Source organism: Triticum urartu, chromosome 7 (assembly GCF_003073215.2).
Source record: "Triticum urartu cultivar G1812 chromosome 7, Tu2.1, whole genome shotgun sequence".
In the NCBI taxonomy this organism is placed as follows: Eukaryota; Viridiplantae; Streptophyta; class Magnoliopsida; order Poales; family Poaceae; genus Triticum; species Triticum urartu.
This window is the reverse complement of record NC_053028.1, coordinates 261,825,637-261,897,725: the sequence shown is the minus strand read 5'-3', so window position 1 is coordinate 261,897,725 and position 72,089 is coordinate 261,825,637. Positions and strand designations below refer to the sequence as shown.

General features: G+C 45.2%; 2 protein-coding genes across 13 annotated transcripts; both read left to right on the top strand.

Annotated features, from left to right (window-relative positions):
- Positions 1-20,089: 20,089 nt before the first annotated feature.
- Positions 20,090-24,163, top strand: LOC125522410 (putative pentatricopeptide repeat-containing protein At5g37570). The gene is made up of 2 exons (XM_048687474.1): positions 20,090-22,019; positions 23,317-24,163. The coding sequence occupies exon 1, from the start codon at positions 20,165-20,167 to the stop codon at positions 21,974-21,976; it is 1,812 nt and encodes a 603-aa protein (XP_048543431.1). The 5' UTR covers positions 20,090-20,164; the 3' UTR covers positions 21,977-22,019; positions 23,317-24,163.
- A 4,455-nt stretch (positions 24,164-28,618) lies between these two features.
- LOC125526066 (DNA polymerase zeta processivity subunit) lies at positions 28,619-33,755 on the top strand. Of its 12 annotated transcripts, XM_048691101.1 has the most exons (7): positions 31,385-31,506; positions 31,612-31,623; positions 32,008-32,143; positions 32,249-32,329; positions 32,429-32,541; positions 32,956-33,145; positions 33,271-33,755. In XM_048691101.1, exons 3-7 carry the CDS (start codon positions 32,116-32,118, stop codon positions 33,492-33,494), a joined length of 636 nt encoding a protein of 211 aa, XP_048547058.1. In that variant the 5' UTR covers positions 31,385-31,506; positions 31,612-31,623; positions 32,008-32,115; the 3' UTR covers positions 33,495-33,755. The 12 variants fall into 12 exon arrangements, 9 of the variants coding, with proteins under 9 accessions (XP_048547054.1, XP_048547053.1, XP_048547052.1 ...); XR_007291532.1 differs by lacking the exons at positions 31,612-31,623; positions 33,271-33,755 and adding an exon at positions 28,619-28,888 and having other exon boundaries at positions 29,650-31,471; positions 32,005-32,143; positions 32,956-33,024; XM_048691099.1 differs by lacking the exons at positions 31,385-31,506; positions 31,612-31,623 and adding an exon at positions 28,655-28,888 and having other exon boundaries at positions 32,005-32,143.
- Positions 33,756-72,089: the final 38,334 nt, after the last annotated feature.

Sequence of the window (72,089 nt, the reverse complement as noted above, 5' to 3'; positions counted from 1 at the left end):
GATTCCCTTTGAATAGGATGAGGTTGGATCCACCCTTTTTAGGCTCGTCAGCATTGTACCGAGGCTTCGGATTATGCAAATGACGATTTTTGGCTTCGTAGTGCGCTGTTACGAAGTTTGCCGCCTCCTCTGTGATGAATGCCTCAGCCATCGATGCTTTAATTCTACGTTTATTTTTCCATTTTTCTCGAAGCGTCTTCTGCATCCTCTCAGTTGGGTAGCACCAACGATTTTGCACGCCCCCCCCCCCAATCTTGCCTCGGTCGGGAGATGCAAAATCAAATGCTGCATTGGATTAAAGAAGCCCGGTGGAAAGATCTTCTCTAACTTGCAGATCAACTTCGGTGCCAACTCTTCCATTTCTTCTAGCACGCCAGGCGATAGTTCTTTCGCACAAAGAACGCGGAAGAATTAGCTGAGTTCTGCTAGTACTAGCCATTCATCCTCAGGGATGAAGCCACGCAACATCACCGGCATTACCCGCTCAATCCATATGTGCCAATCATGACTCTTGAGACCGAATATCTTCAGTTTATCAAGATTCGCTCCCCTCTTTAGATTCCCTGCATACCCATCGGGGAACATCAACTGCTGTTGCACCCACAAGAGAATTTCCCTCATAGCTGGCCTTCCAAGATTGAACCATGCCTTTGGCTTCGTCCAGTTCTGCTTTCCTTTCGGTTCTTTCATGTTTTGTAACGGCCTATCACATAGCGCCTCCAGATCGACTCTAGCCTTAGTATTATCCTTTGACTTCCCATCTATGCCGAACAATGTACCAAAAAGTGCCTCGGCGATATTCTTCTCAGTGTGCATCACGTCGATGTTGTGTGGGCAAAGGAGGTCTTTGAAGTAAGGCAGATCCCATAAGCATGTTTTGTGAGTCCACGCGTGCTTAGTATTATACCCCTTCAAGTACCCTGGACGTTGTGAATCTGGCTCGAGAGCGTTTAACTGATCCAGGGTCTGTTGGCCTGTCAATGCAGGTGGTGCAGAGTTTTTGACAACTCTACCCCTGATGAAGTTCTTCTTGTCTTTCCTGAACTTATGGCGAGGATCCAGGAACTGTCTATGCATGTCGAAGCAAGAAAACTTGCGACCGGCCTGAAGCCAACGAAACTCAAGAGCTCCCTTGCATGTGGGGCACGGTAACCTTCCATGCACACACCAGGCAACGAATAGCGCATACGCCGGCAAGTCATGCGTCGAGTACATGTACCAGACACGCATTATGAAGTTTCGTTTGTTAAAGGCGTCGTATGTCTTGAACCCATTATCCCAGGCTTCTTGCAATTCGTCCTTAAGCGGCTGCATGTACACATTCATATTTTTGCCCAGATAGTTGGGTCCTAGAATTATCAACGTCAGGAAAATGTTCTTTCTTTGCATAATCTGTCCGGGGGGAGATTGAGTGGAAAGACAAATACGGGCCAACAACTGTATTGGGCTGCCGTCATACCAAACACACTGAACCCATCCGTGCTGATGCCGACTCGAGGATGCCTCGGATCTGCCGCTTTGTCAGCATGTAATTCATCAAACTTTTTCCACGCAACACCATCCGATGTGTGTACCATCATCAGATTCCCATCTGCATCTAGTTCGGTTCTTTTGCCTGTTTTGTGCCATGTCATCTGTCTGGCCGTCTCTTCGACCATGAAAAGACGTTGAAGTCTTGGTACGATTGGCATATACCGAAGAACACTAACGGGGATTTTGGTCTGTGTCTTCTCACCCATACCGTTGTCTACCACAATATACCTGGAAGACTTGCAAATGGGACAATAGTTCAAGTCCGCATAGTCAAGCCTAAATAAGGCACATCCTTTCTCACAGGCATGTATCTTCTCATAGGGCATCTTCAGTGCACGGAGGATTTTGTCCGACTGGTACAGGTTTGCAGGCATTACATGGCCTTTGGGTAGAAAGCGTCCAAATACTGTCATAATTGCGTCATAGCATTCTCTGCCCAAGTTGAACTGAGCCTTCAGAGCCATTACTTGTGAGATGGCATCCAACTGACAAAGCTCAGTGTGCTCGTGGAGCGGACGTTTCGAAGACTCCAACATTTCATTGAAGGCCTTTGCAGATTCCTCCATCTCCTTGTCCGAATCCCGAGCATCATCATAGCCTTGCACCATGTTTTCCATCCCGGTACCATGCTCGTCGGTGCGACGACGATCCACCTCAGCTCGGTCACGTTGGGCAGACTCACCATGAAATGTCCACACCGTATAATCGGGCGTAAAACCACTCTTCTGCAGGTGTTTGCCCATTTCAGCCTCTGTCTTCTTTTCCCAATTGCCGCACCGGAAACAGGGGCACCAGGTTTTCTTTTGGCCATTTGCAAATGCGGGCTTGCACAAACCCCTTAGTTTTTGTGAACCATTCAGCGCTCCATTTGTTCTGACCAGTGTGACCGGTATACATCCAAGCACGGTCACTCATCTTGACTTTCAGAGCTACTGGACACACAACAATTATATATGTAATTCACCATGTATATATTCATCAGTTGATCTACTTTGTCAATTTTATTACGTCCATGCAACCTACACTCTAATAGGTAATGATAGGTCCTAATCCCACCCGTGTATGTGTAGATTGGGTTCATTTTCCCATGCTATGCTCCGGATCCGACGCAAAATTTCGGCAGCACCTCCCCGCTGTTCTCCTGATACACGTCTCTGCAATAAACAGAGAGGATGTGTACCCGGAGAACAACAGGGGAGGCACTGACGAAATATATGCGTCGGATCCGGAGCAAAGCATATGGGAAAACGAACCCAATCTACACATACTCGGGCTGTCCATGGATAGCGTTGGACAATTCGAAAGAATCAAGGTTATAAATATGCAAATGCATGCATATTTATAACTATGACGCTTTCGAACGGGAGACACATATTGGTTACGCATACTGATGATTCAAGACACATATATAGCTAGCAATCAAGTTTCATCGGAATAGATCAAATAATTAATGGGGGAGGAGGACTTGTCATTTGTGCTCACCCACGAACGAAGGGGCAGAGCTCGTCAAACGCACGGCGAGGTCGTCGAACACCAAACCTCGCAGCGATGAAACAACTGCACATTTAAAACTACACGATCAACACAATTATATATGATGTTTTTCATAACAAAATCGAAAAATATATGACCTAACTAATAATTCACAAATATATGACCCCGTCGGCCTCTGGAAGGCCAAAGAACACCTTTTCGGAGGTGTCAGTGGTCGGGGTGTCCTGTCGGTGTCGGGGCGCCGTGTCGGGGTCGGGGTGCTATTTCGGGGTCGGGGGGTCGGGGTGTGTGTCGATGTCGGGGTAGTGCCGTGTCGGTGTCGGGGTGTGTTTCGGGGTCGGGGTGTGGTGTCGGGGTCAGGGTGTCGGGTCAGGTCGGGGTCGGGGGTCGGGTCAGGTCGGGGTCGGGGTGTCGGTCGGGGTCGGGTCGGGGTGTCGGGGTCGGGTCGGGTCGGGGTGTCGGGTCGGGTCTCGGGGTCGGGGTGTCGTGTCGGGTGCCGGGTCGGGGTCTTTTTTCCTTTTCTTCTTCTTCCTCTTCTTCCTTTTCTTCCTTTTCTTTTTTTTCTTCTTCTTCTTCTTCTTCTTCCTTTCCTTTTTCCTCTTCTTCTTCTCCTCCTCTCCTGTTTTTTCTTCTTCTTCCTTTTCTTCTTTTTTCTTCTCCTCCTCCTCTTCTTCTTCTCCTCCTCTCCTGTTTTTTTCTTCTTCTTCTTCCTCTTCTTCTTTTTTCTTCTCCTCCTCCTCTTCTTCTTCTTCCTTTCCTTTTCTCTTCTTCTTCTTCTCCCCTCTCCTGTTTTTTTCTTTTTCTCTTTTTCTTTCCTAAAATTGAACTAAACCTAAAACTAAACCAAATCTAATCTAAACATAAACCTAGAACTAAAAAACAGAAGAAAAAAAGGAAAAACTAAATCTAAAACTAAAACTAAACTAAAAACTAACCTAAAACTAAACCTAAAACTAACCTAAAACAAAATTAAAACTAAATCTAAACTAAACATAAACCTAAAACTAAAAAAACAAAAAAAAGGAAAAATAGAGGAGAGGTAGAGCTCACCTGGCCGGTGGAGGAGGTGGCCGGTGGAGGAGGGGGCGGGGCGGCCTGGGGCGGCGGCGCCGGTCCCAGGGCGGTGGGGCGCGGGGGGCCGGGGCGGGGCGACGGGGCGGGCGGCCGGTGGAGCGACGGCGCCCGGGGCGGTGGGGCGCGGGGGGGCCGGGTCGCGGGGGCCTGGCGGCGGCGCCGAGACGGGGCGGGGGCCGGGGCGACGGGGCGGTGGGGCGACGGGGCGGGAGGACGGTGGGGCGGCGGGGCGGTGGTGCGACCGGGCGGCGGCGAGTGGTGGGGGCGGCGGCGCGCGTGTGTGGGAGGGAAACAGAGAGAGGGGGGGTGGGGCGCGCCGGCCGTTAGATACGTTTAATCTTTGTCGTCCGCCACCTTTGCCGTCCGCTAATGTGCGCTTTGCCGTCCGCTAGCGGACGGCAAAGAGGGGGGCCGTTAAGTATTTTTTAACCAGCTCCTCAGTGGGGCCCCCTCCCTCTTCGCCGTCTGCTAGCGGACGGCAAAGAACAGGCTCATGGCAAAGGCTTTCTTTGCCATCAGCCTGTTCTTTGCCGTCTGCTTTCAGGTAGCTGATGGCAAAGAGCTTCTTTGCCGTCCGCTAGCTGACGGCAAAGAGCTGGCAGATGGCAAAGTAGCTGATTCCAGTAGTGTATGTGCTAATGCTTTGTTCCGGTACTCTATTAAAAGGAGGCCTTAATATCCCTTAGTTTCTGTAAGGACCCTGCTGCCACGGGAGGGTAGGAAAAAAGATGTCATGCAAGTTCTTTTCCATAAGCACGTATGACTATATTTGGAATACATGCCTGCATTATATCAATGAACTGGAGCTAGTTCTGTGTCACACTAGGTTATGATTGTTACATGATGAACCGCATCCGGCATAATTCTCCATCACTGATCCATTTCCTATGAGCTTTCCATATATTGTTCTTCGCTTATTTACTTTTCCGTTGCTATTGCTATCATCACCACAAAATACCAAAAACACTACTTTTGCTACTATTACCTTTTGCTACCGTTACCACTACTATCATATTACTTTGCTACTAAACACTTTTCTTAGATATTAAGTTTCCAGGTGGGGTTGAATTGACAACTCAGCTACTAATACTTGAGAATATTCTTTGGCTCCCCTTGTGTCGAATCAATAAATTTGGGTTGAATACTCTACCATCGAAAACTGTTGCGATCCCCTATACTTGTGGGTTATCAATTACCACCTTTATATCTCAAAACAAGTATCAAGCATCCAAATTCTCTTAGAATTTAAAATTATAGCCAAAGTAAATTACCATGTTGTTATAAAGGACTCTCAAATTGATAAATGTGAAGCATGAGAGATCAATTATTTCTATAAAATAGAACCACCGTCGTGCTCTAAAAGATATAAGCGAAGTACTAGAGCAAAAATTATCCAACTCAAAAGATATAAGTGAAGCACATAGAGTATTCTAATAAAGTCCAATTCATGTGTGTCTCTCCCAAAAGGTGTGTACAGCAAGGATGATTGTGGTAAACTAAAAAGCAAAGACTCAAATCATACAAGACGCTCTAAGCAAAACACATGTCATGTGGCGAATAAAAATATAGCTCCAAGTAAAGTTACTGATGGACGAAGAGGAAAGAGGGGATGCCTTCCGGGGCATCCCCAAGCTTAGGCTCTTGCCACTCCTTGTTCCATAATCCATCAAATCTTTACCCAAAACTTGAAAACTTCACAACACAAAACTTAAAAGAAAATCCCGTGAGCTCCGTTAGTAAAAGAAAACAAACCACCACTTCAAGGTACTGTAATGAACTCATTCTTTATTTATATTGGTGTTAAACCTACTATATTCCAACTTTTCTATGGTTCATAAACTCTATTACTAGCCATAGATTCATCAAAATAGGAAACAACACACGAAAAACAGAATCTGTCAAAAACAGAAGAGTCTGTAGTAATCTGTAGGTTTCGAATACTTCTGGAACCCCAAAAATTCTAAAATAAATTGCTGGACGTGAGAAATTTATCTACTAATCATATTCAAAAAGAATTAACTAAATATAACACTCCAGTAAAAAATGGCAGCAAATCTCGTGAATGCTAAAGTTTCTATTTTTTACAGCAAGATCGCAAAGACTTTCCCCAAGTCTTCCCAAAGGTATACTTGGCACAAATACTAATTAAAAGCATAAAAACACATCTAAACAGAGGCTAGATGAATTATTTATTGAATAACAGCAAGGAAAAATATTGAGTTGTCTCCCGACAAGCGCTTTTCTTTAAAGCCTTATAGCTAGGCATAAGATTTCAACGATGCTCACATGAAAGACAAGAATTGAAGCACAAAGAGAGCATCATAAAACACGTGACAAACACATCTAAGTCTAACATACTTCCTATGCATAGGCATCTTATAGGCAAACTAATTATCGAGACAAGCAAAAACTAGCATATGCAAGGAAGAGGAAAGAAACAATAGCAATCTCAAAATAACGAGAGGTAATTTAGTGACATGAAAATTTCTAAAACCATATTTTCCTCTCTCATAATAATTACATGTGGGATCATAATCAAATTAAACAATATAGCTATCACATAAAATTTTCTCTTCATGATCCACATGCATGCAAAGTTGACACTCTTCCAAAATACTGGGATTAACATTAACTAAAGTCATGACCTCTACAAACCCACTTTTATCAAAAATACCATAAGATTGAACATTCTCCAAACATGTGGTATCTAAAGTTGACACTCTTACAAACCCACTTTCAATATTATTGCAAACACTAATATCAATCTCATATTCATCATGGGGCTTAAATAAATTTTCAAGATCATAAGAAGAATCACCCCAATCATGATCATTGCAACAAATAGTAGTCATAGCAAAACTAGCATCCCCAAGCTTAGGGTTTTGCATATTATTAGCACAATTTACATCAACGGAATTTATAATAGAATCATTGCAATCATGCTTTTCATCGAAGGGACTATCAAGTATGGGTGCAATAGCAACGATCTCATGTTTAACATAAGGAACTATAGCAAATTCATCTTCATAAATATTGGCATCATGGCCACAAGAATAACAGGCATCATGTTCATCAAGGGATATTTCAATCAAATCATTGGAATCATAATTATCCATAGATTCATGCATATCATTATTTTCTTCTGAAGCAACGGTCATTCTTTCAATAAATTCTTTGACATAGACATTATAAGCATAGTTTTCATAGCAATATTTAAGTATGTCAAAATTTTCAGATTCGTAGAGAGTAATACCATACTTTTCAATCAAAGAAGTAACTTCATAAGCACCCTTAAAAGCAACAAATTCTTCAATTTGTTCAATATCGTAGTAACTATAAACACCCTTTGCATAAGAAGATGAGATTTCATTATCATTAAACTCACATAGGTAGGGGAGGTGTTTTTTAGGGTTCATAGAGCAACAAGTAAAATCACAAATTTCAAAAAGATTCCAAGCATAACACAACAATCTGTTTATTTGATCCCATAAGAGTCTCCCTTTTTCAGACAAATGGTGACGCACAAAATGAGCATGCTCATCTAAAGATTTCCCATCAACTAGGCTAGTTGGGGTTTCAGCACGAGCGCATAAGGATCGAAGATGATCCAAGTAGAACACTTTAAGTGGATCCATATCAATAGATTTTTAGCAAGCAAAGATGCAAGCAAATAGAAGGCACATGTAAACACAAACAAAGATACATACGGGAAGAAGGCGAACGGAAAAAGGGCGAATAAAACGGTAAGGGTGAAGTGGGGGAGAGGAAAACGAGAGGAAAATGGCAAATAATGTAATGCGAGGGATAAGAGTTTGTGATGGGTATTTGGTATGTATTGACTTGTGAGTAGACTCCCCGGCAACGGCGCCAGAAATCCTTCTTGCTACCTCTTGAGCACTGCGTTGGTTTTCCCTTGAAAAGGAAAGGGTAATGCAACAAAATAGCATAAGTATTTACCTCAGTTGTTGAGAACCAAGGTATCAATCCAGTAGGAGGTCACACACAAGTCCCTCGTACCTACACAAACAAATAAGAACCTCGCAACCAACGCGATAAAGGGGTTGTCAATCCCTTCACGGTCACTTACGAGAGTGAGATCTGATAGAGATAATAATGATAAGATAAATATTTTTGGTATTTTTATGATATAGATTGAAAGTAAAGATTGCAAAGTAAAATAGATTGGAAACTTATATGATGGAGAATAGACCCAGGGGCCATAGGTTTCACTAGTGGCTTCTCTCAAGATAGCATAAGTATTGCGATGGATGAACGAATTACTATCGAGCAATTGATAGAAAAGCGAATAATTATGAGAATATCTAGGCATGATCATGTATATAGGCATCACGTCCGTGACAAGTATACCGACTCCTGCCTGCATCTAGAGTATTAAGTTCATAAGAACAGAGTAACGCCTTAGGTAAGATGACATGATGTAGAGGGATAAACTCAAGCAATATGATATAAACCCCATCTTTTTATCCTCGATGGCAACAATACAATATGTGTTGTTTCCCTTTCTGTCACTGGGATCGAGCACCGCAAGATTGAACCCAAAGCTAAGCACTTCTCCCGTCGCAAGAAAGATCAATCTAGTAGGCCAAACCAAACTGATAATTCGAAGAGACTTGTAAAGATAACCAATCATGCATAAAAGATTTCAGAGAAGAATCAAATATTGTTCATAGATAGACTTGATCATAAACCCACAATTCATCAGATCTTGACAAACACACCGCAAAAAAGAGTTACATCGAATAGATCTCCAAGAAGATTGAGGAGAACTTTGTATCGAGATCCAAAGAGAGATAAGAAGCCATCTAGCTAATAACTATGGACCCGAAGGTCTGAAGTAAACTACTCACACATCATCGGAGGGGCCATGGAGTTGATGTAGAGGCCCTCCGCTCCAGAAAAGGCCCCAAGATGGGATCTCTTGGGTACAGAAGGTTGCGGCGGTGGAAATAGGGTTTCGTGATGCTCCTGGATGTTTTCGGGGTATGTGAACATATATAGGAGGAAGAAGTAGGTCGGTTCAGCCACGACGGGCCCACGAGGGGAAAGGTGCGCCCAGGGGGTAGGCACGCCCCCTTGCCTCGTGGACGCCTCGTTCGTTTCTTGACGTCCACTACAAGTCCTCTGGATCACGTTTGTTCCAAAAATCACGCTCCCGAAGGTTTTATTCCGTTTGGACTCCATTTGATATTCCTTTTCTGCGAAACACTGAAATGGGCAAAAAAATTGCACTGGGCCTTGGGTTAATAGGTTAGTCCCAAAAATAATATAAAAGTGTCAAATAAAGCCCATTAACATCCAAAACAGATAATATAATAGCATGGAACAATAAAAAATTATAGATACATTGGAGACGTATCACTTGGGAACCCCTTCCTTTTGTGGAGCGCATTGAAGTCTACGCGGAGCCGGCCGAAGCGCTCGACGTGGCCACCAGCACAGGGCACGGCTGGTGAGGCCCCCGAGGAAGCGACCTTGGGAGCGCCAAGCTGGGGAGAGCCATCGAGTTCCGCCTCGCGACGGCCCCCAGAGGCCTCGGGAGCTTCGACCTCGGGAGCAGCGGGTTGCGTCGCCCCCTCAACTTCCACCCCAGTGTGAGAGTTACGGGCTCCCGAAGATGACGCCTCAGGAACCGCGGGCAGCTTCGACACCTCGGTGCCCGCGTCTCCGGCCTCTGGAGGTGCTTTCCCCCCTGCGTCCACTCTTGGGGCAAGTTCGGCGCCGGCGACAAGGAGGGGGACCACGATGACGGGGTTCTCGCGGGGCCCCTCAAGGCCAACCGGACGCAGCCCCCATTCGTCAAAGGGGGGCATCTGCCCCGCGAACTCCACCCTGTTTGAGCAACAGTACAAGAGACAGCCCACCGGTGGCATATTGGCTGGCGAGGGGTTGCCCGCCAGGACCTCAAGCACTGTTCTTCGTGCCTCGAACGGATGCTCTGACTCCTGAAGCATCATGCGATCCGGGCCGACAGATAGGGCCCACATCGGCTGGGAATGGCACTGGAGTGGGGCGACGCGGCATCGGAGGAACTCCTTCATCACCATGGGCGCGGTCAAGCCAAGGTCTTTCAACCTCCTCAGCCGGAGCTAGACGAAGGCAAGGCGGGGGCTCGTAAGCTTCTCGTGAGCCCAGCCGGAGCTGGGGACGGCGGGCGCAGACGGAGGCAAGAGCAAAGGGTTGAGCACTCCAACATCCACATACACCCAGCGCGTCCGGAACCCGCTCGCAGACGGCGGGAGCTCAAAGTCAATCCCCGAGCCATCCGTCGCCGCTACGGCCTGGAAGCTCAGGCACCCCGAGCATTGCCGGGGGTCGGTCAGGTGCAGCGAGAAGAAATGGCGCAGAAGGGCCACGGAGGGGGCGATGCCCACCATGGCCTCGCAGAAAAAGGCGAAGACGGCAAGGAGAGCGACAGATTGGGGATCTAAGTGCAGCAGATGAATCTGGTAATGGGAAAGCATGGCGTTGAAGAAGGCGGAGAAGGGGGATCAGACCGGCCCACATGGCGTCGATGAAGAACTGGACCTCGGTGGCTGCTCTATTGATAGAAGCTCGGGACGCCGTCCAGGCCGCCGTCCCTCCCCATTCGTTGAAGCTGGTGGCGAGCACAAGGCGGACCTTGTCCATGGCTTCCTCATTGAGCACCCGCGGTCGACCGACGGCGGGCTCAACGGCAGGAGGCGGGTTGGCTGAGGACAGGGGCTTCTTCCCTTTCTCCGTCCGGTTCGGTGCCGTGGCAATGGGAAATAACTGTGTGGGACGTCGTGGCCTCCTAGCCATGCGGATATCAAGGCTGCATGGGGAAGCGGGGCCGCCCACGTCCAATCGATCGCCACATGTCAAGCAGGGCCGCATGCTGTTGGGGCCCGCGATGCTCCGCACTTGCCCCTCGGCTTCGCCTCGAAGCCAAGCCCGAGCGTGCCTTGGGCCCGGGGGCTACTGTCGGCGTTCTGGGAACGGGGGTCCCCCGACTTGCCTGCTTGCGGCCCATAGCGTGGCTCCACCAGCGGCCCTGTACGGCCCATCTTCACCAGCAAACACTCAAGACCCTCGCGAGGGGCCAAGCCTCGGGAGGCAGACGACGCAAGACCTCCTCAGGGGCGGCCTCACCAGGCTGGCTCGTGAGGGGCGGAGAGATCAAGGCAAGGGACACATCACGAGGTTTGTGTGAAGCAAGCCATGACGACTGGCGCCAGGCGGGCGCCAGCGCATAGTGTCCTTGTTTCCTCTTTGGTGCTAAAGAGGCAAGCGCAGGCAAGGAGTCCCGAGGCATCAGGCAAAGGTTTCCATATCGGTGCAGCGAGACCAAGACTAGCAGGGCAGCAGGACGGAGGTCACCATGGAGCCCAAGACGGCGTCACCACCAGAGCCTTTGGCGAGCGAAGACTACTTTTGTCAGGATAGCTTGTACTAGTTGTCTCCCTTCGAATTTGGCCGTTGTGGGATCCCTTCCCGCTCAATATTTGGGAAGAGGACCAGGGCCTCTATAAATAGGACTAGCCACCACCATAGAGGGGGGATCGGATGGGGATCAGCTGATCTAGAGAGAGAGAATCCTCAACCACACAAGCTCACCGAGCGCAAGAACACCTCACCTCAGGAGGCTATTCTTCCCTTGTAACTGTTCATCCTCAGCCTAAGAGGCAATCCACCACACCACACTGGAGTAGAGTATTACACCACAACGGTGGCCCGAACCAGTATAAATCTTGTGTCTCGTGTTCTTTGGGTTCATCGAGTTAGGCCGTGAAATCATAGAGTGTGCGAGCTAGAGAGGGGGAGAGATCTTAGTGCGCACCCCGGTGTTCGGACCTCAAGGGTTTTGCCGGAACCCGAAATCCGACAGTAGAAATCAAGAAAGAGCATCAAGTGTTGATGGTCAACAAGACCACCAGTTTCAAGAAAAAGGGTAAAGGAAAGAAGGGGAACTTCAAAAATAACAGCAAGCCAGTTGCTGCTCTAGTGAAGGAACCCAAGTCTGGACCTAAGCCTGAGACTGAGTGCTTCTACTGCCAAGGAACTGGTCACTGGAAGCAGAACTGCCCCAAGTATTTGGCGGAGAAGAAGGATGGCAAAGTGAAAAGTATATTTGATATACATGTTATTGATGTGTACCTTACTAATGCTCACAGTAGTGCCTGGGTATTTGATACTGGTTCGGTTGCTAACATTTGCAACTCAAAACAGGGGCTACGGATTAAGCGAAGATTGGCTAAGGACGAGGTGACGATGCGCGTGGGAAATGGTTCCAAAGTCGATGTGATCGCCGTCGGCACGCTACCTCTACATCTACCTTCAGGATTAATTTTAGACCTGAATAATTGTTATTTGGTGCCAGCGTTGAGCATGAACATTATATCTGGATCTTGTTTAATGCGAGACGGTTATTCATTTAAATCAGAGAATAATGGTTGTTCTATTTATATGAGTAATATCTTTTATGGTCATGCACCCTTGATGAGTGGTCTATTTTTACTAAATCTTGATAGTAGTGATACACATGTTCATAGTATTGAAGCCAAAAGATGCAGAGTTGATAATGATAGTGCAACTTATTTGTGGCACTGCCATTTAGGTCATATTGGTGTAAAGCGCATGAAGAAACTCCATTATGATGGACTTCTGGAATCACTTGATTATGAATCACTTGGTACTTGCGAACCATGCCTCATGGGCAAGATGAGTAAACTCCGTTCTCCGAAACAATGGAGCGAGCAACAGAGTTATTGGAAATCATACATACTGATGTATGTGGTCCAATGAACATTGAAGCTCGCGGTGGATATCATTATTTTCTCACCTTCGCAGATGATTTGAGCAAATATGGGTATATCTACTTGATGAAACATAAGTCTGAAACATTTGAAAAGTTCAAAGAATTTCAGAGTGAAGTAGAAAATCATCGTAACAAGAAAATCAAGTTTGTATGATCTGATCGTGGAGGTGAGTATTTGAGTTATGAGTTTGGATCATTTGAAACAATGCGGAATAGTTTCGCAACTCACGCCTCCTGGAACACCACAACGTAATGGTGTGTCCGAACATCGTAACCGCACTTTATTAGATATGGTGCGATCTATGATGTCTCTCACTGATTTACCGCTATCGTTTTGGGGTTATGCTTTAGAGACGGCTGCATTCACGTTAAATAGGGCACCATCTAAATCTGTCGAGATGACACCTTATGAACTGTGGTTTGGCAAGAAACCCAAGTTGTCGTTTCTTAAAGTTTGGGGATGCGATGCTTATGTGAAAAAGCTTCAACCTGATAAGCTCGAACCCAAATCGGAGAAATGTGTCTTCATAGGATACCCAAAGGAGACTGTTGGGTACACCTTCTATCACAGATCCGAAGGCAAGATATTTGTTGCTAAGAATGGATCCTTTCTAGAGAAGGAGTTTCTCTCGAAAGAAGTGAGTGGGAGGAAAGTAGAACTTGACGAGGTAATTGTACCTTCTCCCTTATTGGAAAGTAGTTCATCACCGAAATTAGTTCCAGTGATTCCTGCACCAGTAAGTGAGGAAGCTAATGATGATGATCATGAAACTTCTGATCAAGTTACTACCGAACCTCGTAGGTCAACCAGAGTAAGATCCACACTAGAGTGGTATGGTAATCCTGTTCTGGAAGTCATGTTACTTGACCATGACGAACCTACGAAAATGATGATGAGCCCAGATTCCACAAAATGGCTTGAGGCCATGAAATCTGAGATGGGACCCATGTATGAGAACAAAGTATGGACTTTGGTTGACTTGCCCGATGATCGGCAGGCCATAGAGAATAAATGAATCTTCAAGAAGAAGATTGACATTGATGGTAATATTACTGGCTATAAAGCTCCACTTGTTGCAAAAGGTTTTCGACAAGTTCAAGGAGTTGACTACGATGAGACCTTCTCACCCGTAGCGATGCTTAAGTCCGTCTGAATCATGTTAGCAATTGCCACATTTTATGATTATGAAATTTGGCAAATGGATGTCAAAACTGCATTCCTTAATGGATACCTTAAAGAAGAGTTGTATATGATGCAACCAGAAGGTTTTGTCGATCCAAAAGGTGCTAACAAAGTGTGCAAGCTCCAGCGATCCATTTATGGACTGGTGCAAGCCTCTCGGAGTTGGAATATATGCTTTGATAGTGTGATCAAAGCATATGGTTTTGTACAGACTTTTGGAGAAGCCTGTATTTGCAAGAAAGTGAGTGGGAGCTCCGTAGCATTTCTGATATTATATGTAGATGACATATTGTTTATCAGAAATGATATTGAATTTCTGAATAGCGTAAAAGGATACTTGAATAAGAATTTTTCAATGAAAGACCTCGGTGAAGCTGCTTATATATTGGGCATCAAGATCTATAGAGATAGATCAAGACGCTTGATTGGACTTTCACAAAGCACATACCTTGATAAAGTTTTGAAGAAGTTCAAAATGGATCAGGCAAAGAAAGGGTTCTTGCCTGTATTACAAGGTGTGAAGTTGAGTCAAACTCAATGCCCGACCACTGCAGAAGATAGAGAGAAAATGAAAGGTGTTCCATATGCTTCAGCCATAGGCTCTATCATGTATGCAATGTTGTGTACCAGACCTGATGTGTGCCTTGCTATAAGTTTAGCATGGAGGTACCAAAGTAACCTAGCAGTGGATCACTAGACAGCGGTCAAGAACATCCTGAAATACCTGAAAAGGACTAAGGATATGTTTCTCGTGTATGGAGGTGACAAAGAGCTCGTCGTAAACGGTTACATCGATGCAAGCTTTGACACTGATCCAGATGACTCTAAGTCACAAACCGGATACGTGTTTTTATTGAATGGTGGAGCTGTCAGTTGGTGCAGTTCCAAGCAGAGCGTCGTGGCGGGATCTATGTGTGAAGCGGAATACATAGCTGCTTCGGAAGCAGCAAATGAAGGAGTCTAGATGAAGGAGTTCATATCCGATCTAAGTGTCATACCTAGTGCATCAGGTCCAATGAAAATCTTTTGTGACAATACTGGTGCAATTGCCTTAGCAAAGGAATCCCGATTTCACAAGAGAACCAAGCACATCAAGAGACGCTTCAATTCCATCCACGATCAAGTCAAGGAGGGAGACATAGAGATTTGCAAGATACATACGGATCTGAATGTTGCAGACCCGTTGACTAAGCCTCTCTCACGAGCAAAACATGATCAGCACCAAGACTCCATGGGTGTTAGAATCATTACAATGTGATCTAGATTATTGACTCTAGTGCAAGTGGGAGACTGAAGGAAATATGCCCTAGAGGCAATAATAAATTTGTTATTTATATTTCCTTATATCATGATAAATGTTTATTATTCATGCTAGAATTGTATTAACCGGAAACTTAGTACATGTGTGAATACATAGACAAACATAGTGTCACTAGTTTGCCTCTACTTGACTAGCTCATTGAATCAATGATGGTTATGTTTCCTAACTATAGACATGAGTTGTCATTTGATTAACGGGATCACATCATTAGAGAATGGTGTGATTGACTTGACCCATCTGTTAGCTTAGCACCATGATTGTTTAGTTTCTTGCTATTGCTTTCTCCATAACTATACATGTTCCTATGACTATGAGATCATGCAACTCCCGAATACCGGAGGAACACTTTGTGTGCTACCAAACGTCACAACATAACTGGGTGATGCTCTACAGGTGTCTCTGATGGTGTTTGTTGAGTTGGCATGGATCAAGATTAGGATTTGTCACTCCGATTGTAGGAGAGGTATCTCTGGGCCCTCTCGGTAATGTACATCACTATAAGCCTTGCAAGCAATGTAGCTAATGAGTTAGTTACGGGATGTAGCATTACGGAACGAGTAAAAGAGACTTGCCGGTAATGAGATTGAACTAGGTATTGAGATACCGACGATCGAATCTCGGACAAGTAACATACCGATGACAAAGGAAACAACGTATGTCGTTATGCGGTTTGACCGATAAAGATCTTTGTAGAATATGTAGGAGCTAATATGAGCATCCAGGTTCCGCTATTGGTTATTGACCGGAGACATGTCTCGGTCATGTCTACATAGTTCTCGAACCCGTAGGGTCTGCACGCTTAACGTTCGGTGACGATCGGTATTACGAGTTTATGTGTTTTGATGTACCGAAGGTAGTTCGGAGTCCCGGATTTGATCACGGACATGACGAGGAGTCTCAAAATGGTCGGTATGTAAAGATCAATATATTGGAATCATATGCTTGGACATCGGAATGGTTCCGGGTGAAATCGGGAGGTTACCGGAACCCCCCGGGAGGTATATGGGCCTTATTGAGCCTTAGTGGAAGAGAGGGAAAAGAAGCAAAGGAGGGGGCGCCCCCCAAGCCCAATCCGAATTGGGAAGGCCCCCCCACCCCCTTTCCTTCCTTCTCTCCTAGAACCAACAAAGGGAAGGGGGGATCCTACTCCCGGTGGGAGTAGGACTCCCTTGGGGCGTGCCTAGAGAGGCCGGCCCCCTCCCCCTCCTCCACTCCTTTATATACGAGGGAGGGGGCACCCCATGGACACACATGTTGATCATTGATCATTAGCCGTGTGCGGTGCCCCCCTCCACCATAATCCACCTCGGTAATATCGTAGCGGTGCTTAGGCGAAGCCCTGTTCCGGTAGCAACATCATCACCGTCATCATGTCGTCGTGCTGATGAAGCTCTCCCTCGAAGCTCTACTGGATTGTGAGTTCGCGGGACGTCACCGAGCCGAACGTGTGCAGATCACGGAGGTGTCGTATCTTCGGTAACTAGATCGGTCGATCGTGAAGACATACGACTACATAAACCGCGTTGTCATAACGCTTCCGCTTACGGTCTACGAGGGTACGTAGACGATACTCTCCCCTCTCGTTGCTATGCATCACCATGATCTTGCGTGTGCATAGGATTTTTTTGAAATTACTGTGTTCCCCAACAAAACTTCCCTACAGGGGTGCACCACATTACCCAACACGCTCGATCCCTCTGGCCGGACACACTTTCCTGGGTCATGCCCGGCCTCGGAAGATCAACACGTCATAGCCCCACCTAGGCACAACAGAGAGGTCAGCACGCCGGTCTAAATCCTATGCGTGCAGGGGTCTGGGCCCATCGCCCGTTGCACACCTGCATGTTGCGTACACGGCAGGTGAGCAGACCTAGCAACCTCCATTACAATAGAAGTTACATTACTCGGTCCAACCCGGCGCGCGCCGCTCAGTCACTGATGTCAAGAAGGCTTCGGTTGATACCACGACGTCAAGTGCCCATAACTATTCCCACGTAGTTGGTTAGTGCGTATAGGTCAGTGGCCAAACTCAGATCAAATACCAAGATCTCATTAAGCGTGTTAATTGATGTAACCGCGGATGCTGACCAGGGCCAGGCCCACCTCTTACCTAGGTGGTCTCAACCTGCCCTGTCGCTCCGCCACAAAGTAACAGTCGGGGGCCGTTGGGAACCCAGGCCCACCACTACCTGGATGGAACCACCTGCCCCTTCAGCCCCCATATCCAAATCACTTGCGGGTACTCAATGAGCCGGCCCGACTTTAGTCACAACATGTATCATGTGTAATATGTATAGTATATACCCGTGATCACCTCCCGAGTGATCACGACCCAATAGTATAGCATGGCAAACTGACAAGAGTGTAAGGCCACTGATGTAATACTAGCAACCTATATTAAGCATTAGGATAGCAGGTAAAGGTATCAACAGTTGTAGCAACAATGATTGGCTATGCAACAGAATAGGAGCTATCGAATCAACAACAGTAGCAAACCTAATGCAAGAATAAGAGAGAAGAGAGTGGGCGATATCTGGTTGGTCAATGGGGAGGGGGCTTGCCTGGTTGCTCTGGCAAGGAGGGGTCGTCAACACTGTAGTCATACTGGGTAGCAGCAGCGTCAGTCTCGGTGTCTAACGAGAGAAGAGGGGGAAGAAACAATAAATATAATGCAAATATAAGCATGACGATGCATGACATGACAACGAGTGTTGCTAGGTGGGCCCTAATGTGGCAGTAGGTGGTACCGGCGAAGGAGGGAAATATCCGGAAAAGTATTCTCGGTGTTTCACGTTTTCGGACAAACGGACCGGAGATGAAATGCTGCACGTTCTCTATGCTAGGGACGTCTGACGGACGAACAGGCTACGCATTTGGATTTGTCTCGTCATTCTGAGCAACTTTCATGTACAAAGTATTTTCATCCGAGTTACGAATTATTTTATATTAATTTTTAAAGTTTTTTAAATATTTTTAGTTTATCAAATTTAATTTAATTCAAAATTTAATTTATTGCGTCATCATGACATCATCGTGATGTTGCGGTCAAAGTTAACCATTGACCAGTCAACCAGACAGGTGGGTCCCGGTTGTCATAGTCTACTAACTAATTAATAGAAGCTAGATCTATTAGCATATTAATTAGGTTTAATTAGTTAACTAAATAGATTAATTAAGTTAATTAATTAATTGTAATTTCTTTTCTTTTTCTCTTTTTTAGGGCGTAGGGCCCACATGTCATAGGCCTAGAAGGCCTAACGGGCGCTAGCGGGCGCCCGAGCGGTGGTTAACGGGGCGGAGCCCCGGGGGAGGCCGAACCCGGGCGGCGGAGGACGTGCGCGGGGGCGAAGGTTGCGGGTGAGCGCGGAGCTCCAGGACCGCGGGCGCGGAAGCAGAGCGTCGATGCAGGGAGGAGGCAACATCAGCGGGAGAGTGGAGGTCGACGGCTGGCGCGCGGCAGGGGGCGGAGGAACGCCAGGAGCTGCGGCGGGCGGTGCGGCTCGCGAGCGGCCGAGCGGTGAAGGCCATGCGCGCGGGGGGGGGGGGGGGGGGGGGGGGGGGGGGGGGGGGGTATATAAAGGGCGGGGCCGTCGGCAGCAGCGGGCGGCAACGAACGGCGACGATAGTGGCGACAGGCGGCGGCAACGGCAGCAACTGCGGGCACGGGAGCGAGTGACCGGGGGCCGCGAACCCGTGAGGGTTGGGCGGCGCGTGAGTGCGGCCAAGGCGCAGTGGGGGCACGGGCGGCCATGTGGCGAGCGGGCAGGTCGCGCGACCACGGACGCGGTGGACGCGGCGTGCGGGGCGGGGGGCGAGCGCGGCACGACGAACACGACGACGAGTGGAGGGGTTCGAGAGGGGAGAGCTCGGCTCACCCATGTTGCTGAGGAAGGGGGCGACGAGGTTTGGTGAAGCCGACGGAGAGAGGATGAGGACAGGGACGGCATCCGGGCTAACGGCGACGAGGACGACGGGGTGATGACGCGCGATGGCTGCGTGGGTCGGGGGCATCCGTTGCCCCTGATCCAGATCCACTCGGGGACGGGGAGGGGAGACGAGAGAGAGATGGGGTGGATCATGGGGGTAGTTAGGGTTTAGGTGTGGGAGTTAGGCCATATAGGGCAGTGGGTAATGAGTGGGCCGGCTGGAGTAGCCAGCTGGGCCACTGCCCAGTTGGAAGGGGGAGGATTTGGGTTTACTTTTTATTTTCGTTTTGTTTTTACTTTTTTTATTTCTTTTTTGTTTCTTTTAATTTCTATTTTCTATTTTGTTTTCTATCCAAATAAGTTTTTGTACACAAGAAACTTTTCTCATAAGCTCTTTGTAATACATCGGGACTATCCACAGGGTTTTAGGTTAATTTTGAAAGACTTTAATTTTAGTTTGAATTTAAATGGGCCACTATTTGTTGTTTGCCCAAATCAAAAATAAACAAGGGCAATTTGGGAGTTCCAAAAGAAGATGGTTCAATCGATCAGGGAAATTTATACTAAAGTCCGAACATTTCTAATTTTAATATTTAAAAACATTTACTGTTTGATTCGATTTTTAATTAGAGTTCAAACAGGTTTTGAATCATCATAAATTTAACAAAAGTAATTATAATAACATGACATCAATAATAGAGGATTACTGTAGCTTAATTATTCGGTCGTCACCTTCATAAAGCGGTACGATTACCCAAAAGAGCATTTGTTCGGCAACCAAACACACTTACAAACCCTGAACCCCAAATGCTCGACAGAAATCCTGAGCGAAGCCAATGCCGCCTCCCCGCCCGAGCGCCCGCGTCGAGGAGGAGAACCTCCTCGTGCGCCTGGCGGCTCGGTGCGCGTCCGGGCGCCAGCTCGATCAGCTCCACGCCCGCGCCGTGCTCCTCGGCCACGCCCGAAACAGCTTCGTCGCCGCCAAGCTCGTCCGCGCCTTCGCCGACCTCGGCCACCTCGGCCGCGCGCGCGCGGTGGCCACGGCGCTCGGCCCCGCCGCCAACGCCTTCGTATGGACAGCGCTAGTGCGAGCGCACTCCCAGTCGGACGCCTCCGCGCGCGATGCCGTGGCGCTCTACGCCCAGATGCATCACGGTTGCCCGGGGATCAAGCCGCTCACCTTCACCGTTTCCTCAGTGCTGAAGGCGGCGGCTCGCCGCAAGATGCTGCAGGAAGGCGAGCAAGTTCACGTGCACGTGTTCAAGAATGGATTCCAAACTGACGAACGCATTGCGACGACGTTGGTTGATTTCTATGCGAAGTGCAGCAGGCTGGATGACGCCCGCAGGGTGTTCGACAGATTGTCCATTAAGGATGCTCAGCTGTATAACACTATGATTGCTGCACATATGGAGGTAGGTGAGGTGGAGCGTGCAGAGGAGCTCTTTGAGACGATGCCGGAGAGTAATGCATACACTCTTGTGGAAATGGTTTGTGGGTACTCCGCACGTGGTGATATGGACTCTGCAAAGCGTCTCTTTGAAATAGCAGTGGCAAAGGGAGCAGAAAACTCGGTCGTGTGTACAGCCATGATATCTGGCTATGCAAAAACCGGCAATGCTGATGATGCTAGGGCCGTCTTTGATGGAATGAGAGTGCGGGATGCTGCAACCTGGAATGTGATGATTGGCGTGTATTCAGGTGCTGGTCGGGCTGCAGAGGCTGTGGATCTCTTCAAGATTATGCTGGAGACTAGAGCAAGGCCAAAGGTGGAGCCAAACCACACTACAATCTCTATTATTGCAGCTGCATGCGCGCAGTGTGGGTTACCGACTCAGGCTAGTTGGATACAGGATTATGTGGATCGTCATATGATGTTGTTGAATAGCCATACTGTAGCTGCCCTCATTGATATGCACTCAAAGTGTGGTAATATAGAAAGAGCACTTGACTTGTTCTGCAGCTGGAGGCAAAGAGATCTTATCTGTTATAGTTCTATGATCTCTGCGTTGGGCATGCATGGCCGTGGAAAAGATGCAATTGCGGTTTTTAACGAGTTGTGTGACAATGGCTTCGATCCCGATGAAATCTGTTTTGTGTCAGTCCTCAATGCTTGCAGTCATACAGGTCTGATTGATGAGGGACGCCGATACTTCAAGACGATGAAGGATGACTACAACATTATTCCTACTGTAGAACATTACCTGTGCGTGGTGGACTTGCTTGGTCGTGCGGGATGCATTGATGAAGCTTACCAAATGATCACACATGAGATGCCAAAGGACATTGAACCACATGCTGGAATTTGGGGCGCTCTGTTAAGTGCCTGTAGGACTTACTCAAATGTCGAGATTGGGGAGGTGGCAGCAAGTCACCTATTCAAGTTGGAACCAAATAACGTGGGGAATTATGTCCTGCTTTCAAATATATACGCAAATGCAAAGAAGTGGGATGGAGTCCAAAAGGTTCGAACCCTCCTGAGGAGACAAGGAATGAAGAAGCCGCCTGGGTGGAGCCAAGTTGATGCTGAAGGCAGTCTTAGAGAGTTTATCACCGGTGAGCTTGACAGTGTTCTAGAGGCGGTCTTGGAGATACTGAATTGGGAGCTCAAGGATCATGGTTACAAGCCAATCATAGAAGATGAATGAATTATTGAAGATACTCATTTCTCAAGAGTGTATTGTTCTCAAGGTTGGTTGTTTCTTTCATCAAAGTCCGCAAATCTGCATATGGGGAATTTTAAAATTCTGGACTGAAGAGTGGAGCTCCACACCTCATAATGGAGGCATCACCATGTTGGTGCTGTAGACCATGGTGTGTTAACAAAGAATAGATATGCTACCCAAATTCCTTTTTTGGCGATCCAAATATAAAGCAGGTGGCTGCCAAATTTAAATTTTACAACATTTTATGAGCTGCCGACAATTCCAAGATCGACTTGTCTGCAGTCTAGCCAGTCACAAGGAATCACGCGGTCTTCAGATATAGACTTAAGCACATTTGGTAGTCCAAAGCCCAAAATGTAACTGTTCATAGAATTGCTACACCGTAAGGGTTGAGCTTTCAAATTCGGAAGTAGAACTACAAAAGGTCTTATGAGCACATATTCTCATGGCATCATATCATATATTCTTAGAAGCCATGTGGTGGTTATTGCTGGACATGTGTAGTGCAAGTGTAAAAAGGAATGTCAAATAAGAGCTAGTGCATGACCTTTTTCTGTGCGATATGAGGCTTTCCTTCTCTGTTGTATGCATGTTTGCTCTTGGTCCTTGCTCATTACCACAGCCAGCTGTGTGAGAGCTACCAGTGTGATGCTTTGGCATAATCTCTGAAAGCGGTAACAGATTTGGAACTTTGATCTCTAGTGATCTTATCCAAATCTTCTGGTTTTACTTTCAAGGATACTGGCTAGTGGATTTCTGTGTGTTCCTCTCTTTAGTGCTACCAACGAGCACATGGCAGTGTGTTTCGCATTCACCATATAAAGTAAATCTGACTTGATTTGTGTGTACATTTTATTGCTGGATACACGGAGTGTATACAAAGGAATGTCAAATAAGAGCTGGTGCATGACCTTTTCCCCGCGCGAGCGGTATGAGGCTTTCCTTTTCTGCTGTATGCACGTTTGCTCTAGGTTCTTGCTCATTACCACGGTCAACTGTATGAGAGCTACCGGACTGAAGCTTTGGCAGAATCTCCGAAAGCATCAACAGATATGGAACTTTGATGTCTAATACTCTTATCCAAATCTTCCCTACTTACTTTCAAAGATACTAGCTAGTGGGTTTTTTGTGTTTTCCTCTCTTTAGTGCTATCAATGAACACATGGCGGTGTGTTTTGCTTTCTCCACATAAAACAAATCTGACTTAATTTGTGTATTCATTTCTTTCTTATGCCAAAACATTTTATAAAACAGTAACGAAAACCATGTACTTGCACTCGCCATATTATTTGCTGTAGTTTAACAGAAGTCATGTCTTACAGGGTGCTGTAAAGAAATGGTGAAGCATATATTCAGTATCACATTTCAGATCGCTGGCGCCACGTAGCATCCCTTGGTGTTGCCCAAAAGTCCAGACTCCCAAAGTAAAAGACTCCAGGTTGTTGCAACTGGGAAAAGAAGATGAGAAAGAATATAACCACCTCTGACAGTGATTGCAAGAGATGACCCAGCTGGTTTGGTGATACCTATTTTGCATCCTCTGTGGCCTATTTAAACCCAGGCATTTGCATGGTCTCCTTTCAACACAAGAAGCATGGCATGTAGAGGAAGTGGAGGGGGCTCTTCAAGGACTTTCCTCTCCTTCTCCCTCAAAGGCCTCCGACGGAGGGCTTTGGGTGAGATGAAGAGGGCGCTCCTTGCTGTCGAAATCCATGCCATTTGTCTAGTAGATTTGTAATGCCGCTGTACATCGCAAGGCCCTGCTTTGACCCTCTGTGGAGTACCGGCTCTGCTGCAGTCGGTACTCTTGTACCTGCTAGCCATGCTGAAGACAGTGAATGAAGTATTTCAGAATTTCCTTTGAAATCTGAAAACAGCAAGAGGTGATAAGCCTTCGGGACACCGAGAGTATGGACTCTACTGACAGTAAGTTGTCAGCACCATCTTTGCTGGGTAGTAGAGTTGTGGGCTCGATTCTATGTACTAGCAGGGTATAAATGCATGCATTGTGTAAATTTGTTTGAATCAGACTCTGTGAAATCCATTATCCATGCGTTTATCTCCAAGTTGCAGGGGTGTATTAGAAGAGCGCATCTGCGTGGATGGTGTGGTTGCACCTTTTTTGTACTCTGATTGGCAAAAGGATGGATAACTGCATTTTTTGTACGACAACGTAGATTTTAGCTTGCAAATAGGGATACAATAGAACATCCACATCTTTGGCTTTTGTCTTGCATATATCTAGCTAATGCACGCCCAACCACATTTGCTTTAAAGGCAAAGTTTGAATAGCACCTTCACAAAATCTTGCATAAGCTGCACAAAGCATTGCTTGGATTGTTACTTTAGTACTGGAATGGGTGTATATGCTGTCGACTAGAGGTTAAACCTAGAGGTAGGCAATGGGCACGCGTACCCTTTGGCGCTTGTGCTCTAGCGACTCAAGCGGCTAGGGTTGCTCGCCTCCTGCCGCCGCCGCCGCATACTCCGTCTGCTGTGGCCTTAGGCCATGGAGGCGTGGTGGATCTCGGTCATTGCCGGCGGGAGGGCTCCAATTCCGGTTTTAGATCTCTTTTTGTGCCTGTTTAGGGTTTTTGTCCTGCTCATGAAGGTGAGGCGCGGCGGTGGTCCTATATGGCTTTAGCTCGACGACTTCCCAAATGTCTACTACAACAAGGTTTGCCCGGCTCCAGTGAGGAGGGGGTGATGACAACGGCGCGTCTTTGGCTCGCTCCAGTGATTGCAGTCGTCATTAGGTGGTTTATGGATCTGGATGTATTTTTTTTACTTCTAGTGCCCTCTGTACTACCTTGAATAGATTGGAGATTTTCTCAAAAAAAAAGACCTAGAGGTAGGCGATGTACATACTGTTTGGTTATTTGCACCATTTTGGGGCTTTCTGGGAACCTGCCGGTTGAGCCCGTAGGGGCAGTTTGTTTGGTTGCTCGCTGGCATGGAGCTAATAGAGCATGTTTGCACTGATTCGTGCCTGCATCACTGGAAAACACCGATTTGAGCGTTCTTCTCGGGCGGACCGAGGGTTGCTTTGAGGAGCATGCAGCCAGATTTCTCTTTGTGGCTCAGACAACCAAACGGCTAGACTTTCCCACCTCCCCCTAGCATGCATGGTTGTTATGCTAGCAACCAAACACGCCCAAGATGAATTTGTGCAGGAGTATTACAGTGTAGAAAGGAATCCCTTTGCAATAATTCTCTCGCCCCTCCCCCCTTGAATTCACTGGTGGGGCTTATCCCCTAACCAATCATATTCCTTTGACTCATCCAATACCTAACCTTCGTAAAAAATTGCCCGTGAGTGTACCGTAACTCATGTGTGTGTATGTTTGCACGTATGTGTTGCACACTCTTTGTTTTATGATGTTATGGGATCCTTGTGTTGCTTATTGGAGTACCCATGGTCATAAGTGAAACTAGAGATGATACCCGCGCGTTGTTGTGGGAATTGCTAATATTATTTCACTAAAGCTTAGTGTTGGAGTATCACATCCTTGTGCTCTTTCATTTATGATGTTATGGGATCCTTGCATTGCTTGTTGGAGTACCCATGATCATGAGTGAAACTAGAGATGATACCCGCGCGCTGCTAGGGAAATTGATGATATTATTTCACTAGGACTTGACAGTATGAAACTTCAGTATTTGGATGAATCATATAAGAACTGAACTAAAGTGCATATAATTTATTATATTTGATTATTATATAGTTATGAAATATTTATTGAATTTAGTAGCATGCATGGTACATGTTAAGGTGTTTTTTTTCCATTCTTACTGGCATTGTGAGTTGGCATAGTTGCATATTGAGATGACTAAATTTAGTGTGAAAAACATGATAACATGATGAGTTGGCATAGTTGCATGTTAAAATAATTTAGTATAATGTTATGAGATCCTCGCATTGCTTGCTGGAGTACCCATGGTCATAAGTGAACTAGAGATGATACCCGCGCGTTGATCCTGAAATTGATGATATTATTTCACTTGACAGTATGAAACTTTAGTATTTGGATTAGCCATACGAGAATTGAAACAAAAGTGCATATAATTTATTATATTTGATTATTATATAATTTTAAAATATTTATTGAATTTAGTAGCATGCATGGTACATGTTAAGATGTTTTTTTTCTTCCATGCATACTGACATTGTGAGTTGGCATAGTTGCATGGTACATGGTCATAAGTGAACTAGAGATGATACCCGCGCGTTGATGCGGAAATTGATGGTATTATTTCACTTGACAGTATGAAACTTTAGTATTTGGATTAGCCATATGAGAATTGAAACAAAAGTGCATATAATTTATTATATTTGATTATTATATAATTTTAAAATATTTATTGAATTTAGTAGCATGCATGGTACATGTTAAGATGTTTTTTTCTTCCATGCATACTGGCATTGTGAGTTGGTATAGTTGCATGTTGAGATGACTAAATTTAGTGTGGCATGCATGATATGATGATAACATGATGAGTTGGCATAATTGCATGTTAAGATAATTGAGTGAATGATGATTAACTATTTAGATATATAGGATAACACGAGTCAACCAAATTCATTAGTAAAAGGTTATTTTGACAGTTACCCCAAACCAACTCTAAAACCACTTTATGAGAAATAAAATAGCACCAATACTAGCATAAATGCAACTAAATTTAAGATGTACAAACCTAAGTAAGACTACTTATTCGCTTCTGGATTGCTTATGCAAAAGTGTGCTTTAAAGACATATATAGGTACGCTCCCGTGCTCATGCTGCACTCAAATCCCAAGATATGTCGATATGACATGCACTTATTCTCACCTCCTATCGAAGTTTAGAGCAACTTAAAGCAAAGCAAAAGGCAGACCCACTTTACAATACTTCTTGAAAATTCAATTTGACCATAAATTAAGCACATAATATATAATGTTTATGACTTACAAAAATTATACCACTAAAAACTTCTTTCAAATACAAATGCTTCACATATAACCCATATAAAATTTATGGTCAAAATTTGATTGAAGGATGTGTGCGAGCCTTATTCATTGGAATGGAGGGAGCATGTGTTACTTAGCCATCTCGCTTGTAATGTGAAACGTAAGAGCATTTAGGACTAGACTAACTTGAACCCCTATACGTCCACGGACAAGAAGGAACTCCCCGGCATTGCAGCCGGCTAGGTGGCCCAGCGCAACCGGATATAGGCTGGCTTGCCGGCAAGTTCTCCGGAGCCGGAGCCGGCGCCACCGCCACCACCAGGCCGTCCAAGCTGGCTATGCCGTCGCCCGTCAGATCCGTCAGGGGATAGCGACAACGCGTCCGACAGGCGGAGAAAGAAGCCATGTCTGCGGAGGTTGATGTCGCGGAGTAGGAATTTGACTGGGGCACCGAGGACGACGGCTCCAACTCCGTGTCGGTCACGCGCCGCCGCCGCCACGCTAGCGAAGACGACACATCCGCGACGGCCGCCAATGAGAAAAAGTAGATCACGGGAGGCCACCGCCGCTTGGGTCTCAGGAAGGTCACCGTCACCGCCTCGCTGGGTTATACAACTGGTGACTTGCCCGCTTCGCAGGGGCGTAGCCACTGCACTCGTCTTCCCCCACACAAAAGCCAATCGATGACCCGGGCTCCGCAGAGGCGAAGGTTATTCTTTCCCTCCCGTTCAAGCATTTAGCTCTGGGGCTCACGACGGTCAAATGAGCTTGCTGTCGGACATAGGAAAGACATGTCGTGGGAAACGGGATCCACCGCGGCCGATGATAGACTAGGTTAGAATAGCATAGCCTTGTCCACTGTAGTTTAATTGAAATATATCCGAAATGTAAATGATTTCATCCGGTTTATATGAAAATCATTCGGTTTGCACGATTATGTTCGGTTTGTTGAATTTTGCCTTGAAATATACTCTCTCGGAAATATTTGCCACGGAAATGAATGTATCTAGACGTATTTTAGTTATAGATACATTCATTTTCATTCATTTCTGCTGACAAGTAATTTCGGACAGAGGGAGTATGTGATTACGATTGAATGGTCGGCTCCCATGTCAATGTCCGCAAAATCACAGACTCATCCCATCGGTCCGACGGATGCAGTGTCCAGTTTAGAGTCCAACGTTCTCGTACCCTCTCATGCCTTTTTTGGTTTAGAGGAATTTTATAGAAATACCATAGGATAGGATTTTTATAGAAATTTTTTCCTTTAGAGCCCATAGAATTATATTTCTATGGAGGAACTCTTTCTACTCCACATTTCGTAGGAAAATAAATATTAGCCTAGATCAAATAGAAATTTTTTTATGGTGTGAATCAAAGGACATCTCTGAGTTCTCATTACCTGTTTTATTTCCCCCGATCCAAACAATAAAAAAAAGATGATACTCCCTCCGTTCCTAAATATTTGTCTTTCTAGACATTTCAAATGACTACTACATACGGATGTATGTAGACATATTTTAGAGTGTAGATTCACTCATTTTGCTCCGTATATAGTCATTTATTGAAATGCCTAGAAAGACAAGTATTTAGGAACGGAGGGAGTATTTTTTTATTGACGAAATTAAGAAGAAACAGCCTTTGCTTTCTGGACGTTGGATCCTTCTCGGATGGTCCAGATCTGTAGCTACAATACCCTGTTCGTTTCTTCCTCCCTCAGCTCCACCCCTTTTGCCTGGGCCGCATAAGCCTCCATCGTTCCCCGCCCTCCGCCGCCTCCAGTCAGCAGTCTCCCTCCTCCGACCAAGGCGCTCTCGCCGGCAGCTATCACCAGGCGAAGGGGCTCTCTTCTCCTCATTCCATCTACCAACTGGCGCGGCGCGAGGAACTAACCGTCAAGGCGTATTTCCTATTGGTGGTAAATAAGGAAGCCCTAGCTTTCCCAGGTTGTTGTTCGTCCGGTTTCTGGATTAGCTCCTTTCATTCAATAGATTCGTTCAAATGTTCAATATCATCGATCATTAGCTCCTCTAGTTTGAAGTTTGTTAGTTCAATGTAGAAAGCCTTTTGGTAATTTTTGTTTCAATTTAATTTTAGTAATTTTTGTTCGTTTGAGACGAGCTTGACCTTTGATATGCCTGTGTAAGTAAACCTGGGGTTAATTTTGTGTGTGTGTGGGTGGGTGGGGGGGGGGGGTGTTTTTTCGCCCTTTTTTGGCCCAGGGCGTCAGCTAATCCTGGCTACGCAGTTGCTAGTAGCAGTTGCTTCCATAAAGGAAAGAAATCGAATCCCCACACGAAACCCCATGACCGTAGGGATCCTTAGCAAATTATGCAATTTCTTGTGAAGCTAACTTGGAGCGGTGGTCCTGATAGATAACCTGCAAACATGGTTAAAGCATGATCTAATACTACCCGGGAAAGCAGTAGACGGCATGATCTGTTGTGCATTCCTCGTTATTCTTAGGCTATGTCCGCTTGATGTCTGTGATATCTCATGTTGAGCAATGGCGTGTCTGCTAGCATTTATTTTCGTTCCAGTTGGTTAGAGTTCAGGAGTTGAATAGGTGCTGATACTCTTGTCGGTGTGTTGTTTCCATTCTCTGTGTGCAAAAATACAATCTTGGTTTTGTTATTGCTGATGGAAATGGAGAATTTCCCCTGTTCGAATAGAAAACAATGTCTTATTCCAGGTTCCTTTAATGTAGGTTGCAGTATTGGGTGACAGCTTCCTGTATCATCCGGTTGCTTCCCCGCGTGACAGCTACACTCCATTCTGCTCCGCTATCGGTCAGCTCCATTGAGAATCTAGATGTGCTTGTCTTCGCGAATGTTCGATGGGAAGACACGCTCCTTCTCCATTACTAGAAAGGCTTTCCCTGAAAGTAAATACGTCCTCCCTGTCCCAATCTCCCGCCTAGCCCACCGTCATCTCCCCCTTCTCCTATCCTATGCAACCGTCTCGGGTCTTTTGCTCAAGGTACCCTTGCTCCACTCTGTCCTTCGCTCACTCTCCACAGGTCCTGTCCCATCTCTCTCCCTCTCATTCCTCTCCCTACTCCGCCGGTCTGGCTACATGCCCATCGATAACTACTCCCTTAGCGCTGCTCTTTCTACCGCCGCCCGCATGCCCTCCGTTGTTGTTGGTGCCCAGCTCCATACCCTTTCTGTGAAACTCGGCTTAAGTTCTGATACCTTTGTCCTTAATACTCTTATCAATATGTACTCGTCTTGTAGTTATCCATCTACTGCAAGATCAGTTCTTGATTCTGCTCCCAAAGGAGCCTCTGATACAGTTTCTTGGAATACAATCATTGCTGGATACGTACATGCTGGGCTGCCTAATAAGGCATTGCAGGCTTTTAGCCAAATGGCCAAGGCGCAAGTTATGCTGGATGAGGTCACCTTGCTGAATGCTCTAGTTGCTTGTGCAAGGACATGCATGATGAAGGTCGGAAAGCTCTGTCATGCACTACTTGTGACAAATGGTTTTGAGATTAACTGTTATATGGGTTCCTCTTTGATTAGTATGTATGCAAAGTGTGGGCTTGTTGAAGATGCTCGCAGGGTTTTTGATGGATTGCCTGAGAGGAATGCGGTTTGCTGGACCTCAATGATTTCTGGATATACACAGTTAGGTCAGTCTAAAGAGGCTGTTAAGCTATTCAGAGAGATGCAAATTGCTGGAGTGAAAGTTGATGATGCAACAATTGCTACTGTTGTATCTTCATGCGGCCAGATGGGAGCACTGGACTTGGGACGGTATGTCCATGCTTACTGTGACATTCATGGTTTAGGGAAGGATATTTCTGTGAAAAATTCATTGATTGACATGTACTCAAAGTGTGGGGATATAAATAAGGCCTATGATATATTTTGTGGAATGGTCAAGCGGGATGATTTTTCCTGGACAGTGATGATAATGGGCTTTGCTGCAAATGGCCTCTCTGGTGAGGCATTAGATTTGTTTGCGCAGATGGAAGAAGAGGGTGAAGTCATGCCGAATGAGATAACTTTCTTGGGTGTCCTAACTTCTTGCAGCCATGGAGGATTAGTTGAACAAGGATACCATCACTTCCATCGCATGTCCAGTATTTACGGTATTGCCCCAAGGATCGAACACTATGGATGCATGGTTGATCTCCTGGGCCGTGCTAAGTTATTGGCAGAGGCAGAACAGTTCATTAAAGAGATGCCTATCGCTCCTGATGTTGTAATGTGGCGGTCGTTGTTGTTTGCCTGCAGAGCCTGTGGAGAGGTGGGACTTGCAGAGTATGTAGCAGAAAGGATCCAAGTATTGGAGCCAAACAGGTGTGGAGGGGACGTTTTACTTTCTACTGTCTATGCAACCACATCAAGGTGGGTTGATGCAAACAAAGTGAGGACAGGAATATACAGTAGCAGAAAGACCAAGCAGCCTGGTTGCTCTTTCATTGAAGTGGATGGATGCGTGCATGAGTTCTTTGCAGGGGACGAGTCACATTTTGAAACTGAAGCTATATACAACACTCTTTTGGGAATTAATGAACTGTTAGTAGCAGAGTCCTTCCTGATGTGAAAGCTAATACTCCCTCCGTTCGGAATTACTTGTCTCGGATATGGATGTATCTAGAACTAAAATATGTCTAGATACATCCATTTCTGCGACAAGTAATTCCGAATGGAGGGAGTACATTTCTATGGTAACCATACCTCAGTACCTATGATTCTATAATCTTCATTTTATGAAATGATGAAACCCGAAGTATATCTACGTATTTGCATTTCTCTATGAGGCGGGAAGTTTATTTTCCAGACATTTATGTCATGAGCCACTTAATGTGCAACTGAGTGCACACTGTTATCCTGATTTTATTGGTCTATCTGAGATGTTTCCTTCTGGTATTGCAATCTGTGCTAGGTAATACCCACAGTTGTTGCTATGATGTTACTATGTCAGAAAATTAGCTGTCCAGTGCATATCACTTATTTGTTCTTCTCTCATGTTCTTGTCTGACAGTTATATTTTTACCCCGAACTTACTAACCCAGCTTTGGTTTCTCTGGCTTAAACTAATCTGGCAGCAGGGTATCATGTGCCCGCTCACCTGTATCACTGTGTTGGTCATGGGAATGTAAAACCAGCAGCCTGAAAGTTCCAAACTCCAGAATTTAGTTATTTACTTGAACTGGGCCATGGATTGGAAGAATCAAACTCCACAGGGTAAAGTGCTGATGATGAGTCCGTGCTTTTTGCCCCAGAAGCTGACTTTTATGTTTGAATAGTTGCACATTGTCATTTCACTAAAACTCGGGTTGGCTTTAAAAGGTCAAATTGCACAAGTGATTGTTGAATTTCTAGAGGTAGCTGTCAGCTCCATTGTCTTCCTCAAAGGTTTCTATCCCACTCGTAAGGATTCCTCTCCCTTTTGTATTTAAGTCACATTAGTAACTTTGTTATTTGTCATGTTCTTTGGTTGGATATGGATTAAGCACAATGCATCTGTAGGTGCATTTGAGAGGAGAAGGTACATGAATCTAGTTGTCCAGAAAGCTGTGCACCCCCAGCTTGCTGACTACATCCACTCTGTGACTACTGGCCTTCTACCTTTCATACAAAAGGTGTGTTTTGTTCCCCTGATTGTTCCTCCTCTTGCAATGAAATGCACTCTATGAGTAATTATATTATCAAGAGAACTCATTAAATGGACAGGTAACTTGATAGGTTAAGTAATGTAACATACATTATACTGCTTGAGCTTTAAAGTTTTGGTACACATCTGTTCCACCTTTTGTTTTGACCATATGATTGTTGTAAACTTGGCTCTTGTGTCTTATAGCATTATTGCAAACTATGGGGGTGTTTGGTTGGGCTTTTACTTGCTTTTTTGGCTTATATCAATTTTGCACTTGCTTCAAGCTTCAGCAACAGTGTTGAGATCTTAGGATCCCTTGGTGTTGAAACATTGTTGATTGTGTAACGATTTCAGGCTGGTTGTGTCTTTTTAACTAACCATAAGTTTTCTTACAACCCAGGGACTGGTTGAGAGGGTCGTAGTAATCTTCCACGACAAAGATCATGTACCACTCGAGAAGTTTGTGTTCAAGCTTGCAGTCAACCAATCCTATGGCTCCGAGTTAGAGGAGTCCAGCCTGGAATTTGCTCTGCGGGCGTTCTTGATCAAACTGACCGTCGCTGGACCTCTCACAAAGCCCCTTCCGTCAGGTAGCCGACACCATCTCTTTCTTGGACGATTTCAGAATCTCGAGATTTTCTGTAAAGGCCAACAGCCAGCGGTGACTACTATCACCGGGAGAGCTTATGAGGTGCCACACTTTGCCTTGTGACAGATAGCAGCTGGGAGATCACCGCCTACTTCCGATCCCTCCCTGCAGACGGTGCGAAGGACAAGGAGGAGGACGAGGCTCGGCTGTGGATCCCCACGGACACCAAGGCATGGATGCAGCCGCCGCAGATAACCCCCATCAAGTCAATGGGGTGTGATCCTTTGAAGATGCAGCTCTACCTAGAACAACCTGGACCATCAGCAGAGGCAGAAGATCCTGCTTCGTAGCGATGAACCATCGGCCTGATGGCCTCCCTCCCTGGTTCATGTATGCTCGCAAGCCGAGCAGAACATAGTCTGATATTTGTGGGTAGTCTGGCCCAGTTGCGAACAAGGTCGCTATTTTTATTATTTTGTGGCTGTTGTCTATTGTGAGTATGGACAAGGGACACGTTGAGGTGTTCTTGAGTAGACCCCGGGGTAAGGAAGACATAGAGCAGAGGGTGGTTATGTAATGTGAAACGATGAAGAAGAGCATCCCATGGACTAGAAGGGCATCTCCAATGCAAGACGCTAACCCTAAGATAAGACTCTTAGGAAAATAAAATTATCCTCTTAAAATAGAAAAATGATTGGAGTGCCTGCTGTTTCAACGCTAGCCTGGCGCTGCACTTAATTCCCTCCTTTTGCGTTAATTACATAACTAATCCCTGATCTTGCATCTTAAAAAAAGGCAAGTGGCAACCAATATGTGGTTGGATGGTTAGGGCATCTCTAACGGCAACCTACAAAAATCCACTCGCATCTGTCCACGGACAGGGACTAGTTCATGGACACGAATGCGGCAACTTGACATCCAATGCTAGCCGCATATATTTTCAACAACTCAAACCAATCAGACGAAATTCGTGTAAACTGGATGATTTTCATTCAAGTTTGGATATAATTTACATAAAAAGGTCGATATTTCAACGGTTTAACTAAAAAACCAAAAAGAAAAAACTAAACCCTATACCGGACGATCACCTCATACGCGTGGCCGCCCTGCCCTGCCGCACCGCCATCTCCGTCGTCGTGGTCCCTCCAGTCCCTCCAGCGACGAAACGGCGCCGGAGGGCCGTAGTTGCCTGCTGCTCGCGGACGAGCCGCTTCGCCTCGTGCTGCGCCATACGAAGGGCCGCTGCGGCCACTGACGACGTGGCCTGCGGAGCCGTGGCGGCGGCCAACACTTGACCGGCGTTCGCAGAGCAATCGCTGAGCGATCATTCCTCACCGATCTTGGCGAGCTCGTCGTCAAGGCGACGATGGCGCCTGGCAGCCGTCTCCGTGGTGGTGACGGAGCGCTCGAGCGCCCACACGGCGATAAGGTCGGGGTCATTCCGGACCCACTCTGGCATCACGTCCGTCTTGGCGAACTCGGAGCGGCGACCGACTTTGCGTCGGTCGTACCTCGCCTGCCGCCGCGCCGCACACTTGGCCTCGGATAGCATGGCTCGAGAGCCGGAGGCACAGTTGTAACCGCCGCCGCCGAGATAGTGGAGGATGTGGCCACACACCTTGGCAATCGCGGGCAGCAGCTCCTCCTTCACGCAGCGTTGGCGTCGTGGTGGCGAAGAGGGCCCGTCGATCCGCGCTTAGCGGCTCCTTCACACGGCGGAGGCGCTAGGGGGACGCCGACTCTTGCTTCACGCGGCCGCCGATGTGGAGGCCGCGGTTGCGTGGCGAGGACGCCGGCTCGTCCTTCACCTGTCGACGCGGGGATGCCGGCTCCTGCTTAACGCAGACCTGTGGATGGGAGGGTGGCTCCTCCTTCACGCGCACCGGTGACGGTGGCGCCGGACCCATCTGACGGACGAATTCTTCGTCCATCAGATCCGCCTCCAAGAGTAGACGGGGCCGCCACTGTAGCTCGTCCTCCTCATCGCTAGAGGAGAGGACTATCTCCTCCTTGTCGGGGGAGCCCGCCGCCGTGGATGCAGATGGTCCAGATAGCGAGGGCAGTGACACCACGATCTGCCTGACGACAAACTTCCACCGGTTGGCACGGAGAACTAGGACTTCGCCATCGCCGCTAGGCTCGGAGAGAAGGAAGGGCTCAAAGAGGGGGAGGAGGATGGTGCTGTGCTCTGGAGGGTGCGGATCTGGACGATGCCAGAGTGCGGCTTAAATAGCCACGACCAGGGCAGACGGAGGGGCGGTCAACCCGCTTCAATGCGGCACAATGGCCGGAGTTGGTTTCTCGGGATGCGACATCCGCATTGAAGCGGCAGCGACGCTCGAGAGGTTGCTTCCGTATACGCCGCAATTCTGTCTGGTCAAATCGCGACATCAATGACGACCGCTGCATGCTCTGGGGTGGCATGAATGCGACACGGCAAGTGGCGCCAGGCGTGGGATGGAAAGCGCGGGACAGGCGGATGGGGTTTTTGGTGGGCCAGGGCAGTCAGAAGTGGGCTTGGGTGCGATCCAGACTCCCGCAAACTTCTCCCATTTTTGTCTCTAGTTTGCGGGAGAAATCGTGTCAGGACCGCCCCGTGGACCGATACAGGTCGACGTTGGATGGCTTCCGCGGTTCGGACAGTGTGGTCCAGACGGTTGCGGGAGATTTACGGGTCTGCCTAGGAGATGCCATTAGGAGGACTGTGGTATTCTCTGCCCACAAGAGTTCAAGTTCCAGAGTGGTATTCCCTGCCCATCAGAGTTCAAGTTTCAGACTTGACATTGGTGCTTCGATTTTTCTGGATTTATTTCAGACCTTCCGGCGATATGCGTTTAGTGGAAGGAGACGTTCCCGTCGACTACGAAGGCGTCTGTGGCGATTTCGTCAATCTCGAGATGATGTTCCGACTGAGTATCTCGAGGTGCTCATAGGGGTAAGGTGTGCGTGTGTGCGTTTATAGGGGTGCATGTATGCTCATGTATGTGAGCGACTCTGATTGTACTTTGTTCAAAAAGAAAGGCCTAAGCATGGGATTCCCTATTTTGCGCTGATGCCAGGCCCGACACCAGGATTTGGTGGCTCAACTTCCCATCGACCAAGATATCGATCCTATACCCCTAGCTAGCGCCCTGGATTGGGCATCTCTAGCGCGGCGGATCATCAAAACGCCCATAGATGTTTAGACTGTTGGAAATTATGTTTGTGGGAAATTGCACAACACCCGTAACAGGTGTGGCTATCTCATATATAAAAAGGGGTACACGAACTGTATAATACAGTATACAGGACATATATAGAAGCTAGGTATAAATATAGTCTAACACCCTCCCTCAATCTTAACTATGTCCTGAGGTACAGAGCAAGTTAAGATTGCGCCTACAACCTACAAACTGAGGCTGTGGTAGAGGCTTCGTGAAGATGTCAGCAAGTTGATCTTTGGAAGAGATGAACTTGATATGAAGAAGCTTCTGTGCAACACGTTCCCTCACAAAGTGATTGTCAACTTCGACGTGCTTGGTACGAGTATGAAAAACTGGATTATATGAAAGATACGTCGCACCAATGTTATCACACCAAAGAACCGGTGGCTGCTCTTGAGAGACTCCCAACTCTCTCAACAGAGACTGTACCCAACTGAGCTCAGACGTGGCATTGGCAACCGCCTTATACTCTGCTTCAGTGCTACTCTGAGATACTGTGGCCTGCTTGCGCGCACTCCAGGTGATCAAGTTGCGACCAAAGAAGACAACATAGCCCCCCGTTGATCGCCGGTCATCTAGACTCCCATCCCAATCTGCATCAGAGAACGCCGAGAGAGCACTTGAGGAGGTAGACCGAAGATGCAATCCATAGTAGATAGTATGAGAGAGATAACGCGGGATACGCTTCACAGCTGACCACTGTGAAGTTCAAGGAGCATGAAGATACTAGCACACATGGTTTACCGCATAGGAGATGTCCGGTCGTGTGATAGTCAAGTACTACAAGCCACCAACAATACTGTGGTACTCTGTAGCATCATATGAAGGAAGCAAGGCACCATCCAAGGCTGATAACCAATCAGTCGCAGACATAGGGGTGGTAGCATGCTTGCACTGCAACATACCAGCACGTCGTAGCAAGTCCAAGGAATATTTATGCTGAGTGAGAGTTAGGCCAGCAGGGGATTGTGAAACCTCCAGACTGACTGTGACGCCCGGGTAATTAAGCTACAGTATACCTCTGCTAATTGTGCCAGGTCATCACTCCTACTGTTGCTAATCCTCACCTGATCCAAATCTCTGTTCTCATTCGAACTCAAAATTTAAGTCAAAATTTCAAATTTGCGAAACATGATAGCTAAAATGTTCAATGTGTGGCAAAGAATCCCTGGATAATTGTCATGTTGGAACCGACCTCTTTGATTTCCAAGTGCCCATGGAATTGTATTTAGTGGTCCAACAACATATTTATTAACCTTTCCAATTTCTAAAAATGCTTGAACAATTCCATTGGCCCTGAAACTTTTTAGGCAACACTACAATGTTGTACCTGAATTATTTGCTAAATTTCACATTCAACAAAGGTCTCTTTTGATGCTTGTTTTCATCCAAAACAGTAGCTATCCTGTTTTTCCAAAATAAAAGAAATGGAAAAAGAAAAACAGAAACCCCCCCTCCCCAAGTGGGCCTCGTGGCCCAGTTGGCCATCCCACCAGGCCAACCCCAGGCCGGCCCACACCTCGGCCTATAACCCCACTAACCCCCACTCCCTGATCCCTAACCCACTCTCCCCACGCCACTCTCTCCCTCCCCCCGATCTGGATCGAGATCGGGGGCGCAAACCTGGCGACCGTGCCGCCTTGACGCCCGCCGTTGTCGGCCCCGTCGCATCGATGCTCGCCTCCCGGACTCCTCCTCGCCCTCCTCTCCTTTGCGCGACACCGACCTCGCCTCGTCGTCGAACCGACGCCGTCGCCAGTCGTCATCGCCACCCCGTCGCCGTCCCGTCGTCGACCGCCGCCGCCTCGAGCTCCGGCGCCTCCCCGACTCCTCCTCGCGCACACTATTGCACACCTACAGGGCCCGGTGAGGCCCCCTCCTCCTTTTCCCCATCTCCTTTCCCTCATGTCGCCGTAGGTCGCCCCCGCCGTCGCGCCCGAGCTCCCGAGGAGCTCGTGGTTGCCGCACCTGTCACCCGCTGTCGCGCGCTGGCCACCTCCCTGCGCGCCCACACTCCATGCGCTGCCGTCACCGCGTTGGCCGCCCGTGCCCAGCCACTGCCCTCGCCGCGTTGTTGCTGCGGCTGCTGTCCGCGCGCAGCCGTGCCAACCTCGCCTCCGCCCGGCCACGCCCTGACGCCGCCCTCGTCGCTCCACGGCATCCGGGGCTCCTGCCGCTGGCCGCGGCCCCCCCTCCATTCTGCGCTGACCGGTGGCCTCGCCGGAGGCCGCGCCCAGCCGTGGAGCCCGAGCCCCCTGGTGCCGTGCGTGCCCAGGTCCGGCCTCCACGGGCGCCCGCCCACTAACCCGCTCGCCCAGCGCCCGCTAGGCCAGCCAGGGCCATTGATCAAGGGCCCCCACGCCCAGAACATTTTAACAAAAAAAGAGATTTAAAAAAAAAATATATAAAAATAACTAAAATTAATTAATTAATTAGTTAATTAATCCTGATTAATTAACTTGCTAATTAAAACACTAATCTGTCACTGACTAATGAGGCCCACACTTAAATAATCCTATTTAGTTTAAACAAATCCTATTTAACCTTTGTCTCAATGACAGGTGGGTCCCACTGGACCCATTGGTTATGTTTGACTCCAGTCAACTGAGTTTGACCTGCTGATGTCATGGTGATGTCATGCTGACATCACCTTTCACTATTCTGGATAATGTTCGATTTAATTAATTAAATAAATTTTAGAAATACATAAAACTTTGATAAATCATAGAAAATAAACCGTAACTCGGATCAAAATACTTTGTACATGAAAGTTTCTCAGAACGACGAGACGAACCCAGATACGTAGCCCGTTCGTCCGCCACGCAACCCTAACATATCAAACTCACAACTTTCCCCCTCCGGCTCCTTTGCCCGAAAACGCGAAACATCGGGGATACTTTCCCGGATCTTCCCCCCTTTCACCGGTATCGCCTCATACCGCGTTAGGGCACCCTAGCACCGATACTTGTCATGTCATGCATCGCTATGCATCTATTTGCTTAAGTATTTATTGTTTCTTCCCCCTCTTCTCTCGCTAGACACCGAGACCGACGCCGCTGCTACCCAGTACGACTACGGTGTTGACGACCCCTCTCTCTTGCCAGAGCAACCAGGCAAGCCCCCCCTTGATCACCAGATATCGCCTATTCTTCTCTATACTGCCTGCATTAGAGTAGTGTAGCATGTTACTGCTTTCAGTTAATCCTATACTGCTGCATAGCCTGTCCTTGCTACTACTGTTGTTACCTTTACCTGCTATCCTACTGCTCAGTGGCCCTACACTCTTGTCCGTCTGCCATGCTATACTACTGGGCCGTGATCACTTCGGGAGGTGATCACGGGCATATACTATATACTTTACACAGTTACATTACCTGTGATACTGTTCGGAGATGGGGGCTGAAGGGGCAGGTGGCTCCATCCCGGTAGAGGTGGGCCTGGGTTCCCGACGGCCCCCGACTGTTACTTTGAGGCGAAGCGACAGGGCAGGTTGAGACCACCTAGGAGAGAGGTGGGCCTGGCCCTGGTCGGCGTTCGCGGATACTTAACACGCTTAACGAGATCTGGGTATTTGATCTGAGTCTGGCCATTTGGTCTATACGCACTAACCATCTACGCGGGAGTAGTTATGGGTATCCCGGCGTCGTGGTATCAGCCGAAGCCTTCGTGACGTCAGCGACTGAGCAGCGCGCGCCGGATTGGAATGTAAGCCTGCTCTTGTATTAAGGGGGCTAGTTCTGCTTCCGGCCGCGTTCGCAACGTGCAGGTGTGCTAAGGGCGATGGGCCCAGACCCCTGTGCGCTTAGGTTTAGACCGGCGTGCTGACCTCTCCTGTTGTGCCTAGGTGGGGCTGCGACGTGTTGATCTTCCGAGGCCGGGCATGACCCAGGAAAGTGTGTCCGGCCAAATGGGATCGAGCGTGTTGGGGTATGTGGTGCACCCCTGCAGGGAAGTTAATCTATTCGAATAGCCATGATCTTCGGTAACAGGATGACTTGGAGTTGTACCTTGACCTTATGACAACTAGAACCGGATACTTAATAAAACACACCCTTCCAAGTGCCAGATACAACCGGTGATCGCTCTCTCACAGGGCGACGAGGAGAGGATCATCGGTTAGGATTATGCTATACGATGCTACTTGGAGGTCTTCAGTCTACTCTCTTCTACATGCTGCAAGACGGAGGCTGCTAGAAGCGTAGTCTTTGACATGATTAGCTATCTCCCCCTTATTCTGGCATTCTGCAGTTCAGTCCACCGATATGGCCCTTTACACATATACCCATGCATATGTAGTGTAGCTCCTTGCTTGCGAGTACTTTGGATGAGTACTCACGGTTGCTTTCTCCTTCTTTCCCCCCTTTTTCTTCTACCTGGTTGTCGCAACCAGATGATGGAGCCCAGGATCCAGACGCCACCGTCGACGACGACTCCTACTACACCGGAGGTGCCTACTACTATGTGCTGCCCGCTGACGACGACCAGGAGTAGTTTAGGAGGATCCCAGGCAGGAGGCCTGCGCCTCTTTCGATCTGTGTCCCAGTTTGTGCTAGCCTTCTTAAGGCAAACTTGTTTAACTTATGTCTGTACTCAGATATTGTTGCTTCCGCTGACTCGTCTATGATCGAGCTCTTGTATTCGAGCCCTCGAGGCCCCTGGCTTGTAATATGATGCTTGTATGACTTATTTTATTTGTAGAGTTGTGTTGTGATATCTTCCCGTGAGTCCCTGATCTTGATCGTACACGTTTGCGTGTATGATTAGTGTACGATTAAATCGGGGGCGTCACACAGACCAAGGAAGTAATGGAGAGCACCCAGATCCTTGACAGGAAAATGACCACCCAGAGCAGACAGCAGATGACCAGCGGCAGTCACCGAGGAGCTGATAAGAACAATGTCATTAGCATAAACTGGTAGGTACGTAGTAATCTCAGGACGATGGAACATGAACAGAGACGTGTCAGCAGTGGATGGAGCAAATCCAAGACGGCGAAGAACCGAGCCAAGTCGGGCATGCCATGCATGAGGAGCCTGCTTAAGTCCATAAAGCGCCTTAGCAAGACGACACAAATGATGTGGATGAGCAAGATCAACAAAACCTTGGGGTTGCCGCATGTAAACCTCTTCCTCCAAGACCCCATGGAGAAAAGCATTCTGAACATCAAGCTGATGCAGAGACCACCCTTTGGCAACAACTAAGGACAGAAGCGGACGAATGGTGGTAGGTTTCACAACTGGACTGAAGGTATCCTCATAATCAAGACCATACCATTGTTTAAACCCTTTGACCACCAACCGTGCCTTGTATTGCTCAATAGAACCATCAGCATGCTTCTTTACCTTAAACACCCACTTGGAGTCAATGATGTTGACACCAGACACATGAGGAACCAGGCGCCAAGTATCTTTCCTCTGTAGTGCCTGAAACTCCTACTCCATGGCACTACGCCAATGAGGAATCCAAAGAGTTGCCTGAAAATGTTGAGGCTCAGGAGTGAGGTCAACATCTGCCTGTGCCATACACGCCACAATCCATGCAACCGTGCTGTTAGTGCACTCCTTCGGCCGAACAATACCACTCTGACTGTGCGTACAAGGACGCGGAACATCAGTAGGCGGCAGAGGTGGCCGCAGAGACGGAGTCGATGAAGATGATGATGACGATGCAGACAGCTCTCCAGACACAGAACCAGTCACACCAGGCAACTGGCCAGGCAAGGAAGGAGTGGACACCCGTTCGGCTACTGCGAGCGGGGGCACCGGCTCGGGCGGTGCGTCGGGAAGCCCTATAGTGCCAGGCTCGGCCAGCCCCGTCGACAGGCCAAATGACGGAGGGACATTGCAAGCGGGCTTGGCGGACATCCGAGGGGACGTGGGCAGCTGCTCATCTAGAAGCTCGAGGCGTGCTCCACAACCAATACCTGCACCATGGTTAGGTAGTAATAAGGGGGTATATGCAACATCAGCAAATTGATCAGGCAAAGGTAAAGCAGATTTCTCAGGTGTAGTGGGAGTGGTGGAGGTGACCGGAAGTGCGGAAAAAGGAAAAACATTCTCATCAAACACCACATCACGTGAGATGTAGACGCGGTTAGAGGGAACATGAAGACACTTGTGCCCTTTATGAAGTGAACTATAACCAAGAAACACACACTATTTAGACCGAAACTCCAACTTGCATTGGTTATATGGACGAAGATGAGGCCAACACGCGCACCCAAAGACCTTGAGAAATGTATAATCAGGAACTTCATTTAGCAAGAGCTCAATTGGTGTTTTCATCTGACAGAGTCATGTAGGGAGTTTGTTAATGAGAAAGCATGCGGTGGAAAACGCATCACTCCAAAACCAGAAAGGGACAGAGGCATGGGAAAGCAAAGCAAGACCAGTTTCAACTATATGACGATGCTTATGCTCAGCTATACCATTTTGCTGATGTGTATGAGGACAAGACACACGATGTCTAATTCCAGTCTTATTAAAGAATGCATTGAGGTTGTGATACTCACTCCCAATCGGATTGCACATGAATGATTTTATGACTGAGCAAACGCTCAACATGTGCTTGGAATTGCAAGAAGACATTAAACACATCATACTTGCGTTTAAGAAGATAAAGGCAAGTGAACCGACTGTAAGCATCAATGAAACTGGCATAGTAATTATGACCACTAACAGAGTTTTGGGCATGGCCCCATACATCCAAAAACACAAGTTCAAGTGGTTTATTGACTACATGACTCGACTTAGAAAAAGGAAGTTGATGTCTCTTGCCTTGCTGACAGGCATCACAAACTGCATCAACATGTTTATTTGACACTACTAGAAGCTCATGACGATGAAGTACATGGCGAATGATGGGAGTGGCAGGGTGACCAAGGTCTTTGGGTGCCAATGTGATGGAGACACACGAACACCGCTGAAAGCACTAGGAGCTGGTGGCACATCAAGTGCATAGAGACCATTATTGCGCAGTCGACCTATGAGGAGTACGTCCCTTGTGTTCCGGTCCTTAACAAAAAATGAAAAGGATGAAATTCAGCAAGAACATTATTATCATGAGTAAGTTTAGGAACGGAAAGCAATCTACGTGAAGCAGAGGGAGCACGAAGGACATTAAGAAAACATAATTGTGTGGATCAACATGTAAGAAGTGATGCCTGACCAATATGTGAGATGTGCATACCTTCCCCATTAGCGGCGTGAACCTGATCGTGTCCACGGTACAACTCCTATATAGAGAGCTTGCCCATCTCACTTGTCAGGTGATTGGTAGCTCCCGTATCCATGTACCAAGATGCATCAACTGGATAGGAAGGAGTATGCCCCTGCTCATGACTCGCCAGGGCAGCCTGCTTCTCATTGCACTTGCCATTATTCTCGATCCCCAAGAAATCCTACTTGAAGCAACGATGAAAACGGGACGCAAGGTGACCATCAAGCCCACACTGAAGGAAATATGCCCTAGAGGCAATAATAAAGTTGTTATTTTATATTATATTTCCGTATTCATGATAAAGGTTTATTATTCATGCTAGAATTGTATTGACCAGAAACTTAAATACATGTGTGAATACATAAATAAATACCGTGTCCCTAGTAAACCTCCACTAGACTAGCTCGTTGATCAAAGATGGTTAAGGTTTCCTAAGCATAGACATGCGTTGTCATTTGATTACGGGATCACATCATTAGGAGAATTATGTGATGGACAGGACCCATCCGTTAGCTTAGCATAATGATCGTTCAGTTTATTGCTATTTCTTTCTTCATGTCAAATACTTATTCCTTTGACCATGAGATTATGCAACTCCAGGATACCGGAGGAATACCTTGTGTGCTATCAAACATCACTACGTAACTGGGTGATCATAAAGATGCTCTACATGTATCTCCGAAGGTGTTTGTTGAGTTGGCATAGATCGAGATTAGGATTTGTCACTCTGAGTATCGGAGAGGTATCTCTGGGCCCTCTCGGTAATACACATCATAAGCTTGCAAGCAAATGACTAAGGAGTTAGTCACAAGGTGATGTATTACGGAACGAGTAAAGAGACCTGCCGGTAATGAGATTGAACTAGGTATGAATATACCGACGATCGAATCTCGGGCAAGTAGTAACATGGACAAGGGAATTATGTATGTTGTCATAATGGTTCGACCGATAAAGATCTCCGTAGAATATGTAGGAGCCAATATGGGCATCAAGGTTCCGCTATTGGTAATTTACCGGAGAGGTGTCTTGGTCATGTCTACATAGTTCTCGAACCCGTAGGGTCCGCACTCTTAACGTTCGTTGACCATATAGTGTTATATGAGTTATATGTTTTGGTGACCGAACGTTGTTCGGAGTCCCGGATGAGATCACGGACATGACGAGGAGTCTCGAAATGGCCGAGAGGTCAAGATTGATATATATAGCACAATGGTATTTGGACACCAAAAGTGTTTCAGGACGTACCGGGAAGGAATCGGGTCACCAGAAGGGTTTCCGGGCACCCCTCGTCAAGTTATGGGCCTTATGGGCCAAAGGAGGGGACAGACCAGCCCACAAGGGGGCTGGTGTGCCCCTCCCTTGTTTGGCCAGCCCTAGGGAAGGAAAAGGGGGAGGGCTAGACCCTCATGCCTTTCCCTCTCATGGGAGAACGGAAAGGGGGGGGGGACCCTCCCGTGTCTTTCCCCGCACTCCAAATATAAGGAAAGGGGGCGCGGCTTGGGAGGGACCCCAAGTAGGATTCCTACTACTTGGGAGACTCCTTTGGCTGCTCCTCCCTCCCTCCCTCCCACCTATATATATGTGGGAGGGGGGCGCCTAGCACACAACAGACAATTGCCTAGCCGTGTGCGACGCCCCCTCCACCGTTTACAACCCCGGTCATATTTTTGTAGTGCTTAGTCGAAGTCCTGCGGAGATCACTTCACCATCACCTTCACCACACATCGTTCTGCCGGAACTCATCTACTACCTCGCCATCTTGCTGGATCAAGAAGGCGGAGGATGTCACCGAGCTGAACGTGTGCAGAACGCGGAGGTGTCGTATGTTCGGTACTTGATCGGTTGGAGCACGAAGAAGTTCGACTGCATCAACCGCGTTGTTAAATGCTTCCGCTTATGGTCTACGAGGGTACGTAGACATACTCTCCCCCTCATTGCTATGCATCTCCATGGATAGATCATTGCGTGTGCGTAGATTTTTTTTGTTTTCCATGCAACGTTTCCCAACAGTGGCATCCGATCCAGGTCTATGTGTAGATGATATGCATGAGTAGAACACAAAGAGTTGTGGGCGGTGATAGTCATACTGCTTACCACCAACATCTTATTTTGATTCGGCGGTACTGTGGGATGAAGCGGCCCGGACCAACCTTACATGTCCACGCACATGAGACCGGTTCCACTGACTGACATGCAACTAGTTTTGCATAAAAGGTAGCTGGCGGGTGTCTGTTTCTCCTACTTTTGTTGAATCTAATTTGACTACGGCCGGTCTTTGAAGAAGGTTAAAACATCAAACTTGATGAATCACCGTTGTGGTTTTTTGCGTAGTTAAGAACACTTCTTGCTAGAAGCCCGTAGCAGCCACGTAAAACTTCCAAAAACAAAGTAGAGGACGTCTAACTTGTTTTTGCAGGGCATGTTGTGATGTGATATGGTCAATAAATGATGTGATATATGTTGATGTATGAGATGATCATGTTTTCTAATATTGACAACCGGCAGGAACCTTAGGGTTGTCCTTTTATTGTATGAACTGCAAGCGCCATGTAATTGCTTTACTTTATCACTATGCGTTAGCAATAGTTGTAGAAGCAATAGTTGGCGTGACGACCTCGATGCAAAGACACTACGATGGAGATCAAGGCATCAAGCCGGTGATAATGGAGATCATGACGATGCTTTGGAGATGGAGATCAAAGGCACAAGATGATGATGGCCATATCATGTCACATATTTTGATGCATGTGATGTTTATCCTTTATGCATCTTATTTTGCTTAGAACGGCGGTAGCATTATAATATGATCCCTTCACTTAATTTCAACATAAAAGTGTTCTCCCTGAGTATGCATTGTTGCTACAGTTTGTCGTTTCGAGACACCATGTGTTGATCGGGTGTGATAGACTCTATGTTCACATACAACAGGTGTAAGATAGTACATGCTGAATACTTGGGTTAAACTTGACGAGCCTTCCATGTACAGGCATGCTCTCAGAACACTAGAGACCGAAAGGTCAAACATGAGTCATATAGTAGATATGATCAGCATAGAGATGTTCACCATTGATGACTACCCCATCTCATGTGATGATCAGACATGGGTTAGTCGATTTGGATCATGTATCACTTAGATAACTTGAGGGATGTTTATTTAAGTGTGAGTTCTTTAGTAATTTGATTAATTGAACTTAGTTTATCATGAACTTAGTCTTAATAGTTTTGCATATAAATGTTGTAGATCAATAGCTCGTGATATAGCTCCCTTATTTTGATATGTTCCTAGAGAAAGCTAAGTTGAAAGATGATAGTAGCAATAATGTGGACTGGTTCTATGATCTAAGGATTATCCTCATTGCTGCACAAAAGAATTATGTCCTTGATGCACCGCTAGGTGACAGACCTATTGCAGGAACAGATGCAGACGTTATGAGCGTTTGGCAAGCTCGATATGATGGCTACTTAATAGTTTAGTGCACCATGCTTCATGGCTTAGAACCGAGACTTCAAAAATGTTTTGAATGCCACGGAGCATATGATATGTTCCAAGAGCTGAAATTGGTATTTTAGACTCATGCCCGTGTTGAGAGGTATGAGATCTCTGACAAGTACTTTGCCTACAAGATGGCGGAGAATAGCTCAGCAAGTGAGCATGTGCTCAGAATGTCTGGGTACTACAATCGCTTGAATCAAGTGGGAGTTAATATTTTAGATAAGATAGTGATTGACAGAGTTCTCTAGTCACTATCACCAAGCTACTAGAACTTCATGATGAACTATAATATGAAAGGGATGACGAAAATGATTCTCGAGCTCTTCGAGATGCTAAAATTGGTGAAGGTAGAAATCAAGAAAGAGCATCAAGTGTTGATGGTTAATAGTACCACTAATTTCAAGAAAAGGGGCAAGGGGAAAGAAAGGGAACTTCAAGAAGAATGGCAAACAAGTTGCCACTCCCATGAAGAAGCCCAAAGCTAGACCCAAGCCTGAAACTAAGTGCTTCTACTGCAAATGAAATGGTCACTGGAAACGAAACTGCCCCAAATACTTGGCGGATAAGAAGGATGGCAAAGTGAACAAAGGTATATTCGATATACATGTTATTGATGTGTACCTGATAACCCACAAGTATAGGGGATCGTTTGTAGCCGTCTTCGATAAATAAGAGTGTTGAACCCAACGAGGAGCTAAAGGTAGAACAAATATTCCCTCAAGTTCCATCGACCACCGATACAACTCTACGCACACTTGACGTTTGCTTTACCTAAAACAAGTATGAAAATATTTTGCAAGAATAAAACTACAAGTACTTTGCGAGAATAAAACTACGGATAAATTTCAAGGTAATAAAAGTGGATAGCTTTTGTTAACAAGAAAGTCATTTTTCCCTAGGCAATCGATAACAAGTACCGGTAATCATTCTTGTAATTCTATATGAGGGAGAGGCATTGAAAGCACAAGTGCTCCCTAGGTGGTTTTGATAATTGATGACAACATATCTCTTGTTGGACTAACATTTCTATCTAGCATGTTTCAGATAAGTTCAACAATGGAGTGGCATGGACTAAAGGTTGTGGGAACTCCTTCAAGATGCTAAGGACAAAGGATTGGCTAAAGCTTCAAGCTCAAGATTCTTCATTTTACATTTTAGTGATCCAAGATCACATTGAGTCCATAGGAAAAGCCAATACTATCAAGGAGGGATGAGGTGTTGCTTAATGAGCCTCTTGCTTCATGTGCTTAATGATATGCTCCAAAATCCTCAGCTACTTTCCCACTTCCACAAATGACCTAAACCCAAAGCCAAACTCGGACCTACCGATTATTCCTATCCGGCGCCACCGAGTTTCACTTGTCATAAGCCACTGCCAAACCCTAGCAATTCGGTTCTACCGATAGGGATCTCGGTCTCACCGAGATGGGCTTGCAAACTCTCTGTTACCTATTGCAATATTTTCGGTCCCACCGAGATATGCAATCGGTCCCACCGAGATTGCAATGTAAATTCAGTGTTTCCTTTTTGTAACTTTTCGGTCTCACCGAAAGAGCAAATCGGTCCCACCGAGTTTGCCTGACCAACTCTCTGGTTAGCCAATTACCAAAATCGGTCTCACCGAGTTTGTGTAATCGGTGTCACCGAGATTATGTTATGCCCAAACCCTAACCATATCGGTCCTACCGAGTTGCATGTCAGTCCCACCGAAAATCTCTAACAGTCACTAGGTTTACCTTTTCGGTTCGACCGAGTTTGTTGATCCGGTCCCACCAAGATTGGAAAACTGTGTGTAATGGTTGGATTTTGTGTGGAGGCTATATATACCCCTCCACCTCCTCTTCATTCATAGAGAGAGCCATCAGAACACATACACAATTCCAACTCATATGTTCTGAGAGAGAACCACCTACTCATGTGTTGAGACCAAGATATTCCATTCCTATCACATGAATCTTGATCTCTAGCCTTCCCCAAGTTGCTTTCCACTCAAATCTTCTTTCCACCAGATCCAAATCCTATGAGAGAGAGTTGAGTGTTGGGGAGACTATCATTTGAAGCACAAGAGCAAGGAGTTCATTACCTACACACCATTTGTTACTTCTTGGAGAGTGGTGTCTCCTAGATTGGCTAGGTCTCACTTGGGAGCCTCCGACAAAATTGTGGAGTTGAACCAATGAGTTTGTAAGGGCAAGGAGATCGCCTACTTCGTGAAGATCTACCGCTAGTGAGGCAAGTCCTTTGTGGGCGATGGCCATGGTGGGATAGACAAGATTGCTTCTTCATGGACCCTTTGTGGGTGGTTGCTTCTTCGTGGACCCTTCGTGGGTGGAGCCCTACGTGGACTTGCGCAACCGTTACCCTTTGTGGGTGGAGCCCTCCGTGGACTCGCGCAACTGTTACCCTTCGTGGGTTGAAGTCTCCATCAACGTGGATGTAGGATAGCACCACCTATCCGAACCACGGGAAAAACATCCGTGTCTCCAATTGCGTTTGAACTCTCCAAACCCTTTCCCTTACATTCTTGTAAGTTGCATGCTTTACATTCCGCTGCTCATATACTCTTTGCATGCTTGCTTGATATGTATTGTGTATGTTGAAATTGTGCCTAAACTCCACTTAAACCCAAAAAGCTTAAAAATTGCAACTTTAGCATTAAGTGTCTAATCACCCCCCCTCTAGACACATCTACTTCTAGATCCTACAAGTGGTATCAGAGCTTTGGTCTCCATTGCCTTGGTTTAATCACCATTGGAGGAAGATGGATGTGTCTACTTTAGGGAGTCTTAGACATAGAGTGCCTATTCTTGATGGAGAATATTTTCATGAGTGGAAAAATGAGATGCTTGTAATTTTCAATCAATATCATTTGAACAAGTATATTGCTAGTCCTTGTGCACCTCATATTGATCCTTTGCATCCTACCCTAGATGAAGATATTGACATGATTCGCAATCTTAGAACTATTGAGCTCATCATTAGAGGATTGCCCAAAAATTTGATTGCTAGTTTGCCTACTCTTAATTGTGCCTACACTATATGGAAATTTCTTGAGGAACGATTTCCCGATCATTCCTTGAAAACTTTGGATGAAATTCTCCATAAATCTATTGCCTTGAGTAAGATGAAATCTAGTGATCCTAGTTTTGGTAATTGTCTATTTGAACTTACCAATCTTAAGCATGCTAAAGGAGATGTTGGAATCATTAGTGATATCATATTCGAAGCTATAAGAATTCATAAAAGTGACCACTTTGATGATAATTCATCTAATGAATTACCCTCTCTAGGAAATGATGAGTCACAAGATCATGATGAACATGGATACTATGATGATGATGATGATAGTGACTTCGATCTTGATGATGCAATGAGACATTTTGGTCTTATGGCAAATCTTCGGGGATATGAATCAGGAGGAAAAGAATGGGTTCTTGATAGTGGATGTACTGATCATATGACCGGAGATGAAGAGATGTTTCGTGAGCTTGCTGAAAATGACGACCCTCGAAAATATGTCACCTTTGGTGATAATTCAAAGGGTAAAGTGGTTGGCCTTGGTAAGGTGGCCATCTCACATGATAGCTCCATTCAAAATGTCATGCTCGTTGAATCTCTCGGCTACAACTTACTTTCGGTATATAGACTTGCTGATTTCGGTTTGAATGTCCTATTTACTGAGGTAGATTGCCAAGTATTTCGTTGAGACAATCATAAAATGGTCTTTACGGGTATGCGTAGAGGTGATCTTTACATTGTCAATTTCTCTAAAAAGGCACAACCTAAAACTTGCTTTGTTGCTAAATCCTCAAAAGGTTGGTTGTGGCATAGACGACTAGGTCACGTTGGCATGAGAAACCTTGACAAGCTTATTAAAGGAAATCATATCCTTGGAGTTAACGATGTCATATTTGATAAGGATAGACTTTGCAGTGCTTGTCAAGCAGGTAAACAGGTTGGAGGAAGGCATCCCGTGAAGAACATCATGACCACAAGAAGGCCACTCGAGCTACTTCATATGGATCTTTTTGGTCCCAACGCCTACAAGAGTCTCGGTGGAAATTCTTTTGGTCTAGTTATAGTTGATGATTTTTCAAGATTTACGTGGGTGTTCTTTCTTAATGACAAGTCGCAGGTCCAGAAGATCTTCAGAAACTTCGCTAGGAAGGCCCAAAATCAGTTTGACGTGAAGATCAAGAAGGTTCGGAGTGACAACGGAACGGAGTTCAAGAACGCAAATGTGGACACCTTTCTTGACAAAGAAGGGATTTCACACGAGTTCTCGGCTACGTACACACCTCAACAAAATGGAGTTGTTGAGAGGAAGAACCGGACGCTCATCGAAATGGCAAGAACGATGCTTGATGAATACAAGACGCCGAAGCACTTTTGGGCAGAAGCGGTTGAGACAGCTTGTCACGCAACAAATCGCTTATATCTTCACAAGCTACTCGGCAAGACGGCATACGAGCTTCTCACCGGTAACAAACCCCAAGTTGGATACTTTCGAGTATTCGGCTCAAAGTGCTACATTCTTGATAAGCATCGTCGTTCAAAGTTTGCTCCTAAATATCTTGAAGGTTTTCTACTCGGTTATGCCTCAAACTCTCACACTTACCGTGTCTACAACAATTTCACCTGAAAGGTTGAAGAGACGGTAGATGTGAAGTTTGATGAATCTAATGGCTCGCAAGTAGAGCAATTGCCAATTGATGTAGGAGACAAAGACCCTTCAGAAGCAATCCAAGACTTGTCCATTGGCAAAATTCGTCCAACGGAGGTGAAGGAGAGTACTTCATCCGTCCAAGTGGAAGCTTCTACTTCACGACAAGGTGAACCAAGAATCGACACGGAAGCATCCACAAGTGGGACACACAAAGATGAAGAAGACGAGGAAATACATCAAGACGAACATCAACAACCTCCTTCTCGACCACGACAAGAGAACGACGACGTCAACAATGAAGAAGGCCAAGAAGAAGAAGAAGATGAAGAAGATGTTCAACAAAGACCCAAGCAAAAGCTCTCACGAGTTCGAGCAAGAATTGCCAAAGATCATCCCGTCGATCAAATCCTCAATGATATACAAAACGGGAGAATCACTCGCTCAAAAACTCGTTTAGCCAACTTTTGTGAAAACTATTCATTCATCTCTAGCATTGAACCTATGAAGGTTGAAGAAGCATTGGAAGATTCGGATTGGATAAACGCTATGCATGAAGAGCTACACAATTTTGAGAGAAACCAAGTTTGGACATTGGTTGAGAAGCCTGACAACAACCACAACATCATTGGTACCAAATGGGTGTTTCGCAACAAGCAAGATGAAGATGGACAAGTGGTTCGCAACAAAGCACGTCTCGTCGCCCAAGGGTACACACAAGTCGAAGGTATGGACTATGGTGAGACGTATGCTCCCGTTGCTAGACTTGAGTCCATTCGCATCTTACTTGCCTATGCTAATCACCATAATATCACCTTATACCAAATGGACATTAAAAGTGCTTTTCTAAATGGTGAAATAGAGGAGGAAGTTTATGTCAAACAACCTCCCGGCTTTATCAATCCTAAGAAACCAAATCATGTTTACAAACTTCACAAAGCTCTTTATGGTCTTAAACAAGCTCCTAGAGCATGGTATAAATGCTTGACCAAGTTCCTTACTACAAGTGGTTTTGAAATTGGCAAAATTGATTCTACTCTTTTTACTAAAAGGGTTAATGGAGAACTATTTGTATGCCAAATTTATGTCGATGATATCATATTTGGTTTAACTAATCCTCTCTTTAGTGAAAAGTTTGGAAAGCTAATGTCAGAGAAGTTTGAGATGTCTATGATGAGTGAACTCAAATTCTTTCTCGGTTTGCAAATCAAGAAAACTAAGGAAGGTACATTTGTCTCTCAAACGAAGTACACCAAGGACTTATTCAAGAAGTTCAATATGCAAGAATGCAAAGGTATGTCTACACCCATGCCTACTAGTGGACATAATGATTTGACCAAAGATGGTGAACCGGTTGATCAAAAGGTTTATCGCTCTATGATTGGTTCATTATTATACCTATGTGCTTCACGTCCCGATATTATGCTAAGTGTGTGCATGTGTGCACGATATCAAGCTGCTCCTAAAGAATGTCATCTTAAGGCCGTGAAAAGGATAGTGAGATATTTAATCCATACACCAAATTTTGGCATTTGGTATCCTAAGAGGTCTTCTTTTGATCTTGTTGGCTATTCCGACTCGGATTATGCCGGAGACAAGATTGATAGAAAGTCCACTTCGGGTACTTGTCAATTCCTTGGTAGATCTCTTGTGTCTTGGTCTTCCAAGAAACAAAACTCGCTATCCTTATCCACCGCCGAAGCGGAATACATTGCCGCTGGTTCATGTTGTGCTCAATTACTTTGGATGACCCGAACTCTTAAAGATTATGGGATTTATGTGAAACATGTTCCACTACTTTGTGACAATGAAAGTGCTATCAAAATTGGTCATAATCCTATACAACATTATCGAACTAAGCATATTGAAGTTCGTCATCATTTCATTCGAGATCATGTTGCTAAGGGTGACATTAATCTTAAGCACGTTCGCACCGATAAGCAATTAGCGGATATATTTACTAAACCTCTTGATGAGAAAGTATTTTGCAGGTTGAGAGGTGAATTGAACATCATTGATGCTTCGAACTTGGAGTAGAAACTCCATTGGATACATGCAAGACATGAGCTTATGACTAATCCATGATATATCTCTTATGATAACTATCTTATGTCTTGGATATATTTGTACCTTGCATGTTGTCTAACCCATGTAGGTGCTTGGTTGAATCTAATTCCATGAGATTGCGACTCACTCACATCTTGAGCAATCTCTACATCACCAAGACTCTACACAATGGTGGTTGAAGACAAGGAATCACAAAACCATTCAAACATATCCTTTGACAAATTCTATGATTGAGCTTCATGATTGTCATTTTTGGATACACAAGTGCTCTTCCTTGCAAGAACTAACCCATGTAGGTAGATGAACTCAAACTCCAAGTAGTGCTCCCAACTCTTGATGAGCTACATCAACCTTGAGCACCCACACAAGTTCAACTACATGAGCAAGAACCACACCACCACCCAAGGTATGTTATTCCATCTTAGAGAAGCTTTACTCCAAGGCATGAGTCAAAGCAACTCAACAAGATGTGAATACATCAAGATGCTTAAACGAAAAGTGGTAACCCCATTTTGAGCTTAAACGATGAGTATGACCTATGATCAAGTGTTCTCACTTGACTCCTAAGTCAATATACTCTAACATAGGTGACTATGTCACCGCCCAACTCTAGATGAAGTTCTCTTGTGTTCTTTTCTGTGTTATTGCATTTGTCTCATGCATGTTTAGTTTCTTTCTTTCTTTTAAAAACAAAAAAAACTTCATCTAGATCTTTCAATTTCTTCTCTTTTCTCTTTGTTTTTGTTCTGCATTTTCTGCATTCAATTCCTTGCAAATCCTTCAGGTAATTCATTGCAAATATTTGTGAGATCCTACATGTCTAGTGAGCTGAGGTGACAAGTGTTTTTCTCTGTGTGAACTCGGTTTCACCGACTTGTAATTTTTGGTCCAACCGAATCTTTTCGGTGCCACCGAAACATACCACTCGGTGCCACCGACTTCGCAACAGGAAAAACAGTTTGCCACTTGTTCTATATTTCTTATGATCCAGCTCTACTCAATGAATCTTGTCCTCTACAAGCATCACAGTTTTATCCATTGCTTTGTGCTGAGTCTCAAGGACCAAACCTATACGACGGATTCCAGAAAGCCCTTCTTGGAAATTGATGTCAAAGGGGGAGAGAGAGAGATCACATCAAAGCTTGTAGGAGAAAGAGATCACATCAAGGGAGAGAAAAAGTCTCAAGGACCAAACCTACAAGAGAAAGTATTAAGGGGGAGAGAGAGACTTCCAGGGGGAGAGAATACTCAAGGATCCCAGATGCTTGATGTTCAAGAGGAGAGATGTCACATGTCTTTTTAGGGGGAAAGACATGTTCATATGTATGTTTCAGCTCTGATTTTCTGTTTCCTATCTTCTCCCAATATCCCATGTAAGATTCAGGGGGAGCAAGACACCTAAGGGAAAGAAATCAGTCAAATTCATTGCATATCTTTATTCTTGGGGACATGTTGAATCCAATGTGGTACCTTGTACTCACTCTCTACATGTCATCCCAGTCTTGGTATTATTGTGGTTTCTTTTGTTTGCTCTGGCTAGTGGATGTACCTGTGTTATCTAACCTTGTTTGTGCAGGTTCATTCCATCCTAAGCCAACTCAAGACCACAAGGTAAGTATATGCATCAAAATCATGAGTATGAGGAGTTCTTGCTTATGTACATACTGTTTGCAAGAAGGACTCATGAGCATGAAGGTATTTTCCTTGATAATATTTTGCTCTGATGCATATGGCCAAGATACATGTAACACATTGCCTACTCTGTCATGGTTATGCTCTCACATGCCTCTATATTTCATATTTACATGAGTGCATACATGTAGGGGGAGCCTATGCTTGTTACATGTCCTTCCAAAGCTTTACTTGCTGTTCTTTATATCTTTATCTAAAGCTTTGATGTATGTTGCCATCAATTACCAAAAAGGGGGAGATTGAAAGCACAAGTGCTCCCTAGGTGGTTTTGATAATTGATGACAACATATCTCTTGTTGGACTAACATTTCTATCTAGCATGTTTCAGATAAGTTCAACAATGGAGTGGCATGGACTAAAGGTTGTGGGAACTCCTTCAAGATGCTAAGGACAAAGGATTGGCTAAAGCTTCAAGCTCAAGATTCTTCATTTTACATTTTAGTGATCCAAGATCACATTGAGTCCATAGGAAAAGCCAATACTATCAAGGAGGGATGAGGTGTTGCTTAATGAGCCTCTTGCTTCATGTGCTTAATGATATGCTCCAAAATCCTCAGCTACTTTCCCACTTCCACAAATGACCTAAACCCAAAGCCAAACTCAGACCTACCGATTATTCCTATCCGGCGCCACCGAGTTTCACTTGTCATAAGCCACTGCCAAACCCTAGCAATTCGGTTCTACCGATAGGGATCTCGGTCTCACCGAGATGGGCTTGCAAACTCTCTGTTACCTATTGCAATATTTTCGGTCCCACCGAGATATGCAATCGGTCCCACCGAGATTGCAATGTAAATTCAGTGTTTCCTTTTTGTAACTTTTCGGTCTCACCGAAAGAGCAAATCGGTCCCACCGAGTTTGCCTGACCAACTCTCTGTTTAGCCAATTACCAAAATTGGTCTCACCGAGTTTGTGTAATCGGTCTCACCGAGATTACGTTATGCCCAAACCCTAACCATATCGGTCCTACCGAGTTGCATGTCAGTCCCACCGAAAATCTCTAACGGTCACTAGGTTTACCTTTTCGGTCCGACCGAGTTTGTTGATCCAGTCCCACCGAGATTGGAAAACTGTGTGTAACGGTTGGATTTTGTGTGGAGGCTATATATACCCCTCCACCTCCTCTTCATTCGTAGAGAGAGCCATCAGAACACATACACAATTCCAACTCATATGTTCTGAGAGAGAACCACCTACTCATGTGTTGAGACCAAGATATTCCATTCCTATCACATGAATCTTGATCTCTAGCCTTCCCCAAGTTGCTTTCCACTCAAATCTTCTTTCCACCAGATCCAAATCCTATGAGAGAGAGTTGAGTGTTGGGGAGACTATCATTTGAAGCACAAGAGCAAGGAGTTCATTACCTACACACCATTTGTTACTTCTTGGAGAGTGGTGTCTCCTAGATTGGCTAGGTGTCACTTGGGAGCCTCCGACAAGATTTTGGAGTTGAACCAAGGAGTTTGTAAGGGCAAGGAGATCGCCTACTTTGTGAAGATCTACCGCTAGTGAGGCAAGTCCTTTGTGGGCGATGGCCATGGTGGGATAGACAAGGTTGCTTCTTCGTGGACCCTTTGTGGGTGGTTGCTTCTTCGTGGACCCTTCCTGGGTGGAGCCCTCCGTGGACTCGTGCAACCGTTACCCTTTGTGGGTGGAGCCCTCCGTGGACTCGCACAACCGTTACCCTTCGTGGGTTGAAGTCTCCATCAACGTGGATGTAGGATAGCACCACCTATCCGAACCACGGGAAAAACATCCGTGTCTCCAATTGCGTTTGAACTCTCCAAACCCTTTCCCTTACATTCTTGCAAGTTGCATGCTTTACATTCCGCTGCTCATATACTCTTTGCATGCTTGCTTGATATGTATTGTGTATGTTGAAATTGTGCCTAAACTCCACTTAAACCCAAAAAGCTTAAAAATTGCAACTTTAGCATTAAGTTTCTAATCACCCCCCTCTAGACACATCTACTTCTAGATCCTACAGGCATGCGCTAACATACTTTCTCTACTTAGATCATATGCACTTATGATTGGAACTCTAGCAAGCATCCGTAACTACTAAAGATCATTAAGGTCATGAATCCCAACCATAACATTAAGTATCAAGTCCTCTTTATCCCATACGCAACAACCCACCTACTCGGGTTTAAGCTTCTGTCACTCTCGCAACCCACCATAAGCAAATCATGAACGTATTGCAAAACCCTACAACAGGGACCCCTCACATTTGCGTGAGATGGAGGGCACCGTAGGAAAGCACCCTAAATAAAATATACAATCATACCAACCAAGATCATGATTAACCCACAGGTCAAAATGGATCTACTCAAACATCATAGGATAACCATAGATCATTGGGAAATAATATATGGAGTTGAGCACCATGTTTAAGTAGATATTACAGCAAGGAGAAGAGGTGTTACACCACTGCATAGAGGGGGAGAAAGTTGGTGTTGACGGTAGTAAGATTGTTGATGTAGATCGACATCCCGATCCTTGCCCCGGCGGTGTTCCGACGCCACCGGGAGAGAGGGGAATAGAGCCCCCCTCCTCCTTCTTCTTCCTTGGCCTCCCCCTAGATGGGAGGAGAGTCCCCCCTCTGGTCCATGGCCTCCATGGCGGCGGAGGGGCGGGAGCCCCTTCGAGATTGGATCTCCCTCTCTGTTCTCTTCTGTTTTGCGTTCCCCGGATATGGCCCTTCACGGTTTCTTAAATTCCTGGAGATCCGTAACTCTGATTGCGCTGAAATTTTTACACGATTTTTTTCATAAATTATCTTTCTTGCACCAGAAGAAGGGCCCCAACTGCCTTACAGGGTGGGAACAAGACACCTGGGCGCTCCAGGGGGTGCCTGGCGCACCCTGGTGGATTGTGGAGGCCGTGGGCCTCCGTTAGCGTTGATTCCAAGTCCCAAAAATCACATATATTCCAAAATAATTCTTCATAAAATTTTATCGCGTTTGGACTTCGTTTGATGGATTTTCTGCGAAAAAAACATGCAACAAACAGGAACTGGCACTAGGCACTGGATCAATATGTTAGTCCAAATAAATCATATAAAATGTTGCCAAAAGTTTATAAAAGTTGTATAATATTGGCATGCAACAATCAAAAAATTCAGATACGACAGAGACGTGTTAGCATCCCCAAGGTTAATTCCTGCTCGTTGATAACCCACAAGTATAGGGGATCGCAACCGTTTTCGAGGGTAGAGTATTCAACCCAAATTTATAGATTCGACACAAGGGGAGCCCAAGAATATTTGAAGGTATTAGCAGCTGAGTTGTCAATTCAACCACACCTAGATATTAATTATCTGCAGCAACATAATCAGTAGCAAAGTAATATGATAGTTTTGATTGTAGTGACAACAGCAGTAGTAACAGTAACAGTGATACACTACCGCAGGATGCTGCTAACGTGACACTACGATTAGAGACCCTTCGACGAAACTGTGTGCGATGCAATAATCGCAAATGGTGGTGTAAAAAACTGTCAAAAATGTGCAAAACATTTGCGATGACGAATGCATCAAACACAGTTTTGATTTTAGTTGCGTGTGTGATGCAGGGCATACAGTTCAGTTCAGTTAAATGTTTACGATGAGGAGGAACAAAAGAAACGAGTTTCCTGATGAAGGCGTGTGTGATGTACAACATAAGGTTCACTCGGATGAACTATTTGTGATTAGGCAACACAAAAGAAATGGTCAACCAGATCAAGGTGTGTGCGATATACGACATACGGTTCACTTGGATGAACTATTTTCTTTGAGACAAGAGAACAAAAACGGTTCAATTTAATAGGATGTGTGTGATACGCGGCAAACAGGTCTGTAATCAAAAATGTGTGCGAAGATCGATAATAATACAGATGATTGCTGCTAATAAGCCATGTGTGTTCTGGGCAAATGCTTGGTGGAGTTACACTACGTGCATCTAACGGATCTTAATTACTACGTGCATCTAACGGATCTTAATTACTTTGATTTCATGGACTACGTGCATCTAACGGGTCTTAATTACTTTGATTTCATGGACTGAGAGAACAAAACCATAGGATTTGTATTCCAGAAAACACATGATATGTTTGCCGCATAAATGGGTATATAGATGACTAACCGGTATTCCATCGGAGTCACAGTCGTTGCCGGAGTTGCGGTTGACCTTCGGCTCTGGCTGGGGGGGGGGGCACGACGGCGCCGACGAAGTCAAGGTCGTGCTGCTACCCGCGCGAGACCTCGTCGGCGGCGACGGAAACCTCTGTGCCTAGCTTCACGCGTTGCGTGGGTGCTTCACCAGCCCCGGCATCGCCACTCCCTTCGATGGTGCGCTTCGGCGACATCGTCATACACTCCAGAGTCTAGACGTTGGTGACCACTATGGGCCGGGGGTGCGGCCTCCTATTATGGCCGGCGGCTCAGGAATGCAATTAATACGGACCAGTGGGAGCGAGGCAAGCTGCGGTCAAAAGCTGTCTCGCCTCCCAGTGAGCCTGCGCGGCAGACTTCTGCCATTCCTACCATCATTTCACACAGGTACTCGCATGCCTCCCCGTCAATACACACACATGCACGCATGCCTCCCGGTATGCCTGCGCGGCGGACTGCTCGCATTCGTCCCGTCAACTCATGCCTGCTCGCACGGCACACGGGGCGTGTGGCAGCACGTATAATTTTTGGTTTATTTTATGCCGCTTTATTGCTTAACTGAAGCATGGCACGGTTAAACAGCTCATACCGTATTCAATATGAACAGTTTGCATTGAAGACATGCACAAATCATGCGTTGAACAGCTTGCACGCTTCCTGGTGAGCCTCTCGGTGAGCCCGCGCACCGAACTTCGCTCACACGCCTCCCGTTCAGTCAAGCAGCTGTCCGCATGGCACCTCCTATAGCCATTAAAACCAAGACACGTGGTGTCATGTGAATGGTTAACAGAACGCACACGGTTTGAATTATACAAACGTTTGAGATATTAAAGTGGCAGGTATTTTTTCAAAATGCATTTGTTGGCTATTATTCGAGTGCGCCTTCTCTCAAAATGGACATGAAAAATACCACAGCATGTCGGGTGCCATTCCATGATAGCATGCCAAGTTTCATGAATTTCAGACGAGTTTTGGATTTACTAGAATTTAAAAACAAAGTATCTCAATGTTTTGCCGGCAATCAACAGTGCCCTGGTGTTTGAAATTCATTCCCATTTCTTGCATGGGACCTATACATGCACCCAAGTTCACAGATTTAATTTTTCAACCAATTTATATGCACTGGAGTATGTGCATGTATTTCAAATTTGAATTATGCACATAAAATGCCTAGAAAACCCAATTAATGTATAAAAATGTCCAAACGAACCCCGGAAAATTCCAAAACTTGACACAACACTCCTGTTGTTCTATGTTGACACTAGAAAATTTTGGAAAGCAATAAGAGGCAACTGATATCGTTTCGTCCCCAAAGGTGGCATGTTCCCTACCGAAACCATCAGGCTTGTTGTGAGAAGCTCTGGTTTGTGAGAAGCTTATATCCAAACCTGCCCTAAATGGGACAAAAAAATTTACCACGGCATGTCAGGTGCCGCTCCATGATACCATGCCGATTTTCATGAATTTCAGACGAGTTTTGGATTTACTAGAATTTAAAAACCAGGCATCTCAACATTTTGCCGGCAATCAACAGTGCCCTGGTGTTTGAAATTCATTCCCATTTCTTGCATGGGACCTAAGGACGCAAATTTGTTTTTTCAACCATTTTATACGCACTGGAGCATGTGCATGTATTTCAAATTTGAATTATGCACATAAAATGTCTAGAAAACCCAGTTAATGTATAAAAATGTCCAAACAAACCCCAAAAAATTCCAAAACTTAACACAACACTCCTGCTGTTCTATGTTGACACTAGAAAATTTTTGAAAGCAATAAGAGGCAACGGATATCGTTTCGTCCCCAAAGGTGGCACCTTCCCTACCAAACCATCACACTTGTTGTGAGAAGCTCTGGTTTGTGAGAAGCTTATACCCAAACCTGCCCCAAATGGGACAAAAAATTACCACGACATGTTGATGCCGCTCCATGATACCATGCCAAGTTTCATGAATTTCAGATGAGTTTTGGATTTACTAGAATTTAAAAACAAAGTATCTCAAAGTTTTGCCGGCAATCAACAGTGCCCTGGTGTTTGAAATTCATTCCCATTTCTTGCATGGGACCTAAGCATGCACCCAAGGACACAAATTTGATTTTTCAACCATTTTATATGCACTCGAGCATGTGCATGTATTTCAAATTTGAATTATGCACATAAAATGCCTAAAATACCTAGTTAATGTATAAAAATGTCCAAACGAACAATTCCAAAACTTAACACAACACTTCTATTGTTCTATGTTGACACTAGAAATTTTTTGAAAGTAATAAGAGGCAACAGATATCGTTTCATCCCCAAAGGTGGCACGTTCCCTACCGAAACCATTAGGCTTGTTTTGAGAAGCTCTGGTTTGTGAGAAGCTTATACACAAACCTGCCCCAAATGGGACAAAATTTTACCGCTTCATGTTGATGCTGCTCCATGATACCATGCCATGTTTCATGAATTTCAGACGAGTTTTGGATTTACTAGAATTTAAAAACCAGGTATCTCAATGATTTGCCGGCAATCAACAGTGCCCTGGTGTTTGAAATTCATTCCCATTTCTTGCATGGGACCTAAGCATGCACCCAAGGACACATATTTGATTTTTCAACCAATTTATATGCACTGGAGCATGTGCATGTATTTTAAATTTGAATTATGCACATAAAATGCCTAGAAAACCTAGTTAATGTATAAAAATGTCCAAACGAATCCCAAAACTTAACACAACACTCCTGTTGTTCTATGTTGACACTAGAATTTTTTTGAAAGCAATAAGAGGCAACGAATATCGTTTCGTCCCCAAAGGTGGCACGTTCCCTACCGAAACCATCAGGCTTGTGAGAAGCTCTGGTTTGTGAGAAGCTTATACCCAAACCTGCCACAAATGGAATAAAAAATTTACCACGACATGTTGATGCCGCTCCATGATACCATGCCAAGTTTCATGAATTTCAGACGAGTTTTGGATTTACTAGAATTTAAAAACCAGGTATCTCAACAATTTGCCAGCAATCAACAGTGCCCTGGTGTTTGAAATTCATTCCCATTTCTTGCATGGGACCTAAGCATGCACGCAAGGACATAGATTTGATTTTTCAACCAATTTATATGCACCAGAGCATGTGCATGTACTTTAATTTTGAATTGTGCACCTGAAATGGCTAGAAAACCAGTTTAATGTATAAAATGTCCAAACAAACCCTGAATAATTCCAATTCTTTTACGACACACATATAGTTGCATGTTCACTGCAGATAAAAGGTCTAACAATTCAGACACCGTCCATTGCCACTGTGACCCCATTATGTAATTCAAATCAAGATGAAAAATCAAGTAGATCCCACACAGTTTATTATCACCAACCGTGTGAGATGCAGTACAAAATATCCTGGAGCACCGTCGGTGTATATGCCTATGGCTTACGCGAGAAGGTGCGTCGGCTACAGTCCACAACCGGCGTGTCAAGCACACTAGATTGCTCCCCAAATACTCCCGCCTTTGCATCCCTCGCAATCTCGAAAATATTACTGCCTCGTAATCTCGAAAATATCTACCGCCGGTAAGGTTTTAATGTTTGATAGCACATGATTAGTATGTGCGGACCGTGTGCGATGTCTATTACTCCCGCTCTGCTTCAGTCCCTTGATTCAAATTTTTAGTAGCCCTAGCATTTTACTCCCGCCTCTGCATCCCTCGCAATATCAAAAATATATGCTTGCCCTTGATCCAAATTTTCAGTAGCCTTGCCTTGTCTCCTAGTAAAATTTTCAGTTGCCACAGTATTTCCTCAAACACCACCTTGCCCCCCCTCCACACACACCACACACTCCCCAAAACCTCCGCTCACACAGACACACACCACCCTCGAAACCATTGGTAGGTCACCGCCATCGCCGGCTCCTCCATCATCAACCTCTGCCTGTGTGTCGGGGAGCTCGAGGAGCCAATGGACAAAAAGAGGTTTATCACAGCCTTTTTGCCCGATGCCGGCGAGGTGGCCGCCGAGGTGTCCCCATCATCCTCCGCGGGCTCGATCCGCCGTTGTCGGTCCCCCAATCCGCTCGCCGCCACGCCCCTACGCTGGTTCAAGGACTTCCCTGTCCTCCCTCGGACCCGGCAGCCGACGAGGTCCTACCTCGGGGTCCGGCAGCAGCGGTGGGGGACGTGGGTCACCGAGATTATAGACCGGGAGACCCACACCCGCCGGTGGCTCGGTAGCTTCCACACGGCCGAGCTCGCGGCCATGGAGTACGACCGCTGGCAGGTCCGCTACAACGGCGCGGTGGCTAGGCTCAATTTCCCCTTCGTCACACATCCGATCGACCTCGTTCCACTGAAGCCAGGGGTGGTGAGCTCGTCTATGGCACGGGAGGACTGCGAGGTGTGGGAGCGCCTCGAGGCCGAGGCCGCCGCCGAGGCCTACATGCAAGAGCTCCGTCGGCAGCACCCGGAGCTTGATACGTCCATTTTGCATCATGTTTTCCTACTGTTATTTATGATGTTTTTATCCATAATAATGCTTTTTGGAGTAATTCTAATGTCTTTTCTCTCATAATATGCAAGGTATACACAAAGAGGGAGAATTCCGGCAGCTGGAAATCTGGACCTGGAAAAGCTACGGCAGGCTACATATTCTGCACAACTCCAAAAAAGCTGAAACATCATGAAGAATTTTTATGAAATATATGAAGAATATTGGAGCAAATAAGTACCAGAGGGAGCCCACAAGGTGGGCACAACCCACCTGGGCGCGCCAGGGAGCCCAGGCTCGCCCTGGTGGGTTGTGCTCACCCAGGCCCACCTTCGTTGCCTATCTTCTGGTATATAAGTCATTTTGACCTAGAAAAATAAAGAGAGGACTTTCGAGACGGAGCGCCGCCTTCTCGAGGCGGAACTTGGGCAGGAGCACTTTTGCCCTCTGGCGGAGCGATTCCGCGGGGAACTTCCATCTCGGAGGGGGAAACCATCGTCATCATCATCACCAACAACTCTCCCATCTTGGGGAGGGCAATCTCCATCAACATCTTCAACAGCACCATCTCATCTCAAATCCTATTTCATCTCTTGTCTTCAATCTTGTTACCGGAACTATAGATTGGTGCTTGCGGGGGACTAGTAGTGTTGATTACATCTTGTAGTTGATTACTATATGGTTTATTTGGTGGAAGATTATATGTTCAGATCCATTATGCTATTTAATACCCCTATGATCTTGAGCATGGTTATCATTTGTGAGTAGTTACTTTTGTTCTTGAGGTCATGGGAGAAATCATGTTGCAAGTAATCATGTGAACTTGATATGTGTTCGATATTTTGATAGTATGTATGTTGTGATTCCCTTAGTGGTGTCATGTGAACGTCGACTACATGACACTTCACCATATTTGGGCCTAAGGGAATGCATTGTGGAGTAGCAATTAGATGATGGATTACGAGAGTGACAGAAGCTTAACCCCCAATTTATGTGCTATTCCGTAAGGGACCGATTGGATCCAAACGTTTAATGCTATGGTTAGAATTTATTCTTAATACTTTTCTCGTAGTTGCGGATGCTTGCGGGAGGGTTAATCATAAGTAGGAGGTTTGTTCAAGTAAGAACAACACCTAAGCACCGGTCCACCCACATATCAAATTATCAAAGTAGCAAACACAAATCGAACCAACATGGTGAAAGTGACTAGATGAAAATCCCGTGTACCCTCAAGAACGTTTTGGTTATCATTAGAGACCGTTTTGTCCTGTCCTTTGCCTCAAAAGGATTGGGCTATCTTGCTGCACTTTTGTTACTACTATTGTTACTTGCTCGTAACAAATCATCTTGCTATTAAACTACTCTGCTAATTACAATTTCAGCACTTGCAGACATTACCTTGCTGGAAACCACTTGTCATTTGCTTCTGCTCCTCGTTGGGTTCGACACTCTTACTTATCGAAAAGAGCTAAAATTGATCCCCTATACTTATGGGTCATCAAGGCTATTTTCTGGCAGCATTGCCGGGGAGTGAAGCGCCTTTGGTAAGTGGAATTTGGTAAGGAAAGATTTATATAGTGTGCTGAAATTTATTGTCACTTGTTACTATGGAAAACAATCCTTTAAGGGGTTTGTTCGGGGTATCTTCACCTCGACCGGAGCCACAATTAGCTACCCCTAAACCTACTGCACCTACCGAAAATATTGAATATGAAATTCCTTCGGGTATGATAGAACAACTGCTAGCTAATTGATGTCTACTACACAACCTTCTTCTTGTAGACGTTGTTGGGCCTCCAAGTGCATAGGTTTGTAGGACAGTAGCAAATTTTCCTCAAGTGGATGACCTAAGGTTTATCAATCCGTAGGAGGCGTAGGATGAAGATGGTCTCTCTCAAGCAACCCTGCAACCAAATAACAAAGAGTCTCTTGTGTCCCCAACGCACCCAATACAATGGTAAATTGTATAGGTGCACTAGTTCAGCGAAGAGATGGTGATACAAGTGCAATATGGATAGTAGATAAAGCTTTTTGTAATCTGAAATTATAAAAACAGCAAGGTAACTAATGATAAAAGTGAGCACAAACGGTATTGCAATACTAGGAAACAAGGCCTAGGGTTCATACTTTCACTAGTGCAAGTTCTCTCAACAATAATAACATAACTGGATCACATAACTATCCCTCAACATGCAACAAAGAGTCACTCCGAAGTCACTAATAGCAGAGAACAAACAAAGAGATTATGGTAGGGTACGAAACCACCTCAAAGTTATTCTTTCCAATCAATTCGTTGGGCTATTCCTATAAGTGTCACAAACAGCCCTAGAGTTCGTACTAGAATAACACCTTAAGACACAAATCAACCAAAACCCAAATGTCACATAGATACTCCAATGTCACCTCAAGTACCCGTGGGTATGATTATACGATATGCATCACACAATCTCAGATTCATCTATTCAACCAACACATAGAACCTCAAAGAGTGCCCCAAAGTTTCTACCAGAGAATCACGCCGAAAACGTGTGCCAACCCCTATGCATAGGTTCATGGGCGGAACCCGCAAGTTGATCACCAAAACATACATCAAGTGAATCACACGATATCCCATTGTCACCACAGATACGCACGGCAAGACATACATCAAGTGTTCTCAAATCTTTAAGGACTCAATCCGATAAGATAACTTCAAAGGGGAAACTCAATCCATTACAAGAGAGTAGAGGGGGAGGATAAACATAAGATCCAACTATAATAGCAAAGCTCGCGATACATCAAGATCGTGCCAAATCAAGAACACGAGAGAGAGAGAGAGATCAAACACATAGCTACTGGTACATATCCTCAGCCCCGAGGGAGAACTACTCCCTCCTCGTCATGGAGAGCACCGGGATGATGAAGATGGCCACCAGAGAGGTATTGCCCACTCCGGCAGGGTGTCAGAACAGGTCTAGATTGGCTTTCGGTGGCTACGGAGGCTTCTGGCGGTGGAACTCCCGATCTATTGTGCTCCCCGGTCGTTTTAGGGTATATGGAGATATATAGGCAGAAGAAGTACGATAGGGGAGCCACGAGGAGCCCACGAGGGTGGAGGGCGCGCCGGGGGGGCACCCCCTACCTCGTGGCTTCCTCGTTGATCCCCTGGCATGCACTCCAAGTCTCCTGTATTGCTTTCTTTCCAAAAATGATTTTTCCGAATGTTTCATTCTGTTTGGACTCCGTTTGATATTCCTTTTCCGCGAAACACTGAAACAAGGGAAAAAAAGAAACTGGCACTGAGCTCTGGGTTCATAGGTTAGTCCCAAAAATCATATAAAATAGCATATAAATGCATATAAAACATCCAAGGTTGATAATATAATAGCTTGGAACAATAAAAAATTATAGATACGTTGGAGACATATCAACATCCCCAAGCTTAATTCCTGCTCGTCCTCGAGTAGGTAAATGATAAAAATAGAATTTTTGATGTGGAATGCTACCTAACATATTTATCCATGTAGTTCTCTTTATTGTGGCAAGAATATTCAGATCCATAAGATTCAAGACAAAAGTTTAATATTGACATAACAATAATAATACTTCAAGCATACTAACCAAGTAATCATGTCTTCTCAAAATAACATGGCCAAAGAAAGCTATCCCTACAAAATCATATAGTCTGGCTATGCTCCATCTTCACCACACAAAGTATTTAAATCATGCACAACCCCGATGACAAGCCAAGAAACTTTTTCATACTTTTGATGCTCTCAAACTTTTTCAATCTTCACGCAATACATGAGCGTGAGCCATGGACATAGCACTATAGGTGGAATAGAATGTTGGTTGTGGAGAAGACAAAAAGGAGAAGATAGTCTCATATCAACTAGGCATATCAACGGGCTATGAAGATGCCCATCAATAGATATCAATGTGCGTGAGTAGGGATTGCCATGCAACGGATGCACTAGAGCTATAAATGTATGAAAGATCAACAAAAGAAACTAGTGGGTGTGCATCCAACTCGCTTGCTCACGAAGACCTAGGGCATTTTGAGGAAGCCCATCATTGGAATACACAAGCCAAGTTCTATAATGAAAGATTTCCCACTAGTATATGAAAGTGATATCATAGGAGACTCTCTATCATGAAGATCATGGTGCTACTTTGAAGCACAAGTGTGGTAAAAGGATAGTAGCATTGCCCCTTCTCTCTTTTTCTCTCATTTTTTTATTTTTTTATTTGGGCCTTCTCTTTTTTATGGCCTATTTTATTTGGGCTTCTTTGGCCTCTTTTTTTTTCGTCCGGAGTCTCATCCCGACTTGTGGGGGAATCATAGTCTCCATCATCCTTTCCTCACTGGGACAGTGCTCTAATAATGATGATCATCACACTTCTATTTTCTTACAACTCAACAATTACAACTCGATACTTAGAACAAAATATGACTCTATATGAATGCCTTCGGCGGTGTACCGAGATATGCAATGAATCAAGAGTGACATGTATGGAAGAATTGTGAACGGTGGCTTTGCCACAAATACGATGTCAACTACATGATCATGCAAAGCAATATGACAATGATGAAGCATGTCATAATAACGGAACAGTGGGAAGTTGCATGGCAATATATCTCGGAATGGCTATGGAAATGCCATAATAGGTAGGTATGGTGGCTTTTTTGAGGAAGGTATATGGTGGGTGTATGATACCGGCAAAAGGTGCGCGGTATTAGAGAGGCTAGCAATGGTGGAAGGGTGAGAGTGCGTATAATCCATGGACTCAACATTAGTCATAAAGAACTCACATACTTATTGCAAAAATCTGTTAGTTATCGAAACAAAGTACTACGCGCATGCTCCTACGGGGATAGATTGGTAGGAAAATACCATCGCTCGTCCCCGACCGCCACACATAAGGAAGACAATCAATAAATAAATCATGCTTTGACTTCATCTCATAACGGTTCACCATATGTGCATGCTACGAGAATCACAAAATTTAACACAAGTATTTCTCAAATTCACAACTACTCAACTAGCATGAATCTAATATCACCATCTTCATATCTCAAAACAATCATCAAGTATCAAACTTCTCTTAGTATTCAATGCACTTTATATGAAAGTTTTTATTATACCCATCTTGGATGCCCATCATATTAGGACTAGTTTCATAACCAAAGCAAACTACCATACTGTTCTAAATACTCTCAAAATAATGTAAGTGAAGCATGGGAGTTCATCTATTTCTATAAAATAAAACCACCACCGTGCTCTAAAAAGATATAAGTGAAGCACTAGAGGAAATGACAAACTACTCCAAAAGATATAAGCGAAGATCAATGAGTAGCCGAATAATTATGCAACTATGTGAAGACTCTCTAACATTTAAGAATTTCAGATCTTGGTATTTTATTCAAACAGCAAGCAAAACAAAAGAAAATAAAATGACGCTCCAAGCAAAACACATATCATGTGGTAAATAAAAATATAGCTCCAAGTAAAGTTACCGATGAACGAAGACGAAAGAGGGGATGCCTTCCGGGGCATCCCCAAGCTTAGGCTTTTGGTTGTCCTTGAATATTAACTTGGGGTGCCTTGGTCATCCCCAATCTTAGGCTCTTTCCACTCCTTATTCCATAGTCCATCGAATCTTTACCCAAAACTTGAAAACTTCACAACACAAAACTTAACAGAAAACTCGTAAGCTCTGTTAGTATAAGAAAATAAATCACCACTTAGGTACTGTTGTGAACTCATTCTAAATTCATATTGGTGTAATATCTACTGTATTCCAACTTATCTATGGTTCATACCCTCTGATACTACTCATAGATTCATCAAAATAAGCAAACAACACATCGAAAACAGAATCTGTCAAAAACAGAACAGTCTGTAGTAATATGGATCAAACGTATACTTATGGAACCTAAAAAATTATAAAATAAATTTCTGGACCTGAGGAATTTATCTATTAATCATCTGCAAAAATAATTAACTAAATTGAACTCTCCAAATAAAAATGGCAGCAATTCTCGTGAGCGCTAAAGTTTCTGTTTTTTACAGCAAGATCAACAAGACTTTCCCCAAGTCTTCCCAACGGTTCTACTTGGCACAAACACTAATTAAAACATAAAAAATCAATCATAAAAGAGGATAGATAAATTATTTATTACTAAACATGAGCAACAATCAAGGAACAAAAATAAAGGTGGGTTGCCTCCCAACAAGCGCTATTGTTTAACGCCCCTAGCTAGGCATGATGATTTCAATGATGCTCACATAAAGGATAAGAATTGAAACATAAAGAGAGCATCATGAAGAATATGACTAGGACATTTAAGTCTAACCCACTTCCTATGCATAGGGATTTTGTGAGCAAACAACTTGTGGGAACAAGAATCAACTTGCATAGGAAGGCAGAGCAAGCATAACTTCAAAACTTTAAACACATAGAGAGGAAACTTGATATTATTGCAATTCCTACAAGCATATTTTCCTCCCTCATAATAATTTTCAGTAGCATCATGAATGAATTTAACAATATAACCATCACCTAAAGCATTCTTTTCATGATCTACAAGCATAGAAATTTTATTACTCTCCATATAAGCAATTTTCTTCTCATGAATATTAGTGGGAGCAAACTCAACAAAATAATTATCATGTGAGGCATAATCCAATTGAAAACTAAAATCATGATGACAAGTTTCATTGATATCATTATTGTTTATAGCATACAAGTCATCACAATAATCATCATAGATAGCTACTTTGTTCTCATAATCAATTGGAACCTCTTCCGAAATAGTGGATTCATCACAAAATAAAGTCATAACCTCTCCAAATCCACTTTCATCAATATAATCATCATAAATAGGAGGCATGCTTTCATCATAATAAATTTTCTCATAAAAACTTGGGGGACAAAAAATATCATCTTTATCAAACATAGCTTCCCCAAGCTTGTGGCTTTGCATATCATTAGCATCATGGATATTCAAGGAATTCATACTAACAACATTGCAATCATGCTCATCATTCAAATATTTAGTGTAAAACATTCTAACGCATTCTTCTTCTAGCACTTGAGCACAATTATCGGAATCCTTATTTTCATGGTGGATATTAAAAAGATGAAGCATATGAGGTACCCTTAATTCCATTTTTTTGTAATTTTCTTTTATAAACTAAACTAGTGCTAAAACAAGAAACAAAAAGATTCAATTGCAAGATCTAAAGATATACCTTCAAGCACTAACCTCCCCGGCAACGGCGCCAGAAAAGAGCTTGATGTATACTAAACAACCTTCTTCTTGTAGACGTTGTTGGGCCTCCAAGTGCAGAGGTTTGTAGGACAGTAGCAAATTTCCCTCAAGTGGATGACCTAAGGTTTATCAATCCGTAGCAGGCATAGGATGAAGATGGTCTCTCTCAAGCAACCCTGCAACCAAATAACAAAGAGTCTCTTGTGTCCCCAACACACCCAATACAATGGTAAATTGTATAGGTGCACTAGTTCAGCGAAGAGATGGTGATACAAGTGCAATATGGATAGTAGATAAAGGTTTTTGTAATCTGAAATTATAAAAACAGCAAGGTAACTAATGATAAAAGTGAGCACAAATGGTATTGCAATGCTAGGAAACAAGGCCTAGGGTTCATACTTTCACTAGTGCAAGTTCTCTCAACAATAATAACATAATTGGATCACATAACTATCCCTCAACATGCAACAAAGAGTCACTCCGAAGTCACTAATAGCGAAGAAAAAACGAAGAGATTATGGTAGGGTACGAAACCACCTCAAAGTTATTCTTTCCAATCAATCCGTTGGGCTATTCCTATAAGTGTCACAAACAGCCCTAGAGTTCATACTAGAATAACACCTTAAGACACAAATCAACCAAAACCCTAATGTCACCTATATACTCCAATGTCACCTCAAGTATCCATGGGTATGATTATACGATATGCATCACACAATCACAGATTCATCTATT

Excerpts from the sequence above, each read along its gene's own strand:
- LOC125522410 (XM_048687474.1), top strand. The coding sequence starts at position 20,165 with ATGCCGCCTCCCCGCCCGAGCGCCCGCGTCGAGGAGGAGAACCTCCTC.
- LOC125526066 (XM_048691097.1), top strand. The coding sequence starts at position 29,754 with ATGTGCTTGTCTTCGCGAATGTTCGATGGGAAGACACGCTCCTTCTCC.